Source organism: Rosa chinensis, chromosome 2, assembly GCF_002994745.2.
Source record: "Rosa chinensis cultivar Old Blush chromosome 2, RchiOBHm-V2, whole genome shotgun sequence".
In the NCBI taxonomy this organism is placed as follows: Eukaryota; Viridiplantae; Streptophyta; class Magnoliopsida; order Rosales; family Rosaceae; genus Rosa; species Rosa chinensis.
This window is the reverse complement of record NC_037089.1, coordinates 84217302-84286498: the sequence shown is the minus strand read 5'-3', so window position 1 is coordinate 84286498 and position 69197 is coordinate 84217302. Positions and strand designations below refer to the sequence as shown.

General features: G+C 38.9%; 8 protein-coding genes, 2 long non-coding RNA genes, 1 other non-coding gene and 1 pseudogene across 15 annotated transcripts; 7 read left to right on the top strand and 5 right to left on the bottom strand.

Moving 5' to 3' along the window:
• The first annotated feature begins 2066 nt into the window (after nucleotides 1-2066).
• On the top strand, nucleotides 2067-2984 carry LOC112187816 (zinc finger AN1 domain-containing stress-associated protein 12). The gene has a single exon (XM_024326762.2). The coding sequence runs from the start codon at nucleotides 2288-2290 to the stop codon at nucleotides 2858-2860; it is 573 nt and encodes a 190-aa protein (XP_024182530.1). The 5' UTR covers nucleotides 2067-2287; the 3' UTR covers nucleotides 2861-2984.
• A 42-nt stretch (nucleotides 2985-3026) lies between these two features.
• Nucleotides 3027-5821, bottom strand: LOC112187815 (protein bicaudal C homolog 1-A). The gene is made up of 7 exons (XM_024326761.2): nucleotides 5585-5821; nucleotides 5168-5283; nucleotides 4623-4678; nucleotides 3981-4516; nucleotides 3801-3881; nucleotides 3522-3584; nucleotides 3027-3337 (listed from the first exon to the last, which is right to left on the bottom strand). Exons 1-7 carry the CDS (start codon nucleotides 5627-5629, stop codon nucleotides 3275-3277), a joined length of 960 nt encoding a protein of 319 aa, XP_024182529.1. The 5' UTR covers nucleotides 5630-5821; the 3' UTR covers nucleotides 3027-3274.
• Nucleotides 5822-15038: 9217 nt separating this feature from the next.
• LOC112185253 (F-box protein At2g05970-like) lies at nucleotides 15039-16229 on the bottom strand. Its single transcript, XM_024323501.1, has one exon. The coding sequence runs from the start codon at nucleotides 16227-16229 to the stop codon at nucleotides 15039-15041; it is 1191 nt and encodes a 396-aa protein (XP_024179269.1).
• A 1112-nt stretch (nucleotides 16230-17341) lies between these two features.
• LOC112188213 (ferredoxin-thioredoxin reductase catalytic chain, chloroplastic) lies at nucleotides 17342-19983 on the bottom strand. 2 transcript variants are annotated; one of them, XM_024327292.2, is made up of 6 exons: nucleotides 19660-19972; nucleotides 19240-19352; nucleotides 19060-19109; nucleotides 18854-18925; nucleotides 17888-17948; nucleotides 17342-17502 (listed from the first exon to the last, which is right to left on the bottom strand). In XM_024327292.2, the coding sequence occupies exons 1-6, from the start codon at nucleotides 19757-19759 to the stop codon at nucleotides 17458-17460; spliced, it is 441 nt and encodes a 146-aa protein (XP_024183060.1). In that variant the 5' UTR covers nucleotides 19760-19972; the 3' UTR covers nucleotides 17342-17457. The 2 variants fall into 2 exon arrangements, with proteins under 2 accessions (XP_024183060.1, XP_040370837.1); XM_040514903.1 differs by having other exon boundaries at nucleotides 17361-17502; nucleotides 17888-17961; nucleotides 19660-19983.
• Nucleotides 19984-20117: 134 nt separating this feature from the next.
• TRNAN-GUU lies at nucleotides 20118-20191 on the top strand. Its single transcript has one exon. It is a non-coding gene; the product is annotated as a tRNA-Asn (tRNA).
• A 4297-nt stretch (nucleotides 20192-24488) lies between these two features.
• LOC112187189 (CRM-domain containing factor CFM2, chloroplastic) lies at nucleotides 24489-30501 on the bottom strand. 2 transcript variants are annotated; one of them, XM_024325874.2, is made up of 13 exons: nucleotides 29725-30501; nucleotides 29002-29512; nucleotides 28793-28923; nucleotides 28414-28707; nucleotides 28180-28336; nucleotides 27729-28021; nucleotides 27184-27243; nucleotides 27013-27066; nucleotides 26800-26910; nucleotides 25993-26706; nucleotides 25669-25903; nucleotides 25247-25377; nucleotides 24489-25130 (listed from the first exon to the last, which is right to left on the bottom strand). In XM_024325874.2, the coding sequence occupies exons 1-13, from the start codon at nucleotides 30403-30405 to the stop codon at nucleotides 24915-24917; spliced, it is 3588 nt and encodes a 1195-aa protein (XP_024181642.1). In that variant the 5' UTR covers nucleotides 30406-30501; the 3' UTR covers nucleotides 24489-24914. The 2 variants fall into 2 exon arrangements, with proteins under 2 accessions (XP_024181642.1, XP_040370622.1); XM_040514688.1 differs by having other exon boundaries at nucleotides 29002-29534; nucleotides 29725-29888.
• A 772-nt stretch (nucleotides 30502-31273) lies between these two features.
• On the bottom strand, nucleotides 31274-33677 carry LOC112187845 (protein CREG1). Of its 2 annotated transcripts, XM_024326796.2 has the most exons (6): nucleotides 33430-33677; nucleotides 32868-32903; nucleotides 32195-32396; nucleotides 32009-32087; nucleotides 31785-31902; nucleotides 31274-31598 (listed from the first exon to the last, which is right to left on the bottom strand). In XM_024326796.2, the coding sequence occupies exons 1-6, from the start codon at nucleotides 33600-33602 to the stop codon at nucleotides 31574-31576; spliced, it is 633 nt and encodes a 210-aa protein (XP_024182564.1). In that variant the 5' UTR covers nucleotides 33603-33677; the 3' UTR covers nucleotides 31274-31573. The 2 variants fall into 2 exon arrangements, with proteins under 2 accessions (XP_024182564.1, XP_024182563.1); XM_024326795.2 differs by lacking the exon at nucleotides 31274-31598 and having other exon boundaries at nucleotides 31781-31902.
• A 5281-nt stretch (nucleotides 33678-38958) lies between these two features.
• Nucleotides 38959-39982, top strand: LOC112190081. The gene is made up of 3 exons (XR_002932232.2): nucleotides 38959-39039; nucleotides 39487-39785; nucleotides 39968-39982. It is a non-coding gene; the product is annotated as an uncharacterized LOC112190081 (long non-coding RNA).
• A 692-nt stretch (nucleotides 39983-40674) lies between these two features.
• On the top strand, nucleotides 40675-42430 carry LOC121051759. Its single transcript, XR_005806839.1, has 3 exons — nucleotides 40675-40940; nucleotides 41165-41238; nucleotides 42334-42430. It is a non-coding gene; the product is annotated as an uncharacterized LOC121051759 (long non-coding RNA).
• Nucleotides 42431-43566: 1136 nt separating this feature from the next.
• Nucleotides 43567-45384, top strand: LOC112189507. Of its 2 annotated transcripts, none has more exons than XM_024328848.2 (2): nucleotides 43567-44644; nucleotides 44754-44963. In XM_024328848.2, the coding sequence occupies exon 1, from the start codon at nucleotides 43678-43680 to the stop codon at nucleotides 44641-44643; it is 966 nt and encodes a 321-aa protein (XP_024184616.1). In that variant the 5' UTR covers nucleotides 43567-43677; the 3' UTR covers nucleotide 44644; nucleotides 44754-44963. The 2 variants fall into 2 exon arrangements, with proteins under 2 accessions (XP_024184616.1, XP_024184615.1); XM_024328847.2 differs by lacking the exon at nucleotides 44754-44963 and adding an exon at nucleotides 45104-45384 and having other exon boundaries at nucleotides 43568-44644.
• A 3851-nt stretch (nucleotides 45385-49235) lies between these two features.
• On the top strand, nucleotides 49236-50341 carry LOC112186634 (annotated as a pseudogene).
• Nucleotides 50342-61635: 11294 nt separating this feature from the next.
• LOC112189514 (metalloendoproteinase 3-MMP) lies at nucleotides 61636-63062 on the top strand. Its single transcript, XM_024328857.2, has 2 exons — nucleotides 61636-62074; nucleotides 62361-63062. Exons 1-2 carry the CDS (start codon nucleotides 61657-61659, stop codon nucleotides 62867-62869), a joined length of 927 nt encoding a protein of 308 aa, XP_024184625.1. The 5' UTR covers nucleotides 61636-61656; the 3' UTR covers nucleotides 62870-63062.
• The last annotated feature ends 6135 nt before the right edge of the window (nucleotides 63063-69197 follow it).

Sequence of the window (69197 nt, the reverse complement as noted above, 5' to 3'; positions counted from 1 at the left end):
TATAAGGAAGAATATCCTTGAGGTTTATTCTTTAAATGATTACAAGACTTAGGTTTTCTCTTTAATCTGTTACCAAATACTAAACCTAACAAGTTTGTTCATACCAATCCAGTTTCCCACCAATCAACTTCATTAACATGAAAAGCCCGAAAGCTAAAGCACCTTCTACCTTTCTTGCCTAGGCTATAATTGCTAATCGATCTCTATTCTTCTCTACTTTATGCTATGAATTATGTGTTGGTAAATTTTAAAGCGTTTTAATCCGTGACTAAACACGGATTAAGCTTCTCTTCTAGGCACTTCTGCAGACAAAATACGCGCTGCTTAAGCCGCTTTGATCCCACCATTCTGAAAGTTTAAAGAAAGAAAAAGGTGCTCTCTCACCTCACTCACAGACCCCCTTTTCTTTCAAAATTGTATTTTCATGGGAATATATGCATGTCTCTGACTAATTTGCATTGCTTTAGAGATCTCCAACTAGAACAGCACAACTCTCATCATTATTGCATATTCTTAATTGTTAAGTTTCTGTAGCCATTCATTTTTGCTTTACTTTATATCTGTGTTTTAGGCTGGACAATATCCCCCTTTCTTTTACCAAAGTAATATTGATTCCTTTTCTCTACCCAACAGAGATGGGTCCATCTTGACATAAACCAGATTCTTTTCCTTCTTTTCCTCCTTAATCTGAAGCTTTATGGACTAATTTATAAGTTCAGAGTGGTGATTTCTTCATTTTTACAGTTGAAACCAGCTTCTCATTTTGTAGGAGAAGACGGTCATTATTGGTTTTTCTGTGAAACTAGTCCAGAAAAATTTACAATCTGATATTCTTGGTATCTCCTTTCTAATTTTTTTATTTAATTTTCTTTAGCTTTCAAAGAAAGAAAGGCAGGGAGAATCCATGGCAACAACCTTGACCTAATTGATCCCCTAATTATTTGTAAAATAACCCAAATGCTCAATTATGCTTTGGTTGCATTCACCAGATATTACCTGCACTTTTCGCCTGTAGGATTTTTCCAATACTTAAAAGGCTTGAGAGGGCCCAAGGTTAATCAACTTTTCTTGTACGATAATATAGTTTGATAAAGGCGGAATAAAATTGACATTTCATTTGAGTTGTGAATGTCACTAGCAGCATGAATTATTGTATCTTAATTTGCCTTTAAATTGCTCCAATCTTCCACTAAGATCCAACGACAGCAATCTAATTGCATGCACTGTGTTAGACATTAAGAATTTTCGTTGTTTGATCCTCTTTTGTTATCTCACTGTTAAAACTTTATTAAATTGTGTTCTACCTTTGCAAATTGCCATGAGCTTTTTGTTTGTTGATAATAGTTCATGGCCCTTGTGATCCCATCCATGGGTAGGCCACCATCTGTATGATAAAAACCCCCAATTATCGTTGACTTGCTCCGTTCTCTTATGGGGGTGTTCCTTATTTTTGCTTGCCATTCCGGTGTTCCTTATCAACGTAGTACCTACGTCAACTTTTCATCACGACACCGTCAAGTTGATTACGTGTGACGCATATGAGGTCGAAAATTATGATAAAATGACTGATGTGCCCTAATTCTAAACTCTGAAATGAGATTTTTAGAAAATAAAACCCAATACGTAGTACGTAGACTAAACCCAAAATCCCTATTAATCCTCTTATTGAGAATTGGGCTTCAGCTAAGGTCGTAAAAACCCCAACAATGAGAGTTACCTCACTTACCTTTGTAACTCGAGTGTTTTTACCTTGTTTTTAATTTATTTATTTCTATGATAAGACCTACAACTACAAGGCTACAAAATCAATCTTGAAAAACCACTTATCATCACAACTCTTGGGTATAAATTTTCGTAAGAGATTTATAGATTGCAGCTGAAATCAAACTTGAATTGAAACTCAACCACAAATACATCCATGCCAACTGAACCAACCCATTGGTTACTTGTTTCTAATTATATCATAATAAGGTTGGGTTTTCAGTTGGGCGTGTGCGTTTGTGATGACGCCATAAAAACTCGTCTCATTATAAGCCGCGGAAAAGAGGAAAAAAAAAAACAATAATGAATAATCCGTTCCTTTCCGGGAAAGGAAGCGTGTGAAAACTAGAACCTTCTTCCTCATTCAGTCTGGGTTTGGCTTTGGCTTTGGCTTTTCCTCCAAGCCAACCCCAGAACACCCAAACCCTCTATATATATCTTCAACCACACAACCCTCCTCGTTAAGTTTTGCCCCAAAATTGAGATCTCCTTCTTATTGAATTTAGATCAAACCCCAAAACCAAACATGTCAGGAGGAACAGAAGCTTTTCCAGATTTGGGAAGACATTGCCAGCACCCTGATTGCCACCAACTCGATTTCCTCCCTTTCAAATGCGCCGGCTGCCATGACGTGTTCTGCGTCGAACACCGCTCTTACAAGTCCCACGACTGCCCCAAATCCGATCACAACAGCCGGAAAGTGATAATTTGTGAAGTCTGCTCCACCTCCATCGAGACCACCGGCCACGACGGCGAAGAGAGCCAGAAGGTGTTGCTGGATAGGCACAGCAGGTCCGGGGATTGCGACCCGAAAAAGAAGAAGAAGCCCACGTGCCCTGTTAAGAGGTGCAAGGAGGTTCTGACCTTTTCGAATAATAGTACTTGCAAGACTTGCCATTTGAAGGTCTGCCTCAAGCACCGGTTTCCGGCAGACCATGAATGTAAGAAGGATGCGAAGGCGGTGGCCGTGGCGGCGAACAGAGGGGCCTGGAATGGAAAGTTCTTGGCTGCTTTTGCTTCGAGGAATGGGAAAGATTGTGGGAAGAGTGAGAGGGGTTCCAAGTCTCCTCCCAGTACTCCAACAGTTAGGGCATTTTGAGAAAGATTACTGGGCTTTTGTTTTTTCATTCAAAGTTCAATACTCACATGTAAACAATCAAATTCTGTATTTGTGCTATGGTAATTGAAATTCTTCACATTGCTAAGTCTCAAATTTCCAATAATCATGTATATTCAAACTCACAAGACTACTGTAAACTCATGTCTATACAAAATAATCAATTAGCATGTTGAACACTAGATGTAAATACATACATTTGCTCATGTCCCGCTTCTATATGTAAAACAAATGGTATACTAAACATGTTCAAACCAGCAATACCTATGGAGGAAATTATTCAACTGAACAACCCCTACTCAAACATCAACCTTACACTCAACATCTCTGATACAACATGTGAGAATCTCTCACATGAGAAACGCTGTTTACACATTGCAGCATTCAAAGTAAAAATTACGGTGGTGGCGGTCGTTTACCGCGGGCCAAAAGTGCAAGAAGAATCTTTTTCCTTGGCCCCTGCAAATTAAACAACCTTCTGTAAGAATTGTGCAATGAATTACCAATGGGAAACACAAGAAGGATACACAACTGAGCTAGCAGAACAAAACACAAGTTTCAAATCACATGCTTGATGATCTGGACAAATTAGGATAAAGATATAGATCAGAACAAAGATAAAATATTGGTGCATTAATATTACCATTGGTATACCCAGCTCTTTAAGGTCCTTATCCCCCATCTGCTTCAGAGCACCCATGTCCACCTGCAAATCAGACAATCAAAGCATTAAGGCCAAAACCAAAAGAGAAAAGATTTGATTATCAACATTACTCCTTGAAATCATCAGAACTTCATATTCTAATATATTTTCTGCTGTCTCAGAAATCAAAAGGCCTATAAATGACAATCAAATAAGAAAGGCACACCTCTAAAAATCTGACTATAAAATGTTCGATAAACTTAAGAATAGGTTACTTACTTCTTCAGCCTGGAAAATAATAGCATATTTGCCCAAACCAAGTCTATGCAATAAACTAGCAACACTTAGAGGTTCCTCCCCCTGTACAATGCAGAGAGAGCAATATTATACAACTTACTAAAGTGAAAGAAGTGATAATTAAAAGGAAGCTAAAGTGGTGCAACAGCCAGAAAGTAGTACCATATAAGGGACTTTTTGCATGCTGTAATTTGTTGGCACAAGCTGTCCAACTGGCTTGGCAGTTTGAGGGTTGGATTTTGTTCTGAAAAGGAAGGAATCTGTTGGCTGAGACGAACCAACCATACCATTTCTCAGGAACTGGCCAGCTCTAGGAGCGTCAGCTGCCCTGAAGGATGATGCTGACTGCAGCTCACCAAAGTTTCTTTGAGGTGATGGCCCATAAGAAGTGTTCACAAAGTTATTGGGGGATCTAGCTCGGAATCCTTCTCTACTTTGAGAAGAGTTGAAGCTCCTCTGTGGATTTACATGATACAAATCAGCTGCAGTTTCCCTGGAAGGAATTTGCCTCAGGAAGCTACTCTCATTTGTTTCTGACTTGTGCGGTGGCATCTGATACCTCACTGCAGAATGAGCAGGTTTTGAAAGCTTTGGGCGCGGGACCATCTGCTTGCGTTCTGCAACAACTCCCCCATTTTGCTTAAATGATCTTTTGCGCAACAGTTTCAATCTGAGGTCATTTCGACTGATTCGTGAATCTTCACTTGTTTTAATGAACAAAAGTCAATACAAAGAAAACATATAAAAAGATAATAAATCATACATAAACGTTGGTAATATTACAATTCAGACAAGATGGTTTACCATGTAATGTATTGTCACCCCCTCTCCATTTTATTCCATTTCCATCTCCTCGTTGCCTGGAATTCAGATTCAACACATCATGACAGATATAAATAACATAACAATGCAGACCAAATATCCACAATCATAAACATGTTACCACCTTCGCAAACAAACGATGACTTTTTACAAATTGGAGAAACACGTTTCTCTTCTTATAAGCTTCTGAAACATGTTCAAAGAGAAGACACATTTCCCCTTTTTTACATTATGCACCTGATTAAGGAAACAAAATGCACTTCCCTACTCCCAAATTCTAATCCTTTCTGGGTAAGGCTAACATTAACAATTCAACCATTTTGAAAACGAAAAAGATTCGGGATCTATATGTGACAGTGATGCTGGTTTAAACTGTAGAGTGGTGTGGCTGCTATGCCATTAAAACTATGTGAACCAAACTAGTGGAAAAACACAATCATTCCCAACCTACAGCATCACAAAACTTCCCAATCAAATACTAAGCTGATCAGTGCCATGTATAAGTTAAGAGAAACAGAACAAAGTACCGCTTTCCATGAGCATTACTCCCAAGCCTGTCTCTCATTGATCGTTTACCTCCCGAAACCATACCTCTTTCGCCACGCATGTTTACAGAGTCTGATGTCCCTCCCCTCTCCACAACCTACAAAACTTCCACAATAAGTAACTAAATCCACACACAAACAAAACCCATCAACCTACAATTCAAGCTCAACAATCCAAGCACAACCAAAACAACTATTTCAGTCCTTCATGGCACTAAAAATAGCTAAATTACGACAAATTCAAGCTCAATTATAAACAGAAACAGAAAAAGTATTGAAATTTACAAAACCCACAACACAGTCTATGAAAAGAATCTTCCTTTTTGAAACGAAAAGCTCTAATTGATCAAAACCTGAAAAACCATGAAAGATTTATGGAATGTGAGAAGCAAAAAGTACCTGACCAGAGCGACCGAGGGTGATGGTGACCCTGGGCTTCGACATAGCCGCGAGCCAAATGCGTAAAGTGGGCTTTGGCGATCTAATTGCAGAAGAGGAAAGCCGAGTAGAAACCCTAGAATCAATCTATGCAGTGATTTTAGAGAAAGGAATCAAATTTCGTGGCGTTGGCTTCATGCGTGTCCTTGACCTTTGGAGTTAAGGAATTGGCGCCGGGTCAGGTCAATCTGATTGGGCCGACTGTCTCATGCTTCTAAAGCTCAAGGTTTTACAACCGTTGAGATCTGTTCGTCCTACAAATCCAACGAGTCTCCAGGCTTTTGCCTTTTTCTTTTTTGTCTTCTTTAAAACTCATAGAACTTGTAAAAAAATAAAGTACCATTGGCCGACTGGAATAAATTTTGTCTGTGAAAATTGTAACGCCACTTTTTCGACGAACAGTTTTGGCGGAAGTTAACATTTTCATAACTAATCATTTATTTGTTTGATCTGACTTAGTGAATAAATAATTTCTGTTTGCATTGATTTTTTGTAGAGATGCTATTTGATGGTTAATATAACTCTTTAATGGTTAGATTGGAACTAGACTATTGAATATATGCAAATAACAAACAATTTGATATTAATATTCAAGTTGAACTTCCATATGATACATAAATGTTGAAGATCGACACAAGTTACCCAACAAAAATAAGTAAATAAACTTGATTAAATCTGAAATACATGATTGGTAGACCAAGGATTTGGTGTGAACCAAACCAACATTCCTTTGAACAAATCCTCAAGGGAGACATACTTAGGCCATGTTTGGTTGACTGGAAAGAAAATGAATCACTTTCCTTTCCTTTGGGAAAGTGTTTCCCTTCCTTGGCTGTCCCCAAACGCAGGAAATGAAAGTATTTTCTCTCCCAATGCCCACTTTCCGGGAAACAAACATGGCCTTAGGGAAAGTCAAGAGTTTGATGCTCTTATCTGTAAAGGAAAATACGTCAAATTCTATCTCGGACTCTTTATAATTGTATCTCCGATATAAAACATAAGTTTAAGTCTCTTATTATCGGAACCACTAAAGTCGCTGCTAGAAAATATAATTTTGGTGGCAAGGTCGCTTACAAACAATGTCCGGTCACCAAGATAAAAAACTTCTTCACAGTGAGGATCATCACTGCTATTGCACTCTAACTTAAACACTCGAAATCCTTGAGTATAATAAGGACTTGACGATCAGAAATATTATATGAGGCAATACTTATATAATGAACGATAAACAGGTCCTTCGTTGCAACATCTCTTGCTATGTAGGGATTGGAAATGTAGGTGCCATACACGATGCTATCCATCACCCTATTAGACTTCGACACTGGAATAGGGAAGGTTAATCACCCTTTCAGCGGTATAGGTAACACCTTAGATGTTAAACACCATTAAAGTCTTGTTGTGGGCAGGGGCGGCCCTGAGGTAGTGCAAGTGGTGCGGCCGCACTAGGCCTCCAATCTCGGGAGGCCTCAGATCTCAGAATATGTGTATATAACATATATTAAAAAAAAATGTCAAACAATTTAATGAAACGCGAATTAGTCCAGTTGGCCAAGTCACTATCTATTTTCCACCCATGACCTGTGTTCGATCTATAGTAATCTCTCTTTTATTTTATTTTATTTTCATTTTTTTGCTTTTCCCTTTTACATTCTCATGTTTTTTCATTTATTTTTCGGCTAATTTTCCTATATATTATGTTTTTCATTCTTATATATTATTTTTATTTGCCTTGTTATATTAATTTGACCAAGTTTTTATAATATATTTTTTTTATGTTGGAATTAGTAAGGCCTCATTTGGATTTTTGCTCTAGGCCTCCACAACTTCAGGACCGGCCCTGGTTGTGGGTTGTTGCAGCATATAATTTCCCATTGATTATTTCTATGTCTTCAAAATTGAGAACCACATTCCTCTCTCCGGCCTCAATGAGGGTCCACGATTCATCAATGTTTCTACAGAAAGCCAAACGACCAGCGTCACAAAGGCTAGAACACGCTTCGTTTGTTCGAAAGAGGCCACTGCTTTCCGTAAGAAGTCGAGTATGATGCTCCGAGGGCCTGAAATTGTGGATTGTGGTGGGAGCTCGACTCGGCAACCTGATATTGGATTCAATAACAAGTTAACAACAGGAGAACTTCTATGAATGCGCGCAGCCATGATCAACCAGCCTTCAACTGATCCGAGACATCTCGACTCATAAAACAACTTTGGCGGGACTGAATAGTGAGTCCTGGGATCACTGAGACAGCTAACAAAGCAGTGGTCTTGGATGTGGAAAGGGTCAGAATCAAACAGAAGCCATGGAAGCTGAGGAGCAGGGGAGCAGCGCTTGCTTATGGCATGCCAAGAACGGCATACTTGACGAAACGCAAGGTAGTCAAATATGTTTTGTCGCTGCAGAATCAATTCCATAATCTCATCTGGGACTTGTTTCAACAACTTGCTCCCCTGATTATGATCATGTTCATTGGAACGCCTGTGCTTTTGGATAGACATACTGACCAAGTAATCAAGCGCTTTATAACATTAAGCCTACCTTGTAGGGTTGGGTATATATATGAATTGATGAGGAGGGATGAGGATAACACAGAAGCCATGGAAGCTGATGAGGAGCAGGACGGCAATGCTTGCTTAGGGCACGCCAAGGATGGCATACTTGACGAAACGCAAGGCAGTCTAATATGTCTAGCGCTGCAAAATCAATTTCATAATCTCATCTGGGACTTGTTTCAACAACTTGCTCCCCTGATTACGATCATGTTCTTTTGAACGGCTACAACTTTGGATCGACATATTGACCAAATAATCAAGCGCTTGTTGTGTTGGGTATATACAAGTGTTGAGGAGTTTCTGTACTTACATAAGCATTTGCAAGCATAATTAGCTATAATGAGCCACACTCATGATACAGCCAGCGGTACCAGCTATCGTCAACTGTGTGACCTATGGAAAAACAGCCAAACAGGCTACCGCCTGAGGGGCTCACCCCGAGATCACCGCTGACGCGCCGCATCAAGTTAGCATCAGAAGCTCTAGAATCTGGGAACTAAAGTATATCAGTCCCACATCGAAAACAAGGAAGAGGTCAGCCTCTTCCCCACCTATAAAAGGTTCTCTCCTCTCTCCTCATTAATTACGCATTTACTACTTACTTATTGTTATTCTGTCAAAATAAATACATTGACTAACTTAGGCATCGGAGAAGAGAAGACCGCCCAGCCCCGTCTCCCTCTGATGCAGCTTTGTATTTCACTTGAAAGGAAGCAGAAGCTTTGAGAACGTTGCAAGTAGCGGTCCGCCCATCGGATCAGCGTTAACCAAAGACTTGGGCTATCGCCTAAATCTAAAGCATTAACATTGGCGCCGTCTATGGGAATCCTTGAGCAAAAGGCCATCCCACCACAACAAGCACCATGACTAACAGTAGCGGAGGAAACGCTGAAGAACAAGCGGATCAATCCGCCAACCCCCATCCCACCAACCCCTCGATTAACGTTAACCGAGTACTATTCAACACTCGGGTCAACCCCAACGCGGAACCCCAAGGCTCATCCCAGGTACCGCTGACCTAGGGTGAGGCGGAGGCCCGACCCGGCAACAGTCTCCCACCCGGCCAGGATTTTGCCACTATGTATGAGCTGGCATTAGCGGACCTCCACAAGGCAAACAGGGAGCTCAAACAAGAGCGCAGAGAGAAGGGTGAGGCCCAAAAGCAGGTGGTAACGCGGATGTCAAAATTCGACGAGTTAAAGAGGGCGCTGGAACAAACGCTAACCCTGCCCAGAGCGAGCAATCACGGAGCACCAAACGTAGTCGACCCAATACTGGCGAATTGGTACCCGTACCAATCATACAGATGCAGGTACCGCCGAACCCACCAGAACTATTGGGAATGGGCCCACCTCCCCTGCCCCGCCTAATGATGGAACAGGAAGCAGAGTCACAGCTACTTAGCAGCTAGGGCCAGAACCGAGGGCAATCCACCTGTCCCCAGGCGGGATCTAGTTCAGAGGAATCTCCAGGTAGGGCCCGCTGGCGACACAACAACCTTAATCCTAGAGAGAATGCAACAATTAGAGAAAATGCTAATCCGGGCAAAGGTAGGCGCCCCGGCGCCAATCCCAAATCCACTCTTTGCGTCTAAACCAGGACCATTCACAGCCAGGATCTTACAGGCCGTCAGACCAGCTTATGCAAAGACACCAAAGATGTCACATTACAACGGCATGACTGACCCCTTCATTCACATGGACACCTTCAAGAAAGTCACTAACAACAAGGATTTGATGATGCCACTCTCTGCCACTTATTCAACGAAACGTTGGATACTGAGGCAATGAGCAAGTTCTTTGAATGCCCGCCAGGATCCATCGACTCATTCCACGCACTATCACACGCTTTTCTCTCTCGGTTCATCCTACTATCTTCCAGACACCACAATACTACTCAATTATTCAATGTCAAGCAGGTCACAGAGGAAATACTGAAGGCATTCGTCACTAGGTGGAGAGCAGCAGCATCTCAGTGCTGCGATCTTGATAAAACAATGGCATTGGCAGCCTTCAAGCAAGGACTCCTAAGGGGACCATTTCTCTATCATCTCAATTACAATCATCCAAATGCCACGTATGACCATGTCATGAGCGAGGCGGTCATTCATGCACAGGCAGAATTCATCACATATGGAGAATCTCCATTATCGTCGCCAACACCGGCAAAGTCCGCTTAGCCCTCCTGGAGCCAGTAGAAAACAGCTAACAAAACCTTCACTGCACCGCCCACTAACAAGAAGAGAGAGTGGCAACATGGCAACTACCAGAGCAAGCGACAGAAAGACCAACATTACAACAAGGGCAACCGCTTGCCCCATGGGGATAATCGTAACAAACGAACAGAGTCCTCCCAGCGGTACGCAGTGTTCACAGTACTCACAGCCTCGTACGAGGAGATATACTACCAATGCAAGAAAATACCCAAGGGTGGGGAAGCCCAAGAACACTGGCAAGTGGTGCAAATACCAGAGGACAGCGGTCACAACACCAACAATTGCATTGCTCTCAAAACAGCTATTATGACTCTGTACCGTGATGGTAAGCTGAAACAATTCAAAGTGCGCCAATCACCACCTGTGGTTGCCAACATCAAACCCATGCGCCGAATCAATACCATCGACGACGGAGCTCCAATCACTAACATGTCTCATAGGGCAAGAAAGCGTTATGCACGCGTTAACCACCCCCAAAGAAGTTTGCAACATCCGCTATGAGAGATCTGCTAAACTCCCAAGGTCTGGTTGGGAGCCCATCACCTTCTCAGAAAAGGAGAAGCGAGGAGTGCATCTCTCCCACAACGATCCATTTTTGATCGACGCCATACTCGATAAATGGTCAATGGAAAAGGTCCTTATTGACAGCGGATCCACTGCCAATGTCATATTTAATGGTTGCTATAACCAACTCCAGTGGAATAATAAATTGCTCCAGGATCACGAGCCCCTGCTCAGCTTCTCTGGCGATGTCACACAGCCGCTAGGTTCTGATTACATGCGCTTGGTAATTGGCACCAGCCCATGTACAGTGGAAGTTCACACATAGTTCATCGTTGTCGACTGCTTCAATTCGTACAATGCCATCATTGGGCGACCGACACTCAACAAACTCAAGTGCATCATCTATGGCTACATGCTCCTCATGAAGCTCCCCACACCCAACGGCACAGGCTGTGTGAGAGGAAGCCAACAGCTGGCACGGGAGTGCTATTCAACTATTGTGGCACGATCGACGCTTCGCCATGAAATCCTAACAGTAGGAAATCATGCACCGACACCAAACATTTTTAAGGACCCTCGGGATGACGAGAATAAATATTGCCAAAATGAGTCTGTCAACCCAGAAACATCTTTGAGGGTTATCAGCATCTCCGAGGAGCACCCTGAGAGAATTGTCCTCGTCGGCGCTCAGCTGGCCCCAGAATTAGCGGCGGAACTCACATAATTCCTACGTGACAACGCCGCCATCTTTGCATGTGTTTGGACCTAAAATGAGCATTTTGGCCTGACAAGGCATGTGTTGGAGAAATTGAGCCAATGTCAGTGGCTCAAGCTATATATTGTCGACAAGTTCGAAATATATTATTTAGAGGCTAAATAAAGCCTACTATAGAGAATTATGCGAGCTGTAAGAAAAGGAAATGATGGAAGCATGGAAATGAAAAGTCAACTTTAGCACATTTTCTTACTTCGGCTAGGAGAAACCGAGCTAAACAAGGAAAGAGGGGCGGAAGACTAAACAAACAAGATCCAAATAAGTTGAAACTTTCCAGATTAATACTAGACATCCCAAGGATAATTTCTTATGAAGAGTGCAAGATCTAGTTTCAAGTGGAAAGCCTTCCAAGCGAGACAATGAACTTCTCCCTTTTCACCTTACAAGCGAGACAGTTTTCGCTAAGTGCAATTCCGCTAGCGTAACTTCTCTCTTTTCACCTTACAAGTGAGGCAGCCTCCACTAAGCGCAACACCACTAGCGGAACTTCCCCCTTTTCATCTTGCAAGTGAGACAGTCTCCGCTAAGCACAACACCACTAGCGGAACTTCTCCCTGTCGTCCATCAGGTAGAATACTCTCCGCTGACCTCAACACCGCTCGTCGAGTTCACAGAGACCCCCGTAACGCTTCTAACAGCTCTCAATTGGGGGAGGGATGTCCGCCAAAGGCGCTTCCCGAGGCAACGCCTCACTCTGACAATGACCGCCACGTGGCATTGCAGTCAAGCAATGTCCCTCCGGGACAAGAAAGGGAACTTGTCAACAGTTTTCGACAGCCCAGATCAAGTACGTTGACCCCCGACACTAAGGTACCAAAGATTGGGCTCACTACCCAACACCCTCTGCTCAATGCAGCTCACCTCAACAAACAATATACCAACCAAATGGAGGTCTATCTTAGCCAGGGACTGGGGGACTCCCTGGGGGGCCTAGCAGGGGCCCATCCGAAAGGGTACAAAGAGTTTGCTCAGTAAATCCATGATTGAAAACGCACTGACGCTAATTATGCCCTTGCAAGTCTAGCAGAAGTAACGCTTCAAACCGCTAGGCAACACCCCAACCAAGATTGCCCTCCTTGACTGGGGACTTGGGGGACTTGTACTTACATAAGAATTTGCAAGTATAATTAGCTATAATGAGTCACGCTCATGATACAGCCAGCGGTACCAGCTACCGCCAACTGTGTGACCTAAGGAAACACAGCCAAACAGGCTACCGCCTGAGCCCCGGCTCACCCCCAAATCACCGCTGATGCATCGCCACGCGCCGCATCAAGTTAGCATCAGAAGCTCCAGAAGCTGGGAACTGAAGCATATCAGTCCCACATCGAAAACAATGAAGAGGTCAACCTCTTCCCCACCTATAAAAGGTTTTATCCTCTCTCCTTAGTAATTACGCATTTACTACTTACCTACTGTTATTCTGTCAACATAAATATATTGACTAACTTAGGCATCGGAGAAGAGAAGACCGCCCAGCGCGGTCTCCCTTTGACGCAGCTTTGTATTTCACTTGACAGGAAGCGGAAGCTCTGAGAACGTTGCAAGTAGCGGTCCACCCATCGGATCAGCGTTAACCAAAGACTCAGGGACGGTCCTGAAATTGTACAGACCTGAGGCAAATAGTTAAAATGTGGCCTTACATGAAGTTTAAATAATTTTTTTTTCAAATAGCTATAGAAAATCTTTTTTCCATTATAAAAATAATATCAAGAAAAAAGTATATAATAAAAATTATGTCACTGTTTATAGATTAAAAAAGAAAAAAATGAACTGAAAATGTAAAACAAAAGAAGGAAAAACACAGGTCTCAAAAGTCATCATGTGGAGTCGAACCCCAATTACCAAGATAGACCAAAGACCACATCACCACCGCACTAACACAGCTAACCAGTTTCAAATTCACAAAGTTGATATATATATATATATATATATATACACACACACACACACACTAAGCATACTGAAACTCAAAGCTTCAGAGGCCCCCTAGAAGCTGGTGGCTTGAGGCAGCTGCCTCAGGTAGCTACCCTCAGGGCCGGCTCTGCAAAGACTTGGGCTACCGCCCAAATCTAAAGCATTAACAGTTTCCTTCTAGCCTAGGAATTCTTTTTTCTTTTTCTTTATTAAAAAACATTTAACTCACCATACCCTTATATATCTCATTGAGAATCGAATCCATGACCTTTACAATATTAGAATTATAACTTTCCATAACCTAGGATTCCTATTACAGTTTGGAGAATTGAAATTTTAACAGTGGCAAGTGTTGAGGTATATACAATTTCCTTATGGTATATACAAGTTTTGGGTATATACAAGTGTTGAGGAGTTTCCTTCTGGCCTGAGAATTCTTTTTTCTTTTTATTTATTAAAAAACATTTAACTCACCTTACCCTTATATATCTAAGTAAGAATCGAATGCATGAGATTTATAATATTAGAATTATAACTTTCCATGACTAGGGATTCTATTACAATTTGGAGAATTGAAATTTTAACAGTGGTAAAAGGAATTTGAGTTATTAATTCTTAATATTTAATTCTAAATTATAAAATTAGCACCAAAATCTTGAAAGCCTGCACTGAAAGAACCACCACGGCCACTGGAGGCTACGCAACAAATTGGGTGGTGCTCTAAACCGTCTCTGGTTTCTACGCCAAAAATTAAAAATAAATAAATAAATAAATAAAATAAAATAAAAAAAGAAGAAGAAATAACATTGTCTGTTTCTATTGACTACAGAGGTAAAGACATGCCTTTGCCTTACGTACGTGTGCTTCAACTAAAATGAAGAGAAGCAAATGAAAATAGTATGCAGATAAAAACAAAGAAAAAAAGAAGTTAAGATCAGATAGTCTAGTTTGAGACATTAAAAGATGAACTCTTTTACTCTTTTCTTTTTATCAAATACATAAGTGGGCAGTTTATACATAATTTTCAATACACATTGAAGCTTATTAGATGTTTGCCGTTGATTCTCTGATCTCTTCCAAGGTGATGGTCTGCATTGCAGAAAAGCAGGGACAAAAAATTAGATATATGTAGTGGCGGTAGTGCCATCAGTTTGCAAGAGAACATCATCAACGAAAAAGCGTTTTTATGTTTTACACCGATATACATCAGAACTATAGAAGAACATTCTATGTGCAATAACTTGACAGCCATTTGAACTACATATTTGTAGAACAACCATATGATCATAAACAACCATAGTTGAAAGAGCAAACATTTTGTATGCATCAACTTCAACAGCCATTTTGTAAAACATTAGCATTCATTTGCTGGCAGATCTCTATTACTGCCTTAACTATGATGCAGTCACACTAGCTACTAGCTTATTCCAATCCGAAATACATGATTCATAAATCTACCAAGGATTTGGTGTGAACCAAACCAACATTCCTTTGAAAAATCCCTGAAGGGAGGCATACCCAGGGAAAGTCAAGAGTTTGATGCTCTTATTTGTCAAGGAAAATACGCCAAAATCTGTCTTGGACTCTTTAGTGTAATCCCGATATAAAGCATAATAAATACAGTTTCTTTCAAGGTCGCTGCTAGAAGATATAATTTTGGTGCCAAGGTCGTTTACAAACAATGTCCGGTTACCAAGATCAAAAACTTCTACACAGTGAGGATCATCACTGTTATCGCACTCTAACTTAAACACCCGAAATGCTCGAGTGTGATAACGCGTACGACTTGGAAGATCATAAACAATAATAGAATGATTAGATGAGGCAATACTTCTAGAATAAACGATAAACAGGTCCTTTGTTGCGACATCTTTTGCTATGTAGGGACCAGTATGGTAGTATATACCGAAATAGGGAAGCTTAACCACCCTTTCAGCCGTATAGGTAACACCTTGGATGTTAAACACCATTAAGGTGCTGTGGGTTGTTGCAGCATATAATTTCCCATCGATTATTTCTACGTCTTCAAATCTGAGAACCACATTCCTCTCTCTGGCCTTAACGAGGGTCCATGATTCATCAATGTTTCTACAGAAAGCCAAACGACCAGCGTCACAAAGGCTAGCCACAAGACACTGTTCTAGCCTTGTTTGTTCGAAAGAGGCTACTGCTTTCCGTAAGAAGTCGAGTCTGGTGCTCCGAGGGCCTGAAATTGTGGATAGTGGTGGGAGCTCGACTCGGCAACCTGATATTGGATTCAATAACAAGTTAACAACAGGAGAACTTCTATGAATGCGCGCAGCCATGATCAACCAGCCTTCAACTGATCCGAGACATCTCGACTCATAAAACAACTTTGGCGGGACTGAATAGTGAGTCCTGGGATCACTGAGACAGCTAACAAGGCAGTGATCTTGGATGTGGAAAGGGTCAGAATCAAACAGAAGCCATGGAAGCTGAGGAGCAGGGGAGCAGCGCTTGCTTATGGCATGCCAAGAACGGCATACTTGACGAAACGCAAGGTAGTCAAATATGTTTAGTCGCTGCAGAATCAATTCCATAATCTCATCTGGGACTTGTTTCAACAACTTGCTCCCCTGATTATAATCATGTTCATTGGAACGCCTGTGCTTTTGGATAGACATACTGACCAAGTAATCAAGCGCTTTATAACATTAAGCCTACCTTGTAGGGTTGGGTATATATATGTATTGAGGAGTTCCCTTGTGGCCCGGGGATTCCTGTTACAGTACGGAGAATTGATTTTTTTTTTTTTGGGCTAAATAAGATAACACATTTCAAAACTGCATACTAGTTTTACATTATCAACATAATTATCCACATAGGTCATAACTACCCTGTGGTTTTTGTCCAAAATCAATTCAGTCTCTGGACTTCTAATTTCATCAAAAACACCCATATACTTTCAATTTTGATCTAATAGGTCCAATTCATTAATATTCTGCTATGTGTTCAACTTATAGTTGGATTATTTGATGAAATTTTTTTTATTTAATAGATTTCTAATAGTGAGACCCACTCCTAAATTGACTATGTATGCCACCTCAACACCACATGAACATAGGCCATATATGAACCACATCAATAAGTTAAATGACTCAATTATCGGAAAACTAACATATTTGACCTATTAGATCAAAATTGAAACTGCAGGAGTATTTTTGATAAAATTAGAAGTCCAGGGACTGAATTGATTTTGGACCTAAACCATAAAGTAATAACCAGTATTTAGCCTTTTTTTTTTTTTGGGTGAGCTGAACATGGAGAATTGAAATTGAAATTGAAATTGTACTAGTGGAAGAAGGAATTTGAATTATATCTACTTATTATTTCTAAGATAAGCACGAAACAATAAGTAGATATTAAGTAGATATTAATAAGTAGATATTAAAAAGTTTCTGTTTATATTGGCTACAAGTAGATATTAAAAAGTAATAATAAGTAAAACACTACGTGTGTAGGAATTTGAATTATTACTTTTTAATATCTACTTATTATTACTTTTTAATATCTACTTATTATTTCTAAGATTTTAGAGCTGAACGCCTGCACTCAAACAACCACTACACACGTAGTGTTGGACTGTTGGCTATGCATCAAATTGGGTCGTGCTCTAAACAGTTTCTGTTCATATTGGCTACAAGTAAAACATGGCTTTGCCTTTACGTGTGCTTCAACTAAAATGAAGAGAAGCAAATGAAAATTGTATGCAGATAAAAACAAAGAAAAAAAGAAGTTAAGATCAGATAGTCTAGTTTGAGACATTAAAAGATGAACTCTTTTACTCTTTTCCTTTTATCAAATACATAAGTGGGCTGTTTATACATAATTTTCAATACATATCGAAGCTTATTAGATGTTTGCGGTCGATTCTCGGATCTCCTCCAAGGTGATGGTCTGCAGCACAAGAGTTACAGGGACAAAAAATTAGATATATGTAGAAAAAGATTTAAAGTAATATGCCATGAATGTGCCATCAGTTTGCAAGAGAACATCATCAACAAAAAAGCGTTTTTATGTTGTTTTATGTGAAATATTGATATACATCAGAAATTCATATAGAAGAACATTTTATGTGCAATAACTTAACAGCCATTTGAATTACATATTTGTAGAACAACCATATGATATAAACAACCATAGTTGAAAGAGCAACCATTTTATATGCATTAACTCAACAGCCATTTTGTAAAATTATTATATGATCATAAGCAACCATAGTCAAAAGATTCTCTGAAACCAACTACAATTTGATGAACTAAAGGAAAGGTGTATAAATTACCTGATCTTGTCCAGCAAAATCATTTTCAGGGGTGAGAAAGAGCATGCAGTGGCATTCCTTCCTGCCAAGAAAATCTTACAATTTTAACATGAACTGGATTTGCATATATAAGCTGGCATATAATGATGGGAAAAGTATAAACGTCAAAATCAAATTGTGTTGATAAGGTTGTGGTTCAATTTCGTTACTTAATGGGATTTTTATTGCATCTGCACATTCTAATTAGTTTATTTGTTTATTGTCAAGCTAGATGCCTGGATTAGATCAGAATCTAAAACTTATATCCAACCTCGACATCAACTAACTTCAACCTAATAATGATCATAAGTCGCACGTGCGTATTGTGGGTGGAGAGACAGTGTGTTAGAGAGAGAGAGGTTTTGGATAAGAATGAGGGAAAGACTGAAATTGGTGGTTTAGGCAATTATGAAAGAAGAAACAGAAATGGAATGGTATGTGCCGATCAACATGTAGGATTTCTACAAACCCCATTATCTTAAGAACAACAGAGAATAATAAGACCAGCAAACTGCCTACTTTTGTAGAACATTATATCTCTAATTATGCTGATGATATGCTTTAATCTTAAGTATCTATCCAATAGTTTTCCAACAAAAAATTTTATATGACTCTGTAACTATCTGATAGAGTGGATATAAAGAACACATCTTCGCATTACTAGGGCAAGTAGTTGCAACGCAAGTATCTTTGCTTTAATGCATATCTAGCAAGGCTATTGTTAATTGTATCTTTTGATTTCAAAGTCTGATTACCAAACTCTTGTGCTTGTAAGGAGCATCAATATATCACATTATACTAGTATTTGCCAGGTTTTCAACTAAATTTCAATCAGGTATTTGAATCTACAACTTACTGAACATGGAGAATGTAAAAGAAAAAGATTTGGTTGGTACACCTTGATTACTTTGTCTCGCTAGTTTCGTTAAATAATAAAATGGAATTTACCTTTCCCTCATGGGAACACAGGGGCAGTTCCAAAAGCCTTGGCCAGCCTCTGCCGGTTTGTCATCGTAATGCCTGCAACACAGTAGAGTTCAGACTCAGAAAGCATGAACATGACTGTTTTTATCACCAACACCTGATAGGAGTTAAAAGTATAGGATAAAACTAGACCCCCAATTCAAAAACAATGTGAAAGAACAGATGTTTACCGACAAGGGCAAAGTGGAGCACCCAATGAATCTTTGTGGTCTGCCAATCCCTGTTGAAAATCCAAAAATGAGTTTCTTTCACAAACAATCAAATGCCACGGTCAAGACATAACAAATCCTTAAACAAAGCTTCCCTCATGATATAAATGAAGAAGTATGCTTATCGAATTCGATACATACCTTGATAACAACAGAAGTGACACCCTTATCAACACAGAAATATGTCCCGGACTTACGAGCATACTGCTCCGAAAACTTCCTCATAATCTCAACAGACTTCTCAGTTGGTTCAACTGCCACAACACATTATTTCTATTACACATCAATATAACGTAACCCCAACATTAAAATCAAAAACACAATCTTTTTTTGGTTAAAACAAAATCTCAAAAACACTATCACTCCGTGGCTGATACGCTGCATTAAACGAAATAACAAATAAATTATCCTAATCCAACCCGGAAAAAAATTGCTTCAATTACAGTCTCCCTACCTCAAAGTTTTTCACTTTTCACTCGGATACCAAAACTAGGGCTACAAATCCGAAAACCCAACAAATTGGGAATTCACAAAAACAGAATGAAAGCATAAATTTCGAACCTTGAGCTCGAATTACGAAGCGGCGGGTGGAGCGGGTGAGAGGAGAAGGGAGCGAGGAAATGGTGGCGCCGAACGACGGAGCTTGGAGCTGGAGAGTCATGGCCGGCGGCGAGTTTTTTCGGTACTGAAGAAAAATTCAAACGGGACTATTATCTCTCTGTGAGCTTGGGAGAGTGAGATGAGTGATATGAAATTTGATTAAGTTTTTTATATTTTTTTTTGGTGGGTAATAATGCGGTTGTTTATATAATTTAGGGGATTTGGGGAAATTGAGGGGGGTTTGGTTTGGTGCCACTCGTTTTGGGAATATCGGTTAAGGGGAGACGCCAACCACTCGGTCCGCTACCAATGAAGGGCGGTTAAGGGATGCACAGTCACAAACCCCAACCCACATGCCCAACGCATCAATGTCGATACTATGTTATTTGAGTAGAGAATATATTGTCTGTTAACAAGTGGCTGGAATAGCTCAGCTGGTTAGAGCGTGTGGCTGTTAACCACAAGGTCGGAGGTTCGAACCCTCCTTCTAGCGCATTTTAGTAATTCACACCTTTTTTTTTTTTTTTTGCAGATCCCTGTGCTAGCGCCATTTTCTCTTAGTTTTGCCAGAATTCTTTTCTATGTCTACGTTCCATTTCTCTTTCTAAAATTTAAAAATTGAGAATTACTGATAATCTAGTCTAATTCTAACACAATTCTTTACATTTACTCACCACTTAGGCTAATCCCAAAGGCAAAAAAACTCGGCTAATCCCAAAGGCAAAAAAACTCATCTTGTCTTTCTCATTGGCCCCTTTTTTTCTCATGTTGCAACTCTCTACTCCAAGTCAAGCTCGTCCACCAAAATCAACCTTTGTCGACCCTCCTTACAGTGCCATTTTCTCTTAGTTTTGCTAGAATTCTTTTCTAATTCTTTTTTTGTTTGTTTTATTTGTTTTTTTCACCTTTTTTTCCTTTTTAATTTTTACAAATCCTTGATGTTGGTAAACATGTATGTCTATGTTCCATTTCTCTTTCTAAAAGTTAAAAATCTAGAATTACTGATGATCTAGTCTAATCCTAACCCAATTCTCTACCTTCACTCACCACTTAAGCTAATCCTAAAGGCAAAAGAACTCATCTTGTCCTTCTCATTGGCAGGATTTTTTTTCACATATTCTTATTTGTTTTTTCTCCCTATTGTTGGTAAACCTGTGAGTTCCACCTTTTTCAAAAATTGGAAAACTCTTATTTTGTCCCTTTTAGTTTCGTCGGAGTTCCACCAAAAAAAGAAAAATTGGTAGTTTATCACCATTACATTTTCACTTCGAAGTTCAAAATTCAATTGAATCCCACCAAGCATTTATATATATTTGGAGGCAAAATTTGGTGTATGTACGTACATTCTTTAGGACATTGGTTGTGTAGATTATCACCATTACATTCTCATTTAAAATTTAAAATTTCAATTATACGGATACATTTGGAACAAGTACAGATATTCTTTATAATTGCCCTCTTCTTTTCATTTTTGTCATCGCACGTCTCAAAGACATATGCATCCGTGTGAATTGGCTAAACCGTGAACATGTCCTGAGAAAGCAACAGAAAGAAAAGCACTGGGGAAAAGAAAAAGAAAGGTACATTTGACTGATTTGAGTCAAGCGTAGAACTATATATGGTCATTGCTCTCATATATCAGCTTCGTGTATAGACATTGTTTTAATTTCCTTATTCTTTTTTGAATTATCCATGTCCTTGATTAAGATTTCTGGACATCCAGCACGTGTTCTTGCTATGTTTATCATGATTACTATTCAATAAGTAATGTGGGACTTGTCAGTTTGTCACCACTTTTATCACGATCGTTCTGGAATGCCATTGCTGCCGAAAGCAGTAGCGGCAGCGGCGCTTCTGCACCATAGCATCATCATCATGATTATTCTTCATCTTCTCCTCCATCATGATCGTGCATGTGAAGTACACATATTGAAACTATAAACGAATAATATCAGACTCACTCAGTTCAAACTAATTAAGCTCCAGAATCAGCTATGGCTACCAACTCGTTGTTTTCAACTTTTCATACATTGGAAGAACCCTAGGAACTTAGAGACATGCATATGAGGGTTAATTAGTTGCTTTTGGATTAACTATTCTAACCCACATAGCCAAAAAGAACTGATCGGCGATCATAACCTTTTGTCATGACCTTTATTTTGACACTAAAAATGGATAGTTAAGTCCACATCAACTATGCACATGCATGTGACATGAGGCTGCCATAGGTTAGAGTGTATGGATATCTGAAGGCCACCACTCCATATATAGTAAGCTTCAAGTATATATCAACTGGTAAGCTCCCGAACAAAGAACTCCAAAGAATCCAACTTACAGATGTTTATTAATGGAAAAAAAACTGCAGTGTGTGGAAGAGGAAGAAGAAGAGGAATCGCTATAAGAACAATTCTATATATAGTGCATGATTTATAAATGCATATAAAGATGCAGGCAAAGTAGTTCCATATATGTAGAATAGAGAAACTTTTGAGTACCAAATGTTATTTGTTTTTTGTTTTTGGTTCTTCTCGGGTACGTGCGAAGCTAGCAGAATCTTCAAAAATACTCACTGGTCAATACTCAATACCTGAATCTTCATATTAAGTTCAACATAAGGCAAATTAAAGGGTAATTTGCTATTAATCTAATTCACACACGTCTAAATGAAACCCTGTTATGGATCATGGCGTGGATCTAGTTAGAAAATTAAGTTTTCTACGAACGTACTTAACATCACCGAGTACGATTCTCTGGTTCAATCGTATACTAATTAGTGTTTTTCAGCTGCAAGTTGAAGTAGAACTAATAATACTAACCAAAGTATCAAACCATACATTCAGCTAGAATTATTGGACTCCAATAGTCATATATGATATCATCATTTCAGCAGGAAATTTAAACCACACAAAAACAATCATCTTCAAGCTAACGTTGAGTTGAAGAGACACTAAATCTGATGATTCAGCAAGGGAATCCATACACGGATAAGAGAGAGATAGAAAGAGAGAGAAACAAAGAGAGCAAAAGACTTCCTTCATAACCAGATAGCTAGTAACTTAATTGTACTTAAATAACCTAATAACAAAAATCCATATCTAACAAGATCCCAAGTACATGGATCACATAAACAAGAGAGAGAAATTACAAACCGATCGATATAAGAACTTGAAAAACGATTTGATGCAGCTTTGATGGAACATACACAAGCAAATCGAAGTAGAGTCGGACCATGATGCTTGATTCCCCAAAAGAAAAGACTTGAAAATCTTTGAAATCGTCGGATCAGAAAGATACTTTTCACTTGTTCATCACTGGCAACCAAAGAGAAAGCTTAAGCTAGCTAGAGAGCAGCTAGGGTTGATCTTCCTGTTGTGCCTTGAAAAGCTTTCTTTTTCTTCTTGTTCTTCTTCTTCTTCTTCTTCTTTCTCCTTTGTAGGTGATAATGATGATGGTGTCGGCTTTGTGGGGTGGTTGAGGAGGGGCTGGAGCAGAAGAGGAAGGAGTGCGAGCAATGATGGCGATAAAGAAGGTAAGGAGAAGACAACATGATTGCGTTTGGCTTCAGGCGTTGAAAGAAAGGGAGCAAAATTTCTAGGTTTTTTGTGCCTCTCTCTCTCTCTCTCCTTTCTGACAAATGATAGAGAGAGAAAAAGAGTGTGATGATGATATTCATTCATGAAGCCCGAGACTACAATAAAATAGGGACTAGTGAGAGAGATGGCTTAGCCAGTCTCATCTGAACTCCAAGCGCGTGTCAAACAATATTATCATTTTGGGCAAGTAATACTTCATGTCTTCCATCCAATGAGAAAACTAGAGGCGATTTTCAGCAACTATTGTAATATAGTACACTCTCCTTTTTTTTTTTTTTAAAGGCTATATAGTACACTCTCTTTTCCGTGTATTTAATATTATATTATATATTTTTCAGCGTTACTAAAATAAATAAAAAATCCAGCTATTTGATTGTGGTATTTGATTGACTCTTAATCTTATGGTTGAAAATATATGTAACAACCACATTTAACCATACATAAAACTCTATTTTATGTGCATTTTACTGCTTTCTGCTTAACTGTGCTATGTCATTGCATTAAATTTAGCAGATGCCCATTTACTATGTTAGCTTCAGGTTTCAGCGTTCAGGCTTGGGGCTTCAGCTGTTTCAGGTCATCATTTCACCCGTACAATTGAAAGACTTCAAAGTTTCATCAATATCAAGAAATCAAGACCTCAAGGCCATGTATTTCACAATTTTCACCATTTTTTTTTCATTACTACAGTTATATGTAGCTAATTAGAGTTATCAGAAATAAAGTTGCGTATGAAGAAAAAGATAGACACATGATCGATGATAGGAAATTACTACTAGCAATTCAAATTTATAGGTCTTGTAGACAAGATAGATCTTATAGAGAATTATCGTTGAGCTAACTTACGTCTTAGTATCGTCTTAACTATTCATAAGAAGAAAGCGTGGAATGCAATAAAAATGAAACAATCCCCCACCTAGAGAAATAGAAAGAGTACGGGAAAAAAAAAGTTCAGGAAGGAGAAGGTGGGGAACATGGTCGAAGAACCGACAACAAGAATGAAAGGCGAGCAGGCCAGCAGCGAGCATGGGCCTATAATGTCATAGTCGAGGGGTCTACACTCGTACACAACGAAAATGACTCCTCATCGTCAGATGCACCTGATCAGGAGTTTTTGGCCGCCTTCCTCTCTAGGCTCCAAATACCAAACCCTTTTACTATGAGGACCAGATTCAGAACTAGGATACGAGAACAGGGTTTTCTATTTCAGTCAATGCTAGGATCACCAATATTTTTCTTCTCAATAATGTTTACAAATGGTCAAAAATTAACATAGAGAAGGGTGCATAGAGAAATTACACTCCAATTCTATCATAACCTGAACCTCAACTCTACCCGAAAACAAGCTCTCTGACTTGCAATGTAGCAAGATCAGTCACTAGATATATCAACAAAGCATTCTATATACAAATGGGGTACAATATATTCAGCGTACAAGCAATACCCGTGGAGCTAACGATGATGCTCATTGAGATGGTATTCCTGGATTGGAGCTGCCAAAAGAAGAGTTTCCGGATATATTCAGGCCCTAAAGATGATGTGAACAAATGTGAATCCTTGCTAACTAAGTATCTAGTGAGTGTATGTGCATGGTCTCTGCAGTGGGTAACTTCTGGTACAAACTTAGAATCCAGCCTCCACGGTTGCATCTTCCTTTTCGTGATTCTGTAAACCACACTCAAGTCTTATTGCCGCCAAGAGTTCAGGAGACACAGGAGCAGCCTTTTTCCCACTTGTGTTCTTCTTATCATTATTTCCAGGACTATCTCCTGCACCCCAACCTCTGTAAAGTATAACTTTGCTTGGCTCCTGGGAGACTAAAACTGCACCTGTTGCTTGCTGCGAAGGACAGACAAGAGAGATTCAGACAAGTTAAATGGAAGCACAGAACAGCCTATTCATGATGTTAGCACAAAAAAAAGGGGGGAGAAAAAGAGACGAATTTCTGTGCACACCTCCAGTTTAAAAACAATTTCCCTGACTGAAGTTCCTTTTGCTCTGCCTTTGACATTTACTATGGCAAGAGGATGCCTCTCAAAGTGCGCCTTGATTGCTTTTGCAACACCAGTTACAATATTGTTCCTGCCTAAGAAGTGATCAACAGCAAAGTACTTTAGAAATTATAAGGTCTCATATAGGGTAGGAATTTGGAAATCTATGCTAGGACATGTAAATAATCATGAGCCTATATAATGTGGGGGCAGTAAGACTTTTCAAATGAAACATGAAAAAAGAAAAATTCATAGTGCCAAAGTAAGGTTCAGATACAAACTAGCAACCAGTGCAGTCCATTAACTATCAAATAACTACTGTTTTTTAGCATAATAGTTTAACAATAAGAGGGAAACTGGAAAACACAAAATGGAAATAAAATTACCAACGGCAAGGACAGGGCGTTTTTTCATCTTGAGGGCTTGCTTTCGCAGAAGAAGCCTCTCACTGTTGGACAAATGCACAGGTCTCGAGGGCATGTCATTCAAAATCTTTCTTCCCATTATTGGCACTGGCAATTTTGATTTACTATTGTCAGATCTACCTAATGACTCCCGGGCCTCATTATCAAAACGATTATGCTGATTGTCAACAATTGCAGAACTGCTCAGACCTCTTGACTGAAACCCCACAAAATCAGACAACATAAGAAGTTGCCAAGAAAAGAAGATAAAAGAATATAAACAAGCATAGGACTTCTTTATATTACCATAACACCTTCAGGGAAAGATGTAGAAGCAAAAGCTTCAACTTCTCTATCTCCATCCTTAAAGAACGTTGGATGGGTTTCAATTGTAACTAAAGATCCTGGATCAACTCTACCAGTCTCATTCTCATCACACATTGAAGAGAAAATCTCCTTATCCTGTTGAGTGGCTAATTGGCTGTTCATTACAGCACCCATTCCAACATTTAAATCCATTTGAGTCACTTGTAAATCTTGGTTGGCTCTAGCCTCAATGAAAACTCCAACTTCTTCATTTATATCATCAAAAAAATCTGCATGGGTTTCATTTGTAACAGATTCATTTGCAGATACTGGTTCAACTTTACCAGACCCATCCTCATCACATGTCGAAGAGAAAGTAATCCCCTTATCTTGTTGTGTGGCTAACTGCCTGTTCATGAAAGGACTCATTCCATCATCAATATCCGCATTTATGACATGAGGTTCTTGTTTGTCTCTAGCCTTTACTAAGTCTCCAACTTCTCCCTTTCTATCATTGAAAAAATTTGCCGGGGATTCACTTGTAATTGATTCATTTGAAGACCCTGGTTCCACTTTATCAGTCTCCTCCACATCACAGCTTGAAGAGCGACCGTACCCCTCACCCTGTTGTGTGGCTGAGTAGCCATTCATGAGAGCACCCATTCCATCATTTACATCCATCTTTGTCACAAGAGATTCTTGTTTGTCTCTAACCTTGAAGAACATTTATGAACTATTTCAGATTTTATTTTTGAAGAAAGTTACGATATATTGTACAGATGTCTGACATATTACCATGCTCTTTACCTTGACAATCTCTTCATGCAAATCAGGTTGAACCGAATGAGCACCATAGTTAAGTTCAGTATCTGATATCAAATGTTCTTCTGATTCAACATTGTTCACCTCCTCCCTGACCTGATTTATGTGGTGGGGGGGGGGAACTGTTAATTTTAATCCAGCTAAATAGTTTAAGTTAGTCTGAAGCACAAAAAAGTATATAGGCATCAGATAGCTAACCAATTCCTTTGATTCATTGACAGAGTGCATATTGTTTGCGCCCTTGTCTTTAACCTGGTTGAGGAAAATAATGCATCATTTTTGCTTTGATGTGCACAAGTGGAATAGAATTATGAAAGAGAGAAAAGGATAAAGTAAAGATATAGATAATAGAAAAATAGGAAAACTCACCACCAATTGCTCCAATTCATCTATGTTCTTATTAAGCTTTAAAACATGAAGTTTCAAGGACTGCATTTCACAGCACGAAAAGAAAACTGAATCAGATGTTGAAGTTCACATGATAAAAAGTAAGAACAATACAAAAAACTATGCAATAGCTTTTCTCAACCAAAACAGTCAAGATTGTTCCAAGATCCTTGTCCCATAGATTTTACATGACAATGCAACTATATCCGTTGTCCGACAGGTCATTTTAAAATAAAAAAGCACTGTTTCAGCCAGTACGAGTTATGACAATGCAACTATATCCGTTGTCTGACAGGTCATTTTTTTTAAAAAAAAGCAATGATTCAGCCAATATGAGTCTAGAGGGGGAATTAGAATTTGATAGAATTAGATCACTTGGCCATTAGTCCTGCCTCTATGAATGGACTTGTCTCATATGATTCTTTCTTTCTTTCTTTCTTTTTTCCTTAAACATTTTAAGTTAGAGGATGCAGGTTGATAATGACGAACGGATAAAATGCAATTGAGCCGATGAAAAAGCAACTTACCTCACGACGCTGTGCCTCAATAGAACGCTTCAGTGCTTCTCGTTTAGTCAGAAGTGTCTGAGGTCTCAAATTAGCAGGCCGGATGTAATTTTTTCCACGATACACAATGATTGCATAACCCTTACTTACTCTCTCCACTGCCACAAGTATCCCACCACTTTCTGACTCTAAAGTTTGTGCTACTTGCTGAGCAGATTCAATGCTTTTCTCATTACATATTATCTTAATGAGCTCCCTATATTTCCAATGGAGATGCATGTTTTCAATTGTCCCAGCAAATACTCCTCGTCTACCTGAACATTTTAAGAGACTATATTAATCTTTCTCGGAAATGATTTTGAAGGAGCCAGATGGTTTGATGGATTTCCAATATGGCCTATGCTTTAGTCCTAAAAGAGGAATTAATGATGTAACAGCTGCTAAGTCCAAGAAAAAAGATAGTATAACTCACCCATTAGTAGGAAAGGCTTCATTTTCAAGCCAACCTTCCTTAGCATATATCTTTCCTCTTCAGTTATACCTTCTTTATCTATTTCAGGTTGCTGGGGACTCTCTGCTTTCTCCAGCTCCGCTAGAAGTTTCTCTGCCTTTTCTCTCTTTTCTAAAGCCTGTTCATTGCAGATGTGCCATTTGTAAAACAGCTGAACCAAAAGTGATGTAACTGTAGCATCACAGGAAGCCATACCATGGATAATTTAATGCTGGCTCTACTGGCAGCTGCCTCAGTAGACTTTAGCTTTCTTTTTTCAGATGGAAGACCATTGGTCAGATCATTTTTATTTTCCGGGTCAGTCCTGGATTTATGGTCCTGTGCCGTTGTAGCAGAAATGCTCAACTGCCTGCTCCGATTATCTGCATATATTACAGACTTCCTACGCTCTTCTATGGCAGAGGAAACTGCAGGCGGCAGAAAATCCTTTCCCCTGTATAAAACAATAAATTCCCTGTCCCGAGCAATCAGAGTTCCTCCAGTCAGCCTCTGCAACAGAATACATTTTAAGTGAAGCAATAGCCATGATGTGTTCTGGTTCCAATAAGTAGATACACTGAAGAAATATTCCCACCTTCAACTCTTCAGCCATCAGCTCACTATTAGTGTTCTGAACCCCTCTTTTAACAGCTACCTTGGCAATCTCACATTTTTCCCAGAGTTTGACAATAGAAGCAGCCAACCCTTGAAGCTTTCTATTTCTTCCTGTAAAAAGGAGAAAAGGTAGTAAAATAAATGTTGGCCGGAAAGAACAAGAGTTGTAACATCATAAGCCAAACTAACCCAATGCAAAATGACATGGCAAGGGTCGGGCAAGTCTCCTAATTGTGGTCATTTCATCATCTGTTAGCTTAGGCTGCAAGCCATACGGAAGAAGGCGGAAAGGTCTCCTGTATCCAGGCAAAATAGCTGGTAGAAGGTCCCCGTCAACAGGGAGAGGTTCATATCCCCACCAATCAGTAAACCGCGGCCCAAGTCCCTCTAACAAGCGGTCAGCTTCTCCAGCAAGTTCTGCCTCACCTGGAAGTTGAAACCGAAACCTATTTGCCAAACCAACCCCTTGTATTAACGCTGGCTGAGCTCCTTCGTCAGTTGGACTTGATCCTGTAGCAGAGTTTGCTTTATCTGTTCCTCCATCACTGATGTGTGCATCCGGTAGCGCATCACCAGAACCATCACTCGTCAAATCCTCATGATTTTTACCCCGCAAAAAGTAAGGATACTTATAGTTCACCCCCCTGTACAAAACTATCTTCGCTCCTGACCTCCAAACAACCATCCCTCCAGTTTTTCTCTGACAATGTCCACAACAAAAACTACAATTAATTCCACTACTGGCTAAAGCATTGTGATTATTCAACTACAGGATTGATTCTGTACTACATAAACGGTCACAATCCCATCAATTCCAATAATATTCAAATCTACAACAAGTAAAATCACATTACAAAATGTACAATCTTGATATCGAAAATTACAACTTGAATAGCGAAAAAGGATTCTAACCTCCAACAAATCATGAGTCCTCTTCATGTTCAACCTACACAAATCCTCACACACAATCTTCACAACCTCCGATCTCCGCCAATTCTCATGAATCCCATTCACAATCCCCTCAGTAATCCCAGCCTTCCCAACCTTAATCTTCTTGTTCAGCTCAATCCCAACCGTCCTCAACCGCCTCAGCTCAGCCCCAGACAAGCTCATCTCGGCCAATGTAGCAACCCTCTCTTCTTTCTTCTCCTTCTTCTCCAACTCCTCAACCTGCTTCTGCCTCCTCAGCTCTCTCCTCATCTCATGAAACCTCGAAATCGCCCTCCCCGTCCCCGGCTCCGGCACCGGATTCTCCGGCGTGCTCCAGCTGGCATCGATGGTGTGCCCGACGCGGTACTTGGGGAGAGTCTCCGGCAGGGGGACGAAGATTTCGCCGGCGGAGTTCGGGTCGGGTTTGGACTCGGGCTTTTTGGTGTCGTCTTCGGCGAACCCGAGGCTGCGGAGCTTCTCGGCGATTCGTTGGATGGCGGAGTTGGGGGCGAGGGTCTGGGGGCCGGCGGCGGAGCTCCGGATAGTGAATTTGGAGGGTTTGGGGGTTTGGGGGAAGGAGAAGAAGGGAGAGAAGGATTGGTGGTGGGTTAGGGTTTTTGGCGGGAGAGAGGAGGCGGGAAGGTGAGTTAGGGAGTGCAACATTTTAGGGGGAGCTTAGAATTTGAAGATGAAGTTGAAGATGAAGAGGTGCATCTTCAGGGCTTCAAGTTTCAGGCGGGTGAATGTTAACGACTATCTATCTCTATCCATAATCACGTGACTCGCTCGTGACGTGAAGATATATGTACAAAATAAAATCAGATGAAGCTCCTTCTTTGTCCATTAACGTATCAAAATGAAATTCTTGTATCCTCTGAATTTTTTAGCGATCATGACAAATTTCATATCAAAACTTTTTGGGGTGAGGTAGCAAAACCTCCTCGATTATGTTAGCAAATTAGTAACACACACTCATTTAAATTATTAATGGCCGACGAAATTAGAAATATAGAATACTCGTAATATGAGATACTATGAACTAAAGTTGGGACAATACATTTTCGTTCATGTGTTCAAACCTTATAACTAGTTAAGTATACGTGTTTTCAACTTGGGTTAAGTTAATGTTAAATCATGCATGTAACCGATGTTTCACTTGTTTCCGTCCATATGTTTTGCATTTTTTAGCCAAGATCATGATGAACTTTTAATTTTGAGGACGAATAACAGCTAGTATAATGGTAAGGCATTTCTTCTGAACCAAGTCTTCGCAAAAGTCCCAGTGGGACATCGATCAAATTGTTGTTTCGTTCTGATCATTCTACAAAGCCTGCACAGATGATATATACGGAGTTTGGAGGATAACAAGATCGCAATAGGTTTCATCAGAAATAGTGAGGGTGACTTGCCAATAACCATAACTATTATGAACAAATTGCTCGTGATGAGGCATTTTGGTAAAAACATTCATACAATCTGATCAAGGAATAAGGGAATCTGGCCTTTCACAAATGACAACATACTGAAACGATCTCTGAAAATACATACAGGTGAATGTATGAATCAAACACAAACCAAGAGCTTCTCAACTTGCATTGTATCACCTTTTTCAGTTTACAACACAGGAAATTGGGCTCCATTGTACAAATAAATTATTCTCTCCTGTTATTCTATCAGATAATAGGATGGCACATTTGTGTGACAATTTACAGAAATACATGATTATATACAATTGTCTCTTTTCATTTACACAGAATCACTGTACACAATTCAAATGGAATTCCAACTAATAACCAGGCACATTCAAGCGGAACCACAGTCGGATGATTAATCACAGAATGAAGGCAGGTTCTGTCCTGTAGATGACAGAAAACCAGATTCAGGAAGTAGAAAAGAAAAGGAAATAAAGATAAGCACTTGAGAGTTGAGACATTAAACCAAATTATTTCCTCATTTATTCACATATGATAACATGAGATTACATTCATTTTTTTGGTTCTGCTATATATTATCTACTCTATTTTTTCCACTTTGACACTCACAATTTGGCTTGAAGGTATTGGTCCACTGTGAGAGGTTTTGGACCCCCAAACCAATCAATCAAAAAGATATCCTCGATGTCTAACTTGAAGAACTTGAAGTTGTGACCCTTGGGCCAATCTGTTAATCATCCAACAATAATAAAGATCAACATAGTACATGAGCAAGAAATGAAACAAAAAAAGGTGGTTGTAGACACAAAAGATGTAATTTCATGTGCACTTACCTTTCATCTCTGGATGCTTTGAGAACAAGGCCTTTCTAGCAATTTCTTGTTCTTTGGGCCCTTCATTAGCAATCTTCAACTAAAATCAGATATTTGGGTTAGTAAAGTTAAGACTGACACCTCTTTTTCTATTATCTGTTTTTTTTCTTTTAGCAAATAATGAATAAACTCAATGTTGCAACACACCTTTCCTGTAAGTGTAATCTTTGCACAGGTGGGGTTTTCAGGGTCAACTTTGCCACAGGTTCCAATAGGATGCTCACTAATTGTCAAAGAAGCCCTTTGGTCTTTCAGTGCATTTCTTGCAGTCGGATCAAGAGTTGTCAAGTAGAAGTAAGGGATACCACTTCCTTTTCCAGGTTCCCCATCACTAAATGATACCACATTCCTGTATTGTATTTGATGATCAATTTGATACAGAAACATCGTAGGAGTTGCAGTAACAAATAAACAAGTAAAGATACAAGATCCTGAGGCAAACATAGATTACACTTGTCCAGCAAGGCATAACAAGAGTGAAGCTCTTCAAAATTTGAATCAAAGAACGATATGCGTTACACACGTGCGCGCGCGCGCACACACACAAACACTATCTTGTCATTTGTCAATGGTGATCTGAACCTTTTTGGACAACACTTTCTTTTGATGAGGGCAAAATAAGAAAGGTTCTGGCTCAATCCAGTACTGATATTGTTCAGTTATGAGCTAAACTTGAACTTAATAGTGTGAGCAAAGAGACATGGAAACTAGCAATATTATCTAAAGAAAGAAAACTCGAAACACATACACATCAGAGATAAGGAAGCAACAGGATAACACAGACAAGAGTAATAAAACTAAAAACAAATTAAAATCTTACCCAAATGGTGCTCCTCCCAATTCACCTGAGATGGTACTGTGAACACAAAAACCACAAGTAAGATTCAACTTTCAAATCCAAGCTTCCAAACACAAAGACAATACATAAGCAAACACGAGTCAAAAAATTTACAAGCTTTGGAAAGCAGTAGACAATTTATCGAGGAAAACGATCAAACTTTTTAACCAGATTACATCTTACCGATTAGATGATACATGTTAAAATTTCAAGAACAGTAAAGTTCCTGTCTTTCTTTCTTGGCAACCATTTCAACAAGCCAATCAAAATTTGTATGTACCTAAACCACCCAATTACATCATCCACGCCCTTTTTCATTACCACACAAAAATGAATACCCAACATTAAAAAAAGTGTAATCAATTAATCCTAATGGGTTCCTCAATCAGCAACCAAAAATAAAACGCAGATAATAGACCCATAAAACGCAGATAATAGACCCAGAAAAACCGGTTCCTCTAAGAAAGCTGAGCTCCCCTAATCAATTCTTATAGTATCAACAAGATAGAAGCACAGAAATAAAGGGTGAAAAGAGAAAATTTACTTCAAGACACCCCAGGAATTCTGGGAGACCAGCCAACGAGCAGTGGCAGCAGCATTTTCCGGGTCGGGTTTATCCTTCACTAATAGTAACCGCCCGTATACAACAGGTCCATGGATACCCAGCACCACAGAAACCAGGTAGATTACAGAAACCAAATGAAGAAGCGTTTTCATCTTCGTGACTGTCTGGTTTTGATCTTGGTCTTCGTATAGGAAAACAAGGAGACTAGTTTGTACAGTAATAGACTCGAACCGAGTATTTATACACAGAAACTTCAGGGGAAGGTTATGTCCTCTGCAACCGGGTGTAGGATATGAGAAAGCGTAATTGGTTAAGGGCAAATCGGTCTGTCAAACTGTCCCAAAAAATAAATCAAATTGTAAATTTCATCCAAATAATTGAACTTATCCGAAAAGATAAAGTGACTTACACATCTCATGTGCAAATGAAAGAGTAGAGTAGTTGTCTGTACCAAAAAAGGAAAGAGTAGTGTAGTCGTCAAATTATGACATCTATACTTGGTAAAAAGTATAAAACTATAAATCTTGTGATATTTTCGAAAATATCTTCAGTAGACATTTAGAGGGCGTTTACTAACAGATTATGAGAATAAAACTAGGGAGAGACATCCATGTAACTAGAGCCAAACCAAAAACATGCAATTTTGATAATTTTTAAGGAGAGACAGAGAGTTTTATTATTATTTTTTTTAAATCTTACAATTTCATACAATTGAATTTTCAAATCAAAAATCTCCAAAAATTTATTTTCTTTTTTTATTGAAATTTAAGTTTTCTTATGCCTTATAAAATATAATCCATTATCATTTGAATATTTCAGATAAAAATAAATAAATCTAATCTTCTTTTTTCTTCTTTTTCTTTTGGACAAGTAATCTTCTTTTTTCGTAATATTTAATCATTTCGAGAGATATATTGAATTAAAAGCTTGAAAGAAAGTTTAGGAAATACAGAAATCTAAAATGAAAAGAAAAGGAAGAAAGATTGCAAGATGACTAATATAGTTTGCATGTAGTGAATTATAGCACCTGAATGAGTTGCGGTCCTGCAGTATAGGTTTGGGGCTTTGGGCCTATCACTTCTTGCTTCAATCCGGATAATGTCTTTATCTTTTCCAACCCACGTTTTTGAGTTTTTCTTCCTTTTTATATTTTCCTTTTCATTTTATTTTGTTTTGTTAGAGATGTTTCACATGAATTGTCAAGATCACAAAGTCAAGTTCACAAGTGATAAGATGAGTGAAGTTCACCGATGACAGGTACTTGCTTAAAATAGAAGAGCTCATGAATTGTGAATTTGGGATAACTTCAATTGGACAGTGAATGTTTCCTTTTAAGTTGTTAGCTATATAGAATTAAAATATGAATGCGTATAATTCTCATTCATTTTTTTCTCATTGATCGGAATTAAAACTAATCTAATTACTAAAACTATGAGTAAATTGAGGTTTTTTTTTTATATTAATTTTTGTTTAAAGAGTTTTTTTATTAGTAAGGTTGTTTTAGGCAAAAAATTTCAAAAAAATTCTAATATCTACTCTCCAAAGTAATTGAGCTCCATAGGTTCTTTGTCGAAATCAGGGTTAGGGGTATACACAATGGCGTGGTGTAGATGGCGGTGTATTGTGATATTAGGAGATCTTGCAACTAGAAAAGCAGTGGCGGCGACAACGTCAACGATAGCAAGCAAGTGGGAGAATGAGACGAAGAAAACTAGCATGTTTTCTGAATTAATCAAAAGAAATTATGCTACTTTAGCACAACTTATGGTGGAGGAGAAAGACAAGAAATGAACCATGAAAGAAGAAAGATTGAAGAGCAAGTCTCTCTACTTATGTTTTGAGGAGCAAATAACTCGTTGTAATGTTGCTCACGTGATTCAATCTATCGAATTGAGCCACGTGTTGACAGCACTAACTAATGGTGATCATGGCTGCGATGAACTTAAGTTAGGTGGAGGGAGTATTCAGAGCACCGCCGTGCACTTGCACCAACACAAATAAATGGTTATATTGCATTAAATACACTTTTTGTTTATTAAAAATAAAGTTGATAATAAATATCAAGGGTTGAGATTATTTTATAAGGGTTGGGTCACTTGTACCGTCGGTGCATAGAATAATTTCCAAGTTAGGTGAAGTTGCTTATAGATTCGGCCTAGACTCTTATGTTCCTTGCAGGATAAGCAATAGTGTCATCGGCTCCAAAATAATTTGCTCCAGTGGCATGGTATTTAACATAAAGGAAAGCACTACTACTCCTCCTCCCAAGACCATTTTAAGTAAAGAAGTCTGTGTGTTTGAGACAGCTCCAAGCATAGATTCGAATCTGACATTGCAGCCCTCCCAAGTGTTTAAGACTAGTAGACTCGATCCCTTCCTAGCAGAGGTGGCTGGCGAACTATATTGTTTCGGTGGCCTATGTTACTCTGAGTTCTTCGAGGTATTTGCCAAGACACATGAGAAATGGTTGCCTCTGGATGTGCCTCCTCAGAGATATCCCTATGGTGTCTGTCATGCAATTTTGGGAAACAAAATGTTACTTTGGGTAAAAAATCAGACCGGAGTAATCGGGTTTGACATCGCTCAACCTGAAAAAGGATGGACAGAGTTGGACTCTTGTTTGGGAAGTTGCATTCCTTATGTTAATGGTTATGATCAACTATTTTTCAAGTTGAAGTCTCAACGTGGTGATGGCGGTGGTTTTCTAATGTTCTCCTGTAATTTGAAACAACCTCATACTGTTAGAGTCTTTTCACATTTCGCATGAATGTGATTCTATGAAACCTATGGAACCTCTGCAACTGCCAAAATTGCCTCATAAATTTCTTGTACCAGAACGATGTCAGTTTTTTCATCTAGAAGATAATAAAGTCGGTCTTGTTTTCTTCTGTGACCGTCGTGAGCATATTTATGAGGATTATGATTATTTTTCTCCTGGTGATGATGATGATGATGATGAGGAGGAGGAGGAGGAGGAGGAGGAGGATGTTAGCAGGGTGAGAACTCTTGTCATAATATTTGAATACGAAATTGCGGAGAAATCCATGGACATCGAGTACAAATTACTCAACACTCGCTGCCTGGAATACTCTACCCACCCTCCTGAAGAAGGCAGGATCACCAGTTCAACCCTTATTGGTACTTATGTGATCTAACTATATATCGTTCGGGATCCGCCTCCTCTAAAGTGGGGAGTCTGTGAATTTACTTTAATTTCTTAAAATCTTGACACTTCACCCGATCTAAGGGTCCAAATAGTTAACATCTCACTCTACCACTAATTTTTAGAATTTTAGTTTAAACACCAATAACTTACTATTAACTCGAAAAAAAAAATTGTGATCTTACGCTTCAATTCTTTCTCTGTGCTGAAACATTGCATTTGTTCTTTCTATGTGCTTCCATGGTTGAAGAAAAATCTATACAAAATTATTGATGTGCGAGTCTTAATGATATACACAATTATGAATTCATAATTATAGAAATAATTGAGGTAGGCAATGTAAAGTGCAGGTCACTGCAAACCAAGGATTTCACTTTAGCGAAAGGCTGTGATCAATATGGGGTTTTATAAATCTTGTTATTGATAGATGTGGTTTGTTACAACTTTGAAAAATTAATTTGAGGGTTTAAAGTTTTCTTATTAGGATTTGAAACAGATGCAATTCAGCAATTGCATGATTAAAGCTTTTCTTTCACTACCTATGGACATGTTTCCATGGAACCACAGAGAAGCAGCAAACGCAGGTCAAAAGAAAAGAAATTTTTTTTCCCAAAAAATCTCGTAGAATCCCTAATTTTTTTCTTTTGTTTATTAATAATTTTTAGATTAAAATTCTAAAAATTGATGGTTTTGTGAGGAGGCAATTGTTAGGATCCTTAGATCATGTGGAGTGTCAAGATTTTATGAAATTGAAGTAAATTCACAGAGTCCTCACTTTAGAGGAGCCGAATCCTATTGTTTGAGAGTTAATTATACGTGTTTATGTTTTATATTAAAAAAAAAAAGAGTAATTGAGCTCCAAGTTATTCATGAATGAGTTTTTGATTATGAACTTCTACTTCCATGCATGTTTGTATTAGTAAATACATGACAAAGTTATATGTTGGAATCATTTACTTCATTTGAATATACATTCTAAATAAGTAAACGTGTTATCATAATGTTGGATTGTTTTCGCTCTCCCACTTCAAGAAGATTTAAATCGCCGGTTGGGTAGTCCAACCAAAAAAAACATGACACTATTGGAAAGTATCTAATCTAATTATACTATATATGAAAGGTGAGTTAACTGTTCACAACTGTTCATGTAACAGTGGAGTGACGGTTTTGCCCCTGGATTTTTCTCACAATTTCAGGCTGCCATTTGTGTATATATCAGCATAAGCGTCACTGTCCGGTCTCGAAGCTTCTATCTACTCCCAGATTATGAACTGAGCCACCAAGATCAACAGCGAAAATAGCTTAGTACGGTATTTGTGAACGGGGAGCTGTTGGTTTCTCTCTTTCTCCCGTTTGCCCAAAAGGTAATCTTCGGTGACTTCCTCTTCCTTCTTAATCTGGTGTTCGACTGATTGATTACTGATCTGTTTTGTTGCTTTATCTTTGATGCTCGGGTTGGACTGAAAGTGAGTAAGAGAGAAAGGTCAGTCTCTTTCTCATCGGATTGGTTTCAAGCAAACGAAGAATACGATTAAGGAAATAATTAGAACGCCAATTTGTCTGGCAAAGGTAAGGTAAGCATAATTGGTGGTCTAAGGTAATGGTTAAGTTTTATTAGTTTGGATTTTGAGTGATAAAAAGAAGATTTAGTTTGGGTTTGTCTTGGACGACATCCGATTTGTTTTTATGGGTTTGGTTTTGTTTTCTGTTTCCGTTGGTTTTGAACTGATTGGGGTTTTTATTTTTTAGGGGTTTTCTTTGTGTTGGAGTGTGAGATCTCAGTAATTGATTGGACTGGTTTGAGGTGAGCTACTTGCTAATATCAGTTTGATTTTTGGTTAGTTTTTCAGCTAAAGTTATAGTCTTTGGCCATTTGAAAATTCATGGTCTTACTTTGTTCTTTTATTGTTGTTGTTGGAAGTATCTGGAGTTCTGATTCGACAAGAACTTATTGAGGAATTATTGGGTTTTGATTTTGGGAGGAAGAGAAGAATATATCTCAATCTATAAGTCTTAATTATCTATGTGATTAAGTGTAAAAGAAACTGAAGCCTGCATTATCGGTTATGGTAGAATTTTCGTTGGCTCAATTGTGCTCATTGTTGTTCTTTTCTATGAATTGAATTTATTTATAACTGACTCATACATGACTAATGGTATTGGTTTCAATCAATAATAACTCATTAGAAATAGGACCATTCATGAGAAACCTTAAACTGAGAATACGGAGTCCAAAGGATTAAACGTGGAAACTCATATGTTTTCAACAATATTAATTTAGTTTAAGCACATTGGATTTTGTTAACGATTGTGTATCTGATTGGAAGAATGCTTTAATAATTGGAAACAGATCTGGTGAATATACCTATGCTGCATATGTGACATTCAGAGATGCTTATACTCTTGAAACTGCTGTTTTATTCAGTGTAAGTTACTGGTCTCTCTACCCTAAAAATATTGACTGAGTCGACAAAGTTACTTTTTCAACCTACATTAACCTGACTTTTGGTACCACTCTCAATATATATATATATATATGTGTGTGTGTGTGTGTGCGCGCGCGCCCCCGTGCGTGCGTATGTGATTAGCTGTAGATGTCCAGACTCCAGAATGAGTTGGTTAGAATTTGGAATTGCATGACTTTGGTTATGGTAAAATTATGCATTGTCGGGATATCAAATGGGAAAGCACAAGTTTTCTTTTGTCTTTCTCCATTCTTTTTCTTTCTAATATATGGAAATTGATAAGATAGTAATTAATGGCAATTCTTAGATTTCTGATACTTAGCCCCCATTGAAATTCATTTTTCTGCTTTTACTTTAACAAAGATGATTTAGGTTTCATCTGATATTGAAAAGCCTCCTCTGGTGTAGATGCTCGAAACTACAGGATCTGAGATATGGTGACATCTTTGTAACGGCAATTGGTAGCGGAGGCACCATCTCTGGGGTTGGACAGTATCTCAAATCTCAAAACCCTGATTGTAAGGTAAAAATCTCTCAAGTTACAATATCCATATATTCATCAATTCATCTATTCATCTTTTTTGTGATGGAACTCTTTATCTTCTATTTTATTTCTTTTATCATAATGTTCAATCTGCTTCTGTCATGATAGATATACGGAGTGGAGCCTGCTGAAAGTAATAATATACTAAATGGCGGTAAACCAGGTAGACCAATGCTCGATTTCATATTTTTTACTGGTTTTACCTTATTTCAAATTCTTTTTTTTCCTAAATGCTTTATAGAGTGTTCAGGGGTCTTTCTATTATTTAGAGTCAATATGAGGGTTGTAGAGTTTTTGAGGTAAATGTCTATTGTCCTGTTTGACTTATTACTGCAATGGTAATAGGTCTTCATTCGATTACTAGCAATGGGGTTGGATTCAAACCCAATATATTGGGCATGTTGAGGTGAGTACCAAATATATATAGCATATATATGCCTTTTATATGGCTTGCTAAAGAGTCCATTTTATTGGTTTTGTTTATTTACATTTTGTATTTTGTAACTCTATGAGTCCAAGTATAACACAAATATTTATTGTTTATATGAATTTCCATTCTTTTTACTAAAATCTGCTTTAATTTATTTATGTGCATCTACTTTGTATATGTGATTTTGCTGACAAAGTCTTCAATAGTGGTGGCAACTCTTTGACTTGATACTTATCTTCTTCATCCAACATGCATACTATGTGCAGTAAACTGATAGTCGATGCATGCATTTATTGGTTAAGTATTCACAAAGATTGTTACAAAAAGAGACAACTATAAATATCATAGATCGTTGAAATGTGTTATCTTATTTGTTCTAGCTGGTCTGAAATTCATGTTCTCATTTGTATTAGTTCATTGCCAATACATTACTAAACTCAAAGCAGGCTTTAAGGTGGTTTGAGAATTAACTATGAAAATCGTAGTTTGGTATTCAAAATAATTCCAGTTTCCAGATTTGTTTTCTTTTGATTCAGAATTTATCTTAATGTTTTTTTTTTCTGCAATGACTCATTTTATTTAGTATGGTTTAACCTTTTTTTTTTTTTTCTACATTAAATCTTTGTCAGCAAAAAGACCATACTTTCTATAAGTATACACTTTAGTTTTGCTTTGCTTCTGTTTAAAGTTAATGTAAATTTTTTTCTGTACAGCAATTAGATTTGGCAATATCGTTAAATGCCTTTTGAAATGAAAGCAATAAAGTTTACCAATTTTTTTATGACAGTGCTTCCATTGAATCAAGGAGGGAATGGAGTCAAAATGGACTTTGACTGGATGATTGATCACTTTCTTGATTGAAGTGTGAGATTGTTTTGAAAACCTGAGGTACATGATTTTGAAAACTTCTTACAAGTTAATCACATTATTTGCTAAAACAAACAATAACAAACAAATTTACTGATGGCCATGCATGCTTTTTCAAGTGCATTTGTAATTTACTGATGCCCTTCTCAAGCCTTCTATCTCTAATAGTCTCTAGCAGAAAGAACATGGCTTTCTGTTCCTTTTCATTAATTTTTTTATTTAAACACAGTATCTACCTTTTGCAGAGACACGAATAAAAATTTTACTTGAAGAAGCACATGACTGGAAACTTTCCACTCCATGCAAGCCAATACCGCAGGTAAAACTCATCTACACAAATCCTATCCTTCTCCTAGAGAAATTGCTAAACCTTCATGATAGTTAAATGTCACTATTCAATTTAGTTCATTTTGTACTGTTATTTAATAAGTACCCCCTTCCTGATTTATAACTGTCATCAACACCAAGAAAGGGCTGAGGGTAGAAAATGTTACAATTGAAACTCTGGAAGTCTTATATTGCAGACTAAGACACACATTGCTGAATTGTTAGGTCTATTTACATATGCATTACATTTCAAAAATAAAAAATAAAAAATCTAGGTGTAGAAAGATGAAGGTCAGTGATATTAGGTGAAAATGCAATTGACACCAGTAATTGCCTCAAGCTTTACCTTAGATGGTAAATGGTGGCAAGTTTTCAGACATTTGCTGTCAATAAGAAATTCATCTCCATAAATGTCCATCAGACATTTGACTCACCCTGTATCCTGAGATATGCCTATTGAAAATTCATATCAATATGAATTTTGGTTTTGGGGTAATTGTGAAGTATCAGGAATTAAGAGCTTCCAATTTTTTTTTTTTAACGCTTATTCTCATCTATGAAGCTTTTGGTTTTTGAATGACTGACTATTACCAAATTCATGTGTTCGAAAGAGTTGTCTGCTTTTACTATTATCTGATGGCTCCTTCACAACCAGCTTCATACCACTATTGGGTCTGTATTCTTAGAACCTGTGGACATTTTATATTCAGAAACTCTTTAGCTGATAAATGTTTAATCATCACATTAAGTCAATTGGATCATGATCTAGGCTTATAGAATATAGAAATATGGCATTATAAAGTGAAATGTTTTTGTTTTAATGTATTACATGAATATATCTGGTAATGCAAGCAGGCTTTTAATGTATTTTTAGGCTCATATTAGCTTAATGAAAAGTGTAAGGGCTGCAATGAGTGTATATTATAATGCAAGCAGTCAAAATTCAAGAAGCTAGGTATTTAATAATCCTCTAAAGTTTAGCCATGCATTTTGATAATTAGACGCAAGTGTCAATTTCTAATTTTGTTTGCTGTTTTGACCTTTTTGAATTGAACCTCTATGAGAACATCAAATTTGATTGTCACAGAAGATGTTGGAGTTCCATTGGGTCTGCAGCACTTACAAATGGCTCATCTGCAAGGTTGAATTTTGATACCTGTTATACAAAGTTAATTTCAGGAATTCAACCTATTCAGTTACTGAATCATTGAGGCACATATATGTTTCCCAAATTCAGGAAAAAAAAACCCATTTGTTTATGTGAGTGACATTAATTCCTTACAATTGATGGTGTACTGAAAGCTTTGAATTTAATCTTTGGGCAGTGGGGTATTGAGGCCAATATGAAGCAATCGAATATAATTGGAGAACCATGTAGTGGAGCTGCCAGTGACTCCGCCGCATTTGACAGTGGCGATTACAACCCCTTTATCAAATGTGACTCTTCTGTCGTTTAGTCTCTTACTGTCAATGTTTTTTCTCCAATGCCACTTTGAAGAACCATTCTTTATCTTCAGTATCACACCCATGCAATGATCATGATTTGCAGGGAAGTGTACTTCCAGAACTACGAAAATTGAGCTACCTATTCAATTTGTGTGCTAATCTAAATTATTGTGCTTAAGTTGGACTTGAATTAGTTAGCCAAATTTAGTACCAAATTTGTAATTTTTGACTAATTTGAAATTTGTAAGTACACGTCTGGTTAGAACACCAGTTTTTGAAATCTGTAAAATAATAACAACTTCAGTTAGATTACATATCTAGCATCAAAATAAAATGATATTTTGTGAGTGATATTGCTATTTTATCGCACAAGAAAGCAAACCCGCAGCAAAGCGCGGGCAACTTTTTTTGCTAGTCCCATTAAAAGTTGAGCAAGAAATAACTTGAACCGAACACAAGCCATTTTATTACGTTTATGAAATTGAATATTGATTTAATTTATTAAACAATCTCAAGTGCCAACCTAAGTGGCAATTGTCACTCTGAAATAATTAGACTACTCTAAACCGATTTCAAATAAACCTTAACAATCGACCACGCAAAAAAGATAGGAGTTATTCTATATGTAAGGTCCATGCTCATTGCATAAACAAAGAATATGAAGAACTAAAAGCATCGGCTATTCCTTTAGTAGTGGTGAAAAATTACGAGAGTTAAACTTATAATCGCTCACTCATGAAATTGAGATTTATCTAAAATTCGAGCCGAATTGTAATGATGCCATATATTTAATCAGTAAATGGTTAAACGTACCAGCAACATACTTAAAATTTTCTAGACCCAACGTGCCCGCCCCTAGTTTTAGGCTCCAAATTGGAGCATAAAACAAACCAATTGGTCCAAAGCTGTTCGCAGTGTTAATCGCAGTCCAACGTGACGCACAACCTTAACAACAAGAACAACAAGAAGACCCCGATAAACCACCATGGGATTCTTCACCTTCGCTGCTGCAGGCGGCGGCCTGATTCTGATGGGCACATTGGAAGCCATCTCCTCCTCCACCGTCGACCCATCTCCACCGTCCACTCATCCCCAATCGAAACCGCAAAGGACCCAGTTCAAATCGTCGTTCATCTACTTCCTCCTCGCATCCATTCTCTCCTTCCTCTTCATTCTCAACTCGTTGGTTTCTTTCTTCGACGCCTTAAACTCAAACGATCGGGTCGGGTCAGCCCAGCAGCTCCAGGTCCTCGCGATTGCCGCCCTCTTCTTCCTCTACTCCATCACCGGCCTCCTGGTAAACTTCACCAACTCATCTTTCCCTTCTTCGCTGCTCAATTTGATCGTCCTCTTCGGTTTCGTTGAAGAATTCATGTACTTTTATCTTCAAAGAAAAGACACTGCTGGAATCGAGAATCGATACTTTGATCTGCTGCTGGTGCCGATTTTCGTCTGTGTCTTCTCCACAGTTCTTGAATTGCACAACCCTAAATCGGTTTTCCCCAAATTGGCTCGCGGAGTTGGCTTGGCTCTACAAGGACTGTGGTTCCTGCAAATGGGTCTTTCGATTTATACGCATTGGATGGCTCATGGGTGCTCATTGAAGGAAAAGAGTAGAGGGAATTACACGGTCAAGTGTAAGGGGCACCCTGAATATCATAGGGCTAGAGCCATCGCTACGCTTCAGTTTAACTGCCATTTGGCTCTGATAGTGGTTTTGGTGGTGGGGCTGTATTCGATTGTGGCGAGGAAAACAGGAGTTGTTGCTGATTTCTCGAGCTATAAGCCGCTTGGCGCGGAGATGCAGCATCAGATTGATAGTCAGGGGCAGTTTACTTTGGATTCGGAAGATGATAGTGATGAGGAGGTTAGAGAAGAGGGCAATGTGGTTATGAACAAGGCCGGCGGGGAAGTGGAGTTGGGTGTGAATGGTAATGGGACTTATAAATGAGGTAAAATCTCACCAGTTTTGATATAGTGAATGTAAAACTCCACATTTCTTTTGTTCTCCTTCAGTGTATTTTATACAATTGAGTTGAGTTCGGATGTTATGGTTTTCAGCTTAGTTCGATGTGATGCATCGAGTTGTGCATTTAGTTTCTTCCAGTGACTTCAGGAACTGCATTCCCCGATGTCGTATGGGTTGAATATTGATATTGAGTAGCTAGATGTTCTTTATAGATGAGCTTATGTAGTGATTTGGATAAATGTTGACACTTTAAACAGATGTTCTGGTTCTTCAATCTTTGATTTTAAATAGCTTTATGTTAAGTGTGTCAACTGCCATTGGGTTATACCATCAAAAAATTTCACTGTTTGATAAGGGTTGTAACAAGGTAATTGAAAGTTTTGCGCTGTGTTTGCAATTTGGCTGCTAAACTCAGTTGTTGTTGTTTTGTGTACATTCTCAGGTCGACTGACATGTTAGTACTAATTTACTTCTTCCTTTGCCCTGGAGTATGGAATATTGGTGGCGTAAATCAATCTTTGTGTAACCCTCCCCGTCATAAAGATCATAAAGGGGAAGATACAAAGAAGAGTGGGTATCGTTGATGTTTAAGCTGGAAGAGAATATGTATATAGGAGCAGGATAAATGTTAACCTTTTGTTCTCTAAAACCTCTTTCCTATGTTTAAATGAAACTTCATTACTTGTTTGATTTTCTTGCATCGCCTTGAAATTATGGATGTGAGGATAATAGCCTTCTTTCTCTGTATGAACCCGTCGCAAAAATGCTCTGCCTTGTAATGTATATTGTGCAACAATGGCTACCACGGTTTTCATATCATTCCTTCACTGATGGACGACAAACATGGGGTTACCCTCACTGTTTCGCATCACTCCTAATTATAGTTTCGCATCACTCCTAATTATAGTTTCGCATGCTTGATTGAACAGCAAAAAGAAAAACTGAAATGATACTGTTTGAGCCCAAAAGTATTTTTGGTAAGATCTCTTAGGAGATTTAGCACAGCTGGCCGATACCTGCGGCTAAAAAATAAGGTTATTTGGGTTTGGGTTTGGGTTTGGGTTATAGTTTCACTCATTCCGTGATCCATAAGGAAAACGAGCCTTTATTGGAATCAAGTAGCGGTGATTGAATAGGAAATTTCAATCAATAATCCTTCTAATGACAAGTCGATTAGTCGAAGCCCTAGGTATAAATACCAGGTTTTAAGGACGAATTACAGACAACTCTCAAATCAACTAATCATACAGATTATCAAAGCCTCTCCGGAGCAAACTTACCCGCAACCTAGTTGCAAATCAGCGAAGCAAGGGTAACGCCCTTGCAACCCAGCGAAGCTAAAGTCACGCTTCAGCAAAACCCGTGCTTTGTCCAAACTTCCCAGTGATTGCTCTGCTCAACCTACAACGTTGAGTATCGATTCGGTGTCGTGAAGAGATCACAACCAAAACCCTTACCCGATAGGCAAGAAGTCCTTTTCCGAAAGGCATAGAGAAGAACCTGGTGACGAGGTTGGTGCTCTCCTCGTCCACGGCGTTTGATTAAGAAGTCAGGTCAAGAGATTGACGACTGCATCCCACGGTACTGGCACGCCTGCGCACATGCTCAAAAGAGACAGTTTGCACCCATACTGGTTTTGGAGCCAAACAGATACAAATCAATTTCAATAGTCATTTCTCCTGTCGGAAAAATGAAATCAATTACCAGTTTTCCTAGTTAATCAGTGTTAGGCTCTCAGTAAGTAGCTATAGATCTACAGTTTATGATGACCTTCGTTGCATATTACTCCTATTGGATGATCATCGACTTCCCTTATTACGCACTTATGACACCTTTACTAATTTGAACAGTAAAATAAATAATTTTAATACATGACTCCCAATGTGTTTACTAACACAAAATAAATTGGAATGCAAATGGATCCAGCCTCAAAAAGCTATCGAAAGTTTTTTTTTTTTTTTTTAAAAAAAACCTACGTATCGATAGCAATTAAATTATCAGGCTCTTCATGTCTTCACTTCTAGACACACAAACTTTGACGATGCCAACGTCTATATCTTAATGCTTCATTAAATCATCGCCACCCAAACTGCATGCATATGCAGGACTAGCCGCCTTCCTACAATAGTCCCTTAGAAAGACTACCGCGTTACCGTTCAAAGACTACCAAGTCTTTACGCTAGAAATTAACTATTATTTGTGTTCTTGGTTTTGTGATTTCTTATATATAGCGATCAAATCTGAGGCTTTTGCAACACATTCCATCCTAAACCACAATGGCTTCAAAATCTAGTCTTATTTCTCACTTCACACTCGCTTTCCTCCTTCTCACCCTCTTTACTCTCCTCTCTTGTGCAAATGCAGAAGAAACTCACAACAAAACATCATCCCCAGTTGAGTTCGTTGAGCATCTCAACGGGTCTCACAAAGGTGAGGTCAAAAGCATCAGTGACCTCCAAAAATTCCTTAAAAAATTTGGTTTCTTGGAGTTGAACTACAAGATCCACAATTATTCCAATGACGATGAGGATTTCGTGGAGGAAGGCATCAAGACTCTGACCACCTCTTGTTACTATGGAGTTGCATTGACATTGTTGTTGTATGGGTTAATGATTCATGATGAGTAGCTAGATATTCTTTAATCTTTATATATAATCTTATGCAATGATTTGGATGAATGTTAGACACCTTAAACAGATGTTACGGTTCTTCAATCCTCTATTTAATCTAAGTAACTTTTGGTTAAGTGTGTCAACTGCCATGGGGTTATACAATCTTTTAAGATTGCGGATAAGCTGATCATCTTGTCACTGTTTGATGAGGTCTTTTTAATTAGTAATTGAAATTGTTGCTCTATGTTTGCCATTTGGATGGTAAACTCAGTTGCTGTGGTTTTGGTACATTCTCAGTGTCGATTGACATGTTAGGACTAATTTGCTTCTTCCTTTGCGATGGATTCTGGAATATATAGAAAGAAGAGTACGTAGTTCTGCCAGACAGGCAGGGGAATAGAACATCTCCATGTTTTATGAACATATTTGATGTTTAATCTGGATATATCTATATAGAAGCAGGCTAAATATTAAGCTTTAATTTTAAGTTTTTAACCAAGCAAGTTCCTAGTTCCTCATTTCGTAAGTTTAGATGAAACTCTACTGCTTGCTTGATTTTCTTCCATTGCCTAAAAATGTGGATGTGAAGAATAATAGCCGTCTTTCTCTGTAAATGCTATGCTTTGTAATTTATACTGTACAATTATGGCTACCAAGGTTTTCATATCATTCCTAATCTGATGGAAGACGAACATAGGGTGGATTATTTCCACTGTTTCACATCACTTAGATATGGTTTCGCATACATGAACATGTAGATGTTTGTGCTTGTTTCAGAGAATTTTGAGAGAAGTAGTCTTGATTAACCAACAAAAAGGAAAACTCAAATGATACAAATTGACGTTGATAATCCTTTCAACTGTTGTAATAATGAAGTCAATTACCAATTCATCCTTACACCGTAATTAGTGTTAGACTCCCAATAGTTAACTGGCTAGTATACTCATGAGTCATGACGAGCTCCGTTGCATGTTTACTGCTATGGATCTATGTTCATCGATATTCCTTATTACCATCTAAATAATATGGACTTCAATTTTATCAACCCACGTCAATCATAGCAAGGAAAAATGGGAAGTAGAGTGGAGTAAATTCAGACATGAATCCGGCAGGAAGATATATCATACCCCGGGGAAAGAAACAGATGCAGACACGAACGATATAGAGATGTGTTCTAGTTGACGCTTAACATAATGGGTAGGGCAAACAATTTCCTGCTGGCCCATCGACGTCTGGCCGGTGATGATGAGCTGTGAACATGGGCTCTAAATTATAGAACAGCAAATTTCCACACTAGCTAGCTACCCAGTTAATTAGACAGAGACTTGATGAGCTCCATCGACCTTTCTGCCTTTCTGGAAATATTGGAATAGTCTATAACTCCATTCTTCTATGATGGCTCTTCATTTCTTCAGCACAAACTTTGACTCATTCCTAGCTTCCAACGACCTCTATATCTCCTTAGTTAATTGATTCAATTTAGAGAGTCAGTCACCCAAACTGTACCTATATGCAAGACTCAGTAGTGTTCACCTGGTCAGTTGCTGACCAAATAATTTATGCTCAATAACCCTTAGATTTATATCCAAGGGTGGAAAACAAAACATCTCACCTTAATAATAATTCTCTCTACCATTGGATTTACATCTAAGGGTAGTTGAGCATTATTTTCTTGGTTAATAACTGACCAGGTGATTATTTTCGATGCAAGACTAGCCTTCCTACAATAGTCTCCCGTAAAATGACTAAGACGTTAAATTAAAACCCAACGTTTTCTTCCCAGTAGGAATTATCTATTATTTGTGTTCTTGTTTTTTTGGAGTTTCTTCCAATTCATCTCGAACATCAAGACCTAATTAACTGGTACACTCTTACTTGTCAAAAAGAGATCATATTGTAATTAACCCTATAAATAGCAACCAAAATACGAGGCTTTTGCAGCACACTCCATCCTAATCAAAAATGGCTTCAAAATCTAATCTTTTTCTGTTCTCAATCACTCTCTTTGTCCTCCTCGCTGTCTTTCCTCCCCTCTCTTATGCAAATGCAAAATAAATTCACAATAAAACATCATCCCCTTTTGAGTTCCTTGAGCATCTCAAGGGGTGTCACAAAGGTGACAAGGTCAAAGAAATCAATGGCCTCAAAAAATTTGGTTACTTGAACTACAAGAAACACAATCTTTCCAACGACGATGACTTTGACGACCTCTTGGAGGAAGCCATCAAGAATTACCATCTCAATTGAAACCTCAAGCCGACCGGCGAATTGGATGTCAAAACAGTATCGAAGATGATGATGCCTCGTTGTGGGGTGCCGGACATCATCAATGGCACTTCGGGGATGCGTTTAGGCAAGAAAAGTCGTGTACCTGGCGGTATAGGTTTCATCCTTACAGAAAAGATTTGTGTCCACTATTAGAAAACAATAAGAATTATAATACAAAGTAGTTCTTACATTAGCTTGCACAGTCGACGTACATAAAGACATGTTACCCTTACATAGTTTTTGAATCTGAAAACTCAAGACGAGGTCCTGAATCTAATTGATGTACGTACTCGATATTATTTCGCAGGTTCAATTGATACCACCGCTCACTATTCATTTTTCAGTCGAAACCCCAAGTGGCCTTCATCAAAGTACCATCTCACCTACGTACGGTTTTCTCCCCGAGACCTTAGATCGAGCCAAGGGTCCCGTGGCACGGGCTTTCGAAACATGGGCAGCTAATACACACTTCAAGTTCAGCCAGGCACAGAGCGCGGACCTGAAGGTCGGTTTCCACAGCGGTGATCAACTGATCATGGAAACGGCTACCCATATGACGGACGCCAAGGGATCCTGGCTCATGATTTGCGCCTTCGGATGGAAGATTTCATTATGATGCTGATGAGTCGTGGTCTGTCGGAGCTGAGCAAGGTTCTTATGATTTGGAGACGGTGGCTTTGCATGAGATTGGACACCTCATGAGGGAGCTATCAGGTGCCCTAGCTACTATCCGTCCCGGAGTGACTCAAGGTTTGCATGGGGACGATGTTCAAGGAATCAAGGCTTTATACAACGTTTGAGAGCTACCTTATGAAGAAATATATATTGTAATTCGACTAGTTTCAATTCAGTTTTCAGTTATGCAGTTAGTTCACCTAAATTGGACTTTGCTTTTGTTATTTTCAAATAAGGGACCTGAGCACCATGTACTAATATTGAGATTTTGTAAACCATAATTTCCCCTATTTTAGTCTCCGTAATTATAATTTAACAATATATTTCCCAGTTCTGACATTTCCCATAGACGAGCTAACTGCCTAGCAGACCATTTTCTAAACTCTTGATCCACCATATATTTAATTGTTGGTGCACATGAAAAGTAAACTAAAGGTGTTCATTTAAGCGAGGCTAAGCACAAAAAACGATATGATATACTATCTCAACCTTATGAGAATCAACCCTTGAATTTTTTTTCAAATTTTAATTTTTGGTTCAAAATCATGATTTATGTTTAAGTAAATCCATAATATGTGTCTGGCCCAAACTCGAGGTTACTTGCTCTAGTTGAAATATGGTTTATATTAGAGATATTCTCAGAGAATCTTAGGAGATATCCAATCAATGTACAATTATGTTTCCATGTACAACTCTATCTCTATACTTGTAATCCTCTATATAAAGAGGCCGCTATTACCAATGAAAGCACGACTTAATTCTCTCTCAATTCAGTTTTCCTTAAACATGTTATCAGCACGAAACCCTAACCCTAAAACCTAATATCCAAAACTCTAAATCCGAATACAAATCCTTGATACTTTTCTGCCTTATCCACACAACTTAAAGCCCTTGACCCCAGGAATCCAGAACCAGTGGCAGAACCATGGGAACCAACCAGAAACCTACCGAACTGGCCACCGAAAGCTCCAAATCACCCGCAGCAAAAATTCCACTGGTTCACCACATTCCGGACCTCCAATTTCTACCAAATTTCTCTACAAGAAGCTCCTCAAACCAAAGATTCAGGAACCGGAAGGAACACCCCAAAAACCGGCCAAGAAGATATTGAACCGGCAGCTAAACCTTACTGCAGGAAATAGGCAGAAAAGAGAAGAAAAAAAAAAAAAAATAGGGGAGAAGAGGCTTGGCCCAGAAAGAAAGAAGAAGCAGCCCAGCCCAAAGAAGAAAAAGCCTAGAAGCCCACAGACCTGACCCGAGCCAGAGACGCACCTGACCCACCTCCATGTCAGCCAACAACATCAGCGTTAGCTGCCACGTCAGAACAAGGACCCACTGACAGGCCGTCAATGGGACCACCGCCCCATCATCCCATGACCCACTGCCATGTCAGCAATCAGACCCCCACTGCCACATCAGCAGCGGACCCCAGTGGCACGTCAGCACCAGTCCATTTCTGGCCACTTTTTCCTGTCAAATTTTCTGGCAACCTATTTCGAGGTATTTTTTTGGATTAATTTCAGTTTACCCCCCTAAAATTTGGGTGTGTCATCATGTTACCTCTCTATTCTCAATTTTGAATTTTACCCCCTAAACTTTCCAATTTCAATCAACCGTGTCTAATTTCTACTATTCCTTCCAAATTGGACGTTAACTCTGACGATCGGACCCACTTTGAGGGCTAAAATGGTCATTTCAAGACAAAAAAAAACCATATAAAAAATTTCTATTTTTTTATTTTTTTTCTGTTTCTTAATTTTTTTTTAAATATTTTATTTATTTATTTTGTCTTCAACCTATACACCACCAGTTATAATAGGTTTATAAAAAGAAAAATATACTCTAGGTTCACTGGTCTACGATATTTGTGATATATCTCCGATAAAGTGAAGAATTTTAGGATATATCCCCAATAAAGTGAAGAAATATCTGTAAAAAAATGATTTTACACTTTATCTGTAAATATCTGTAAATCTGTAAAAAATGATTTTACACAGATATTTCTTCACTTTATTGGGGATATATCTGTTTAAGTAAATCCAGAATATGTGTCTGGCCCAAACTCTAGGTTACTTGATCTAGTTGTACTAGGGTTTAGAATTAGAGATATTCTCGGAGATATCCGATTAATTGTACAATTATCTTTCCTTGTACAACTTTGATTCTATATCTTGTAATCCTCTATATAAAGAGGCCCCTATTATTAATGAAAGCACTACTCAATTCTCTCCCAATTTCGGTTTTCCTTAAACACGTTATCAGCACGAAGCCCTAACCCTGAAACCATAATATCGTAGCCTTCAATCTCAGGAGCCCAGTTACCGGCCTCGCTTGCACTTCCCCCACACCAACTCAGCAGCACTGTTGTAAAACAAAAAAACTAGAAGAAGAAGACACTCAAAGGCAGAAAAAAAAAAAAAAGGACGGGACTCTCAAAGGCAGCAAAGAAAGAAAAAAGGAAGTGCAGAAGCGGCACACATTGGCAGAAGAAACAAAAAAAAAAAAAAAAAAGACAGAGCAGCCCAAGTGCTGGGCAGAAGAAGGAGAAGAAAAAAGAGAGAGAGAAAGAATGAGTAGCCCACGTGTTGGGCAGAAAAAGAAAAAAAGGAAGAAGAAGTGGACACGGCCCACACAAAAGAAGAAGAAGAAAAATAGAAGGAAAAAAAGGGGATGCGGCCCACGTAGAAGAAGAAAAGAAAAGGAAAAAAAAGAAAGAAGTTAAGCCCAGCCACTGCCACTGCCACATCAACAGCAAGGACCCACTGCCACGTCAACAAAGCCACGTGATCACAGGGACCCATCGCCATGTCAGAAACCAGACCCCAGCGCCACATCAGCACCTGTCAATGCTGGTTGACCATTTTCGGTCACTTTTTTGGCAACTTTTTCAGGCCAAATTTCCGGCGATCTATTTCGAGGTAATTTTTACTAAAAGTTCCCGTTTTTGAGTTTTTATTTCAATTTCTCTTCTTTTTCTCGGGGACTTGCAACTTGCCTTCTTCTACCCCCCTTTCTTCATCATAGGAGAGACCAAATTAAGTCGAACTGTAGGGGTTCGTGCTCACTCCAAACTTAGAGCTTGTTGAGATCTCCAAACTTAGAGTTTGTAGAGAATTTATGATTGACCACTTACGTCATTGTTTCTATCTAATCTAATACCTCTTGGAATTGAATTTCTTGGAAGGGATTATGCTCAGAAATTCCTAATTTCTTGGGAGCAACTATGCTCAGAAATTTTATATGTTTTCGTGGTAGCCTTTTACGCTCCGAAACTAACCCTAATTTATTGTTCTCTTTCAGGATGAGTAACCTGAACAAATTGGACTTTGCTCCATTGGGAACAATTGGCTCTGGATATCACAGGTGGGTCCGTGATGTCTGCCAGCATCTCAAGGTAGATGGAATCCTGGATATGATTCCCGAGCCTAGCCAGGACTTGCTAACTATTGAGCAAGCTCATGCTTTGGAAACAAATAGAGCAGCCTTAGAGGCAAATAAGGTAAAATCCATCATCCTAATGACTAGTCATATGGATGATTCGCTCCAGTACGAGTGTATGAATGAAGAAGACCCCAAAAGGCTGTGGGTCTCACTCGAAGAAAGATTTGGCAATGTCCGTGACTCCCTACTTCCTGACCTAGAAGTGAGATGGCATAGTCTCCGCTTCTGTGATTTCAAGTCAGTCTTAACTACAACTCGGAAGCACTTCGCATTAAATCCTTAATGGAATTATGTGGTAAAGATCACAGATGCGATGTTGATTGAGAAGACTCTCTCTACATTCCCCTTCTCTGCACTGATGGTTGCTAAGAACTATTGAATCGATGCTGCTGCAGGAAGAATCACAAGGTTTCATGAGCTCATTGGAGCTATGAATGTCGCTGAAAAGCATGACAACATCCTTGTGAAGAACTATAATTTGAGATCCATGGAAACATAGCATATCCTGGAATCTAATTATAGTTGCGCCCCTAAGAGAGGACTGCAAGAGCAAAACCCTAATCTTAGGGATACTTCTGGACGTTCTGGTCCAAATAATGGCTCTACTTGGGAAGGTAACCGCCAAAATAGGCGAACACGGAACCGAAGAGGTCAACGTAGAAAGAGAGAGGGAGGCAGCGCCTCTGGCCATGTTAGTGGTGCCACCAACACTAAGAGCCATCTAAATGATGCTTTCAAAGCGCCTCAATCAATAGAGTCTGAGCAAAGAGATGTATGTTCTCAATGTGGAGTATCCTGTCATTGGGCACACATTTGTAGAGCTCGTGAAGAAATTGTCACCACCTACAAAGCATATTGTGAAGTAAGACAAGCTTACTATGTCGAACAAGAAGATCAAGAAGATGATCTAGAGTGAAGGGTTAAAGACTACAAATCTGGCTACGATCAATAGATCGTCAATTCTGTTTAAGTCTTTATTTTTCCAAGAGATGTAATGAGCAATTACAATATATTTTTGTAGTAGATGCAAATGGTTTAGTCTCTCTTCAAAGTAGGCTCACCCAAAGTAAGTGTGATGTTTAGGAAGGTTATGAGATTAGTGATACTTAAGCGAGTCTTTCTCCACCGACATCTCTCTACTCACCTAGTCATATTTATTTTGGAGTTACCGAAAGAAGTCAAACGACTACCTTTGTTTTGCATTAGCTAGCATTGGATTAGATTCTCCTAATGGTTAAGAGACAATGATGTACTTTGTTGACTTATGAATAAAATTTCGAGTTCTTTTCATTATGACTCAATTTTGATTATGAGCATATTACTTTGTGACTATGATGGCTGGACTATAAGTATTAATTCAAGGACATGGAATAGCCCAAGTTCCCCTTGCCAAATGGCACCTTGATTACTATCACAGAAACTCTCTACGCTCATAGGGAAAATCGCACCTATAATAGCCAACTGATTCCATGCAAAAACGCATGTAGAGAACTGAAATGAGTTCCTTTGCAATGCCTCTAACGATTGTGAACAAAGGCACATCTTAGAGAAGTTTATGTGTCTCTCTAATGGACTTTATGTCACTATCCGAGCTATTAAATTAAATAAAAGTTATGAGAGAAGATCTCTTGGATTTAGACACATATTGGCTTTGTCATGACAGGATAGGTCATCATAGTCATGATGATATGATCCGTCTACTAAAGACTTCACACGGATATCTATTTTCTCGAGTGAAACGAAGCATGAATCAAAAGTTGATTCTTGGACTAAGTGTGACCGTCGCCGCTGCCTCCAGAGTCGCCATAGTCCACCACCAGCCCAGGGTTGGCATAGTCCTTATCCATGACACCATGGATAGCGTACATCATGGTGATAAAGCCCCAGGTGATGTTGCAATCACCAACTTTGCTTCAAATAGCGTTTCAGACGCTCAGGCCCAACCAAAATCCTCATTGGTTGCTTTTAAAGCCTCACGCTCGTTTTACAAAGCCTGTTCCTTAGGAAATTAGGACTGAGAGGGTCCTATGCAAATGATATGAAAATACTAATTCTGTTCTTACATTGAATCCATGAGAATTCTATGGACTGATTTAACCAACTTGCGGACGTTTAAATATCTCATGTTGTTGGTTGACACACAAACATGATGGTCACGTGTTGTAACATTGTCCACTTGTAATGCTGCTTATGCTACACTCCTAGCACATATCATATGACAACAGGCTCATTCCCCGAATCATCCGATTGAGTCAATTGAATTTGACTATGCTAGAGAGTTTACATCAAAGACTTTCAATGATATTGTAATGAGACTGATGTTGGACATCATATTCTCATGAACACACCCAAATGGTCTCGCGGAAACGACTACGATGGTAGTCAGGACATTGGTAATGCGCACTAATCTCCTTATATCCACGTGGGGTGATGTAATATCGCATGCAGCTATGCTAATTCTTCTACAACCCACCGCCACTCAATCTACCTCTGCGTTACAGCTAGTGACTGGGTATAAGTATCATACTTATGCATATTTGAGTGTGCCATTTATGTGCCAATTGCGCCACCACAACACACTATGATAAGTCCTTACAGACGAATAGGCAACTACGTCGGACTTGAGATTCTAACAATCATTCGCCAGTTAATGCCCTTGCTAGGCGATCTCCTTATCGCTAGATTTGCAGATGTCACTTTGATGAGACAATCTTCCCGTCGTTAGGGGGAGATAAGAACATGGATGTTTAGCAGGAACGACATGACTTGTCATGGTCTATCCCCACTATGTCTCATCTCGATCCTAGTTAAAGTGACGAGATCACATAAATATGCTGCAAATATGCCTACAAGGAAGGACGTCCCTACGAGATGACGTAATGCCACCCTACACGGAGGTAGGCATGGCGCCAACGCCAAAGAGAGTGGCACTATGGCTTTATAGGCCATGGCCTTAGCTAGGATGAGTGGGAGGCATGTGGGTTCGAAGGATACTTTGGCACATTCCAATCATTTGATCATCAAACCTCAAAATCCGTCTCATGAGTATCTTCCTGATTATGGTTATCATTGAGGGACGCCTCCCTTAACGTCAAAATCTATTCTTAAGAATATAGCGCTCTATTAAAATTACACTAGTGTACATGAGACGTGGGATAGAAACTCCATCATAATTGATAATGTAGTTGCGCATTTTGTTGCGCATGAGTTTGTTGAGTCTGATGATATCGGACCACGCTCCATTGATGTATGAATGCAAATAGAGAGAAATTTGGCCTAAATGGAAAGATGTAGTCCATGTTAAGTTGGATTCTCTAACGAAGAGGAAGGTTTTTGAGCCAGTGATGCCAACACCTCCTAACATAAAACCTATTAACTAATGGGTATTTGTTAGAAAGCGTGATCACAAAAAGAGATGGCAATCTCGCCTTATGGTGCAAGGCTTCTCACAAAATGCCCTGGAATCGACTACGATGAGACATATTCTCTCATAATGAATGTCATTGCACTCTACTACCCTGTCAGTTTGGTAGTTTCTGAATAACTGAATATGCAGTTTACAAATGTGGTCACTACGTATCTCTATGGGGATCTAGATAAGGAATGTACATGAAGGTTCGTACATGAAGGTTCATGGTGAACTTCATTTACTCAAGTCAAGTGGCTCTAGACCACAGAGCGCGTTTACAATAAGATTGAAACGCTTACTAAAATGACTACTTGATTGGGAAGGGATATGTCCACGCGTTTCCATAACAAGTTTCGAATTCTTTCGCGGTTCATGTTGGACACGATCTTCATTGGAAGCCCTTAATGAGTTAAGGGAAACCGCTGAACACTTAAATTCTGAGTTTGAGATAAAGGATTTTGGAAGAACACGATTATGTCTTGGTTTGGAACTTGAGCATCGTGTTGATAGATGCATAGACATTTTGACAAGGTCAAGCCTTCAACCACCCCCATGATCGTCCGTAGTCTTGATCTTGAAAAGGATCCTCTTCGTCCGAATTATGATGGCTAAGATGTGCTAGAGGTGGAAGTGCCTTACTTAAGTACAATAGGCGCATTATTGTACTTAGCTCAATGCACAAGACCGGACACCTCATTTGCAGTAAACTTGTTAGCTAAGGGATAGCTCTGCGCCAATGCGACACCATTGAATTGGTGTAAAAGATATCTTTCGGTACTTGAGATGTACGATTGATATTGGCTTGTTCTATCTCTACAAAGAGATGATGGATTCGGACCCATCACACACTAGAAACGCCGCCAACAGTGGCCTGCGTCCACTATCCCCATACTAAAACAACATGTGTTTTGGAAGGTTTTGCTGATATTGGGTATCTCTCTGACCCATACAAAGGTCATTCCCAAACTGGTTAAGTGTTCACCATGAGAAAAGACCGTGATATCTTGGAGGTCTATAGAATAGGCCATAGTCGCTATATCTTTGAACAATGCAGAGATTATTGCACTTCACGAAGTGGTTCGTGAATGTATATCGATTGGATCCATAATTACGCATGTTTGAAATAATTGTGGTTTGAAGTCTACCACAGATGAGCCTACGAGAATTTAGGATAATACTGCTTACTTTGAACAAATGAAGCAAAGGCTACATCAAAAGTGATAACACCAAGCATAATCAGCAACAACAGACTCTCCTCAAGATCAAAGTGAATTAGGTTTGATCTGAGGACAGTGTGGCAGACTTGCTCACTAAGTCATTGCCTAAATTCCACTTTCGAGAAACATGTTGGTAGCATCGTTTGCTGAAGTTATCTGAACTCCCATGACCGTAGTCATCAGGGGGAGATGTCTACATGTATGGTCTCGAAACGTGAATGGTGTGTTGTGCTTTTTTTCCCCTTCGACCGAGGTTATTTTTGTCCCACAGGGTTTTTGTTACTCGACAAGGTTTTTAATGAGGCAACGAGAGGAGCACCACGTTTGGGCGACACAAAGGGGAGTGTTCAAGTAAATCCAGAATATGTGTCTAGCCCAAACTCGAGGTTACTTGCTCTAGTTGAAATATGGTTTATATTAGAGATATTATCGGAGAATCTTAGGAGATATCCAATCAATGTACGATTATGTTTCCATGTACAACTCTATCTCTATGCTTGTAATTCTCTATATAAAGAGATCCCTATTATTAATGAAAACAAGACTTAATTATCTTCCAATTCAGTTTTCCTTAAACAATTTACAATTTTACACCCCTAAAACTGTGGTTATAGCAAACAATTTTTTGGCCAAAAATACATGTTCTTATTTTCTGACTAAAATCTTCCCACCCTAACATTGGGATTTTTAGACAATTCTAGAACTGATGAATCTAAAATTTTTTGACCCAATTAAGTTGAAAAATTAAGAAAATCATTAAAAAGATCCGAAAGAGATTTTTGAGGTCTGTCACTTGGAGGAGCTCTAAAAAATAATGTATTACCAATTATGAGATTATGACGCAATAAAATTCCAAAAAATAAAAGTAAAAACCTTAATATGATTTTCCATATTTCGACATGCCCTCGAATGTCAAACACACACACACACACACACACACATATAGATATAGGCCCTTCTAGCGAGGGATCCATTCTTTTGGTCATTTTAAAGGATTGCTCATTAGATCCATTTTTCGATCACATATTCACATCTTAACCAATTAGTTTTTAGGCATATATGTAGATCATCTCTGTAAACTTTCACCCAAATTGATAATCATTAAGGCATTCATAACTAGGATTTACAATTACGAACACGAACGGTTCAGGTTGGACAGATTCGGTTCGTCAATTGATTTAATCTAGTTTGATACCTTAACGATCATCAATTTAGCTGAAAATTTTAAAAAAAAAATCTATACATTAAGAACTAAAAACTGAATGGTCAAGATGCCGAAATATGATCAGAAAGTGTGTCCCACAAGAGATACTTTAAAATGACAAAAAAAAGAAATCCCTTAATAGAAGGACCCTATATATATATATATATATATATATATTATTTCGTTCGGACCTCCCATTACCTTTTAATTGTTTGCCTAGCTATTTGAAGAATTGTCTAACAATGGAGAGTGAAAAGCGAACATCGACCCAATAATACTTCATATGACTTAATTTTTTATTTCGAAGAATGAAGAACCTATACTTCTGATGATCTAGAGTCAAATTCAAAATGAGACCTACCGCAGGACTGGTAAAATATGTCGTTGGTGTTTCTCATAAGAGATTACTGTGACCACGAAGGTATTTTCTACGAAGAAGTCCGTTTCCTTTTTGATTGAAAAAGGCTTGAAACCTATACCCCGGAGTGAACAATTGAAAATGGAGAAAAATATTGTTATTGACCTGATCAAAATCGTGTGTCTGTGTATCATATATATATATTGGTAATGTTAGTTTTTATTTTTTGAGTAATGCCACGGGGCGAAATAATATATTCATCACAAGCCAAAATAGGCCGTTACATACCATTTCGCTGCCATTTATAGATAGACAAGAAGTTAGTGGTAGTACCCACAAGTGGTACGTATATATAGTCCTACTCATTGTACAATCAAATACGTAGAAATAGTGGATATCCTCCTTCGGTACTACTCCAGAGACGCTAAAGAGACATTGGGTGCACATTAGTGCATTGGTTCCTAAATAAAAGGAATTTATTGTAAAAGACAAGCTAAAACATAGTAAAGGCCTAGGGCAACAACCCTAGCCCAAAATAGCAGGCCCAAGAGCATATAAAGGAATAGTCCAAACTCCAGAGCCCATTAAGCTGATCTGGCCCCAGCCCATCCGTCCTCGACGACAAGTTGTTCGCCACAATCCCAGCGTTCCTGATGACATGCCGTACTCCACAAACCTAGCATCCCTACCCGACCCGCTCTGCCATGACCCGTGCCACCCCAAGCGACGCCTCCGCGACTACTCACCGCTTTGGCCCAAACCCCCGCGCCTCACGCCGCCACAGCTCATGCATGAGACACGCTGCCACATCTCACGCAGTCCGAAAACCTGCTGGTCTTGATCAGCACACCCCACCGCCGATTGAGATGAGGCCAGAAAACCCCAAAACCGAGCCGTCTGGAAACCCGAAGCGCACCACCCATGGATGAATCTCAGGCTAAATCGGATCGAAAGCCCGTCCGGCAGCAACCCCAAGACGATGGCAAGACCCGGAGGCAAGCATCGGTCGGGGCGCCGCCGTACGAGATCGAATATTGAAGTGGAAAAAAACCTGACTTTGGGGGCTTTAGGGTTTCTCTCTCAATTAAGGAAGAGGAACACAGTGTTTTACTCATATTAATTATTCTGTCTGCATCTAGACAAAATGAAGTACCTAATGTGAAATTGAATGTAATTCGGTAATATTAGTAAATCTTTAATATCAATAGAATGAAATAAATTCTCTTTAAGTGAGCGAGTTGATCCTTTACATAGTAATTATTGGTATTTCATAGATGCATTTACAATCGAAAGCTCTTTATAATGTCTATTATACTTTCTCAAATAAGACATATAATGCGCGTAAAGTCTTTGGAGTACAATTTTTTCTAGATGAAAGCTCAATCTTTCTTTACTATATAAAAAAAAAGTCCCAAAACATATATTAAACTTTGAGGCAGCTTTGAAGTTTAGGTTTTCTCAGATCAAGTTAGGGAGTAATTAATTAAGGCAAACTGCAAGACTAGTTCTAGCAACTGATGACCTAGATCGAATGACCACTTAAACGTATAAATACTTACTAAACGTCTTCTCCGAGTTTGGAACTAGTCTATTAATTAATTAATTAATGTTTCTTCTTCTTTACTCCCAATTGATCATCTCGAACCTCAGGACCTAACTAGTAATAGTAGTCAAAGTCATATCTTATTTTGTTAAGGAACAAGGAAGCCCGCAATATGGAAAACTTTAGCGAAGAGCGTTCTTATAGAGGCCTATAAATAGCAATAGCAATCTGAGGCTTTTGAAACATAACTAGCTAGCTAATAGGAGCAATGGCATCCAAATCTAATCTTTTTCTCTTTACTATCACTCTCCTGCTCGCCCTTCTTACTCTCCTCTCTTATGCAACTGCTTCTCATCCCCACAACAAGAGCTCTTCCCCATTTGAGTTCCTTGAACATCTCAAGGGTTGCCACAAAGGTGATAAGGTCAAAGGCATCAATGATCTCAAAAAATACCTTGAAAAGTACGGTTACTTGAACTACAAGAACCGCAGTCATTCGGACGATGATGATTTTGACGACCTTTTGGAGGAAGCCATCAAGACTTACCAGATCAATTACCACCTCAAGTCCACCGGAACATTGGACGGCAAAACAGTGTCGAAGATGATGACACCTCGTTGTGGCATGCCGGATATCATCAATGGCACCTCGTCCATGAGATCAGCCAAGAAAAGGCACCACCATGGTATCTAGCTCTTTCATCTTTTTAGACAATTACGTTGTCCTCCAACTTTTTTTTTTTTAACGTTGTCCTCTGACTTCTTACGAGTTATCAATAGAACATACACTACTGCACTACTATATACAATTATACATTAATATACTGAAAATGATATGTACATGCATCTACAATTACCATTCTCCTTATGTTAATTGAAATTCAAAATCAAAATAAAACCATACAGTAATTATCTTGAATTAAAACTTGAACATTCTGTCTAATGATTTAAGTGCTCGATATTGTTTTACAGGTTCATTTCATACCACTGCTCACTACTCATTTTTCCAGGGAAATCCAAAATGGCCTTCTTCTAAATACCATCTCACTTACGGTTTTCTCCCCAACACCCCATCCGAAGCCACGGGCGCTGTCGCACGGGCTTTCGCAACATGGGCTGGAAACACTCACTTCACGTTCAGCCAGTCCCAAAGTTACGAGAATGCGGATTTGAAGATTAGTTTTCATAAGGGTGATCATGGAGACGGGAATTCATTTGATGGCCCGGGCGGGGTCCTAGCCCATGCTTTTAGCCCGTCGGATGGAAGATTCCACTACGACGCAGATGAGTCTTGGTCTGTGGGTGCTACACCAGGTGCTTATGACTTGGAGACTGTGGCTTTGCATGAAATAGGGCATCTTCTTGGACTTGGACATAGCTCAGTGGAGGGAGCTATCATGGCCCCAGCTATTCCCCTGGGAATGACTAAAAGTTTGCATGGGGACGATATTCAAGGAATCAAGGCTTTATACAACGTCTGAGGAGCAGTGCTAGCACTAGCTCGATCAAACAATTCAATGCCTTGTTGTTAATTACCACGTAGTCTTTTGTTGAATATGCTCCCCCACAGTCAGCTTTTAATTCTTCTTTCCTTTATCAAATAAGGTATCTGAATAACTTGTGTCGAGATTTTTCAGATTCAAAAGTAACAAAGAGAGTTGTTGTATGTATGAAGAGTCGATGCTTTGGCAAATTATGGTACATCTTTTTTTGATGATGTGCCTCCCCTTTTGTTTTGCAGCATTTTATTTTCTCATCAAATTTGTTTTTGTTAGTCTTTTTGTTGTTCGAGGTATTGGTTTTGGTCCCGCTCCTATTGTTCTTTCTTTAATTAATAAAATAGAGTGATCGGGAGGTTGTCACTCATCTTTCATATATCCTCGTCCTTTCAGCGAAAAAGAAAAGGAAAAGTTTTATGCATGAGTATATATATCTATATGCATTCACCAGTGAAGTTCTTAACCGTAAAATGAGGAAAAATACGATTAGTCTCATCATGACAACTACAATAATCAGATTTCTTTAGGACTCTCTTTAAGAATTATTCGTGTAAAATAATAATTATATTGAAAACCATATAATCAACTAAACTATTGGTGCTGGTGAGCTATGACCTGTTGGTAAGTTAAAATTCCAACATTATAAAAGTCATGCCGTCATGTGTTCGATTTTTACTAACATATGTAAGGGTGAGGTGGGCTAAGGTTTTAAAAAAAAACACTAATCTGTTGGTGAAAAGTGAAAACAGATATGATGATTATCAAATAATTAGTAAACAATTTGTACGTGTTTAACGTCAAAAGAAACGGCAATCGTGCATGCAAGTGGCTATCGATCGGAAACATTAGATGACTAGAATATCTCAGCCTCTCCCATTCATATTATCTCATATTGTGAACTCATCCATCTGGAAATTGGTTTTATATATAGAGGGCGGATTTGGTATTTGAATATTTTGTGCATCAATTGAAAGGAAACTAAAGAAATAGAGAGAAAACTCTAGAACTGAATAATATTCGTGAAAAAAATGAGAACCAGCTTAGCTATTACAGGAGAGGATGAGGTATTTATAGTACTAGTTACGATCACCAGAAACTAGACACGTGGATAATAGCTGTAGGGCACTGAGTAACTGAACATGTTAATTAACAAGCTAATTAACAAACTATCTCTAATTAGCTGACTAATTATAACAGACTGAGACTAAAGAGAGAAAGTCTTGGAGCTGCATGACGTGTCATCTTAACACCCCTCCTCAGCTTCATGCTTGGATACAAGCATTAAGCTGGCACAAAAGCCTTGGTGTTGTGGAAAACAAAGTCCTTTGGTAAAGAGATCTGCAAGCTGCTCCTTTGAAGTAACAAACTGTAGTTTGATGGTGCCAGCTTTGACCTGAACTCTGGTAAAATGAACATCAACCTCAATATGCTTGAGTTTAGAATGATATACAGGGTTTGTAGCCAAGGCAAGTGCAGAAATGTTGTCACAATGTAAGGTGGGAACTTCTTCAAGTTCAATGCTTAGATCCTTGATCAAATGCAGCAGCCACTGGATTTTTGAAGTGGTATCAGCCATACTCCGGTATTCAGCTTCAGTTGAAGATCTAGATATTGCAGCTTGCTTTTTGCTACACCATGAGATAGGAGCAGAATCAAGTAGTATTACAAATCCAGTGGTAGATTTTCGATCGTTTGGATCACCAGCCCAGTCGGCATCACAGTAAGCTTGCAATTTAACCAACTTATGTTCATTGTTACCTTGCCTGAAATAGAGTCCATGATCAATGCTGCCTTTTACATATCTGAGTATTCGTGTTGTAGCAATCAAATGATCTTCAGTTGGACAATGCATGAATTGGCAAACAGAATTAACACTATAAGCAATATCAGGTCTTATGAAGGTTAAGTATTGCAAACATCCAACAATGCTTCTGAAATGAATGGCATCATGATGATCAAGTGGTTTTCCACTGTCCTTGAGGAGCTTCATACCAGAATAACAAGGTGTAAGATGAGTGTGGCAATTATCAAGACCAGCCTTGTGAACTAGATCAGTTGCATACTTGTGCTGAGATACAAAGAGACCGCCATTCTTCAAATACTTAACTTCCAGACCAAGGAAGAAATGAAGTTTGCCAAGGTCTTTCATATCAAACTCAATTTGGAGAGCTGCCTTGACTTCTGCAATAAGAGGTTCACTGTTGCCAGTGATGATGATATCATCAACATAGAGGAGAAGATATACCTTTGAGGTACCAGAGACTTTCACGAAGAGACTAGGGTCTGCAAAAGAAGGTGAGAAGCCAATGGATGGAAGATAGTTGGTGAATCTCTCATTCCAAGCCCTTGGTGCCTGCTTTAAACCATAGAGTGACTTATGCAATTTGCAGACAAGAGAATATGCAACTGAGGTCTCAAAACCACCAGGTTGAGACATGTACACTTCTTCATTCAGTGTGCCATGCAGGAAAGCATTCTTCACATCCATCTGGTGAAGATTCCAACCAAAACGAGCAACATAGGCAAGGATAAGTCTAACAGTAGTGTGCCTAACTACTGGAGAGAAAGTCTCTTCATAATCTATGCCATACTCTTGACTAAATCCTCTTGCCACAAGTCTTGCCTATATGCCTAGCAATAGATCCATCTGCATTTCTGTTAACTTTAAACAGCCATTTGCAAGAGACAAGATTTTTACCTGGAGGAAGGGGAACAAGAGTCCAAGTCTATTGCTTCATCAGTGCATCATATTCCTCCTGCATGGCTTGTTTCCATACTGGAATGTTTAAGGCTTCTTTGTAAGAGCATGGTTCAAGTTCTACTAGATCAGTGCTATTTGATGACATAATGGATAGGAAACATTTCTTCTTGAAGACACCTCTCTTACTCCTTGTTACCATTGGATGTACATTATCAGTGGTGGTAAGACCAGTCACAGGATGAAGAATATTTGCATCAGAAACCTGACAAAGAGTTCTAACAGGAGAGCAGTCAAGGACAATAGATACAGATCCATTTCCAGCTTGAGAGTTAATATTTAATTGACCATCAGCTTCTCCAAAGTGAATTTCTGTGTTAGCATGAGAACTAAAAGCAGGGTATAGCTCAGTAGCTGGCTCAGTAGTATGAGTGATAGGTTCAGAATCAACAGTATGACACCCCTGATTGTCTTCAGAAGAAGTTGATCTAGGGCAGCTATTACCTGTAGTCTCAGACACACTAGAGTTATCAAAACATCATCAGCAACATTAGAGGAAGGGAGAGATTCCTGACCTGAGTTGTGTGTGTGTGGTCAAGGCAAGAAGCACTGAACATTGGACTGAGTAAGATATGAGCTAGTAGCAGGTTGCTGTTGAGCTAATGTAGTAGAAGACACAGATTGAGTAATCTTGCTATGTACAGGGCTATGAGGAAAGCATGTCTCATCAAAGAACACATGTCTTGAGGTAATATATCTCTTAGTAACAGGACTGTAACAAATATACCCCTTGTAACCAGCAGCAAAACCAAGAAAAATGCATCTCATTGTCTTTGGTTGAAGTTTATTTGATTTGTAGGAGGTCAGTAAAGGGTAACAAGCACAACCAAATACTCTTAGTAGCTCAAGTGCAGGCTGTGATTTATATAATTTTTCAAAGGGAGAGGCAAAGTTGAGAACAGCAGTAGGCATCCTATTTATCAAATATGTGGAGATAGCACAAGCATGATACCAAAACTGTGCAGGGAGAGAGGCAGTCTGAAGTAAAGTCACAGCAGTTTCTCGATCTTACATGTCTATTTTTCCTTTCTGATACACCATTTTGCTCTGGAGTGTAAGGACAAGAAACTTGATGAAGAACTCCATTGTTTGACAAGTAATCCCTGAATTGAGTGCTCATATACTCTCCTCCTCCATCACTTCTAAGACATTTAATTCGTGTAGTAAATTGAGTAGAAACAAGTGCACAAAGAGATTTGAAGTAACTGAACACTTCATTTTTATTTTTCATGGGAAATAACCACGTGAATGTGGTACAATCATCTATGAACAGTACAAAGTATCTGAATCCATCAATTGACACATAGGGAGAGGGACCCCATACATCAGAGTGTATAAGCTCAAATGGAACTGAGCATCTAGATTGTGAACTAGAAAATGGTAGTTTCTGAAACTTGCCTAAAAGACATGGCTCACAGACTGTGGATTCAGATCCTATTGTACTAGACAAATTACACTTATTTAGCATATGCCTAACAATCTCATTTGAAGGGTGACCAAACCTCTGATGCCACAAGGAGTGTTTCACAAGCTTCCCAACATATGCAGTTTGCTTAACAGGTAAACTCTCTGAAGCAGATGCAGATGCTTTCACCTTACTTATCACCGGTGTTGAAGAGGCAGGCAAATGAAGTGGCAGATCAAAAGGTATGGGATACAACCCTTGCTTACTCAGTCCTTTGTAAAGTACTTTGCCCAACACCTTGTCCTGAATCACACACATAAACTCATCAAACCACATTAGGCAGTTATTTTGTTTACATAATTGATAGATGGATAGTAAGTGTGCAGCAAGTTCAGGAATTAATAGCACATTGTTTAGCTTAAGTGGACCCAACATTGTGTCACCAGAGTGAGATATTTGGAGCTGAGAACCATTACCAATCTAAACAGAATCAGACCCAGAATATGGCACAATATTGTTGAGCATGTGAGCATTGCTTGTCATATGAGTGGTAGCACCAGTATCAGCAAGCCAGAATTGGGGTGCATTTGTTGTTGCAGCAAGCATGGCAGTGGCATCTTTATCTCCATTTTGTTGTTGCTGTTGATTTGGAAAACCAATTATGTAATAGCATCTTTCCGCAGTGTGATTCATCTTGCCACAGAATTAACAACCTCCATTGTTGTTGAAGTTCTGACCATTGTTAATGCCAGGATAGTTGGATAGTGTTATGCAAGTTCTTGCACCATGACCATTTCTTCCACAAAGTTGACAAGAGATGGAATTATTCCTGCCACCACCATTGTTGAAGCCTTGATTGGTATTATTATTGTTGAAGCCAAAACCACCATTGTTACCATTGTTGAAAACTGAGTTGACATTGTTATTGAGTCCAAAACCTCCATTCCTAGCTCCAAAGTTGTTCACTCTTCCTCCTGGACTATTATTGAACCTTGCATTTCCTCTGCCAGCATAGAATCCAGTAATGGGAAACAATGGTTCAGTCACAGTGTATGAATTCATTAGGGAGAACCCATATGGAATTGCAGGTATGGATGAGTAGGTGGTGTGAGCAGTCATTGGCAAAGTATTAAAACCAGGTGGTGTGAGAGGAGCAGGTAGCATAGGTTGCATTTGGGACTGAGGCTAAGAAATAATGGATGTGGATGGTGTAGCTGATATGGTATGAGGAAGTGGAGTTGACATTGCAAGAGGCTTAGACAGGTTAGCTTGCATAGTGGAAGAAGTCGCAATATCAGTGTTGATGGTGGAATTGTTCGTAGCAACCATGGCAGTAAGTGGCAAAGTACTTTGAGACTCTATCTCAATGTCAACCTCAGCAACCTTAAGCAGAGTTTTAAGTGTTGCTAGAGAGGCACTGCAATATTGAGCTCTGAATACAGTTTGATGGCAGCAAATTCTGCTGGTAACCCTCTAAGAACAGTGACTACAACATCCTCATCATCAACAGTCACACCAACAGTTTCAAGAGCATCTCTGGCAACCTTGATCTTGTCAAGAAAAGCTTTAATATCATCATGTCCCTTTTTCAGGTTTTGAAGGTTAGACTTAAGCTGGAGTATGTTCTGCTTGTTTGATGCAGCAAACTTCTCTCTCAGGTTCCCCCAAAGTTGTTTAGCAGATTTACTGCCCACAGCACATGTCATAGCAACAGGGCTCAGAGTTTGCCCAATCATGTTAATGATACTTTGATCTTGAGTCTTCCAGTTGATGTAGTCAAGTGAGACTGAACTAGTCACCCCGTCAGTGGCAAGGACAAAATGTGGAGGACACAAGAAGGTTCCATCCACATATCCAAACAGATTTTGACCTCTAAGAAAGGACTCCATTCGAAAAATCCAGGTAGGATAGTTTGTCTCATCAAGTAGTATATTAGGTAGGTACACAGTAGTATGTGAGTGAGTATGAGCAGAATAAGAGGAGCTAGAAGCAGCTGAGTGGGAAGCAGCCATGGTTCAGGTACTGACTTGATGCAAAAGTATGAAGAGAGGAATTACACAGAGCACGGACACAATATCTTCACAAGAATGTACTTAATATCTCCACAGTGACTAAGAATTAACAATCGGAAGCACAAATTCAGCTAG

Excerpts from the sequence above, each read along its gene's own strand:
- LOC112187815 (XM_024326761.2), bottom strand. The coding sequence starts at position 5,629 with ATGTCGAAGCCCAGGGTCACCATCACCCTCGGTCGCTCTGGTCAG. Across the intron at positions 5,284-5,584 it reads CCCTCGGTCGCTCTGGTCAG|GTTGTGGAGAGGGGAGGGAC; the intron begins GTACTTTTTGCT and ends GAAGTTTTGTAG. Across the intron at positions 3,338-3,521 it reads AAGAGCTGGGTATACCAATG|GGGCCAAGGAAAAAGATTCT; the intron begins GTAATATTAATG and ends TTTAATTTGCAG.
- LOC112188213 (XM_024327292.2), bottom strand. The coding sequence starts at position 19,759 with ATGACTCTCCAGCTCCAAGCTCCGTCGTTCGGCGCCACCATTTCCTCG. Across the intron at positions 17,949-18,853 it reads TGTGTTCCCATGAGGGAAAG|GAAGGAATGCCACTGCATGC; the intron begins GTAAATTCCATT and ends TTTTCTTGGCAG. Across the intron at positions 17,503-17,887 it reads ATTTTGCTGGACAAGATCAG|ACCATCACCTTGGAGGAGAT; the intron begins GTAATTTATACA and ends CTTGTGCTGCAG.
- LOC112187189 (XM_024325874.2), bottom strand. The coding sequence starts at position 30,405 with ATGTTGCACTCCCTAACTCACCTTCCCGCCTCCTCTCTCCCGCCAAAA. Across the intron at positions 28,708-28,792 it reads TGATGGCTGAAGAGTTGAAG|AGGCTGACTGGAGGAACTCT; the intron begins GTGGGAATATTT and ends ATTCTGTTGCAG. Across the intron at positions 25,131-25,246 it reads AAATTGTTTTTAAACTGGAG|CAAGCAACAGGTGCAGTTTT; the intron begins GTGTGCACAGAA and ends TGTCCTTCGCAG.
- LOC112185253 (XM_024323501.1), bottom strand. The coding sequence starts at position 16,229 with ATGTCTATCCAAAAGCACAGGCGTTCCAATGAACATGATTATAATCAG.
- LOC112187816 (XM_024326762.2), top strand. The coding sequence starts at position 2,288 with ATGTCAGGAGGAACAGAAGCTTTTCCAGATTTGGGAAGACATTGCCAG.
- LOC112187845 (XM_024326796.2), bottom strand. The coding sequence starts at position 33,602 with ATGAAAACGCTTCTTCATTTGGTTTCTGTAATCTACCTGGTTTCTGTG. Across the intron at positions 32,397-32,867 it reads TTGGGAGGAGCACCATTTGG|GAATGTGGTATCATTTAGTG; the intron begins GTAAGATTTTAA and ends AATACAATACAG. Across the intron at positions 31,903-32,008 it reads AAAGCATCCAGAGATGAAAG|ATTGGCCCAAGGGTCACAAC; the intron begins GTAAGTGCACAT and ends GATGATTAACAG.
- LOC112189507 (XM_024328847.2), top strand. The coding sequence starts at position 43,678 with ATGGGATTCTTCACCTTCGCTGCTGCAGGCGGCGGCCTGATTCTGATG.
- LOC112189514 (XM_024328857.2), top strand. The coding sequence starts at position 61,657 with ATGGCATCCAAATCTAATCTTTTTCTCTTTACTATCACTCTCCTGCTC. Across the intron at positions 62,075-62,360 it reads CAAGAAAAGGCACCACCATG|GTTCATTTCATACCACTGCT; the intron begins GTATCTAGCTCT and ends ATTGTTTTACAG.